The 72,089-nt window shown below is 36.7% G+C and overlaps 1 protein-coding gene across 3 annotated transcripts; it reads right to left on the reverse strand.

The window, feature by feature from the left end:
* Positions 1-630: 630 nt before the first annotated feature.
* On the reverse strand, positions 631-40,595 carry ITPRID2 (ITPR interacting domain containing 2). Of its 3 annotated transcripts, none has more exons than XM_049615407.1 (18): positions 40,385-40,595; positions 39,981-40,026; positions 36,953-37,002; positions 36,036-36,092; positions 33,700-33,739; positions 33,511-33,609; positions 32,124-32,332; positions 30,619-31,319; positions 22,308-22,380; positions 18,071-18,159; positions 15,247-16,455; positions 13,112-13,189; positions 12,905-13,032; positions 12,364-12,514; positions 11,245-11,298; positions 9,831-10,295; positions 2,564-2,681; positions 631-1,790 (listed from the first exon to the last, which is right to left on the reverse strand). In XM_049615407.1, exons 1-17 carry the CDS (start codon positions 40,593-40,595, stop codon positions 2,577-2,579), a joined length of 3,765 nt encoding a protein of 1,254 aa, XP_049471364.1. In that variant the 3' UTR covers positions 631-1,790; positions 2,564-2,576. The 3 variants fall into 3 exon arrangements, with proteins under 3 accessions (XP_049471364.1, XP_049471363.1, XP_049471367.1); XM_049615406.1 differs by having other exon boundaries at positions 11,233-11,298; XM_049615410.1 differs by lacking the exon at positions 11,245-11,298.
* Between the last annotated feature and the right edge of the window lie 31,494 nt (positions 40,596-72,089).

The raw sequence follows: 72,089 nt of genomic DNA on the forward strand, positions 1-72,089 counted from the left end.
GCAGCAGCTAGCCTGGTGGCTTTTAAACACAAAGTTTTAAAATGGAGAGAAGAAAGATGAAACTCTAACAGTGAAGTTTATTTTATTTCATTTATATGCTATATAAAATGATTCGCCCATTGGCTCAGTCTATTACTGCAACTGTTATAGCTCTAATTTTATCAGATTCTGGGTATCTTGCATTGTCAGAGAGGAACTGTAAGTGGCTACAAAGCTGAATAGTTAAAAGCATTTATGCCTGTATTACTATCAATATGGGGTGTGTGGTTTATATGTATCATTATCAAAATCAACTAAATTGAATTAATTTGACCAAAGAACAAAATAATACTCTAATGTCTATTCTTTGGAGTTTAACAGTAATTTTTAAGGAAAGTTTTATTTGGCCTCAGATGGTAATCATTAGGACCACAACACTAGATGAGACCAAGAGGCATCAGTACAAGCTCTTTCTCCAGGGTGGTCTAGTCTTAGCTGTATTTTTCAAAGCTTCATAGAAGCCTCTTTAGGAAATGAGAACATCAACCTATTACCTATATGCTCCAGTTCTTTTGGACCTTATTTGTTACTCATCAAATCTAATCCAAATTCTTCAAATTATACTAAAAGAAAAGAAACTATTAAAAGACATTAGGCAAAATAAATACTTTATTGTTTTATTTTTAGAAATCAGCCTTTGTGTGATAATTCAAACATTTATAAACCTTCTAGATATTCTTTCAAAGAATATTGTTAACATCTCAACCACTTTTGATTAAAATTTCACACAAAGAAATAGAATAAGAATTGAAAATTATAAATGCTAAAGGAATAATTCCAATAAATTTTGTTGTTACTTTACACATTTATTTAATACATACAAAACCAACCAGGAAACCACTTTCCTTTTTTTGTCCCTAAAAACAAATAGTTCTCACTGGTTAAAACTGAATTAAAACCATCTATTTTGAGGAGAACAAATCTAAATTACTTTCATTTTGAAAAAAACAAAACAAAACCAGCTTATTCATTTCTATCCATTCAAGTCAAAGGCTCCATTATTTTGGCAATACTCTACTTAATTAGTCTAAAGGACAGAAGAAGAAACATCTCCTTATAGGAAGTCTGGACAATGCAAAAAGTATAGTGTTTAACATAAGGCATGTTTCCAAAAGAAAAATAGTACATAAGCTATAATAAAATTACATTTGTCTTGGTAAAGTAACAAGGCTTACAGTGTAAGAACATTAAGTAGTTGTAGGTAACCTCATACAATTCTATCCTACTGCTATTAGTAACCTCCTCAAGAATTAAGAGCAATTTTTACAACAGAACAGTTTTTTCTTCTTGGAAGTGACACTAATTAACAGCAGTGGAGGGAAAATCATTGGTTGCTTCAAGCTCTCAAAAAATGAATCAGTTATTGCACAGTAAATACCTCATAGAGGTCAGTGTTTTAAGAAGCTAGTCTGAAGAAATAGGTCATTTATAAGTTGGTTAAATCTGGAAGTTTTCAAGTTTTAAAATTAATTCTACATAGGGAATCAACTGGAAAATAGTGACATACAAATAAATATTAGGCTTTCCAAATGGCTATAATTTTGGTAGTTTAGAAAAGAAATAAAGTCAGCAAAGTGCCTAAGTTTCTATGTACGTTTTTAAAAAAGATATGCATAGAAGAAATAAACACTATACACTGTATACAGTAGCCCAGCTCAGCAGCAAGTATCTTCTGAAGCACAAGTAACACCTCCACCAGTGTCAGTCACTGATCACTCCAACATCACACAGCTAGCACGATCCATGCCAACCTTGCAAAAGAAAGAGAAGTGAACGTTAATCATGTTTCAAGTATCGTTATTAAAAGGTTCTTCAAAAACAGGATGAGAATGTTCTATATACAGTATATGTATATAAACAGTATACACACATACACACACACTTTTAGACAAAAAAATTAAGAATGATACTAAGAATTTGTGATTAATTCTCAAAATGCTGGTCCATAAGCTGTACACTGAAATAGCATTATAATCAATGCTATCAAAATAATACCCAGGTTTGAAAGTTCTGATTTTTTTTTCAAAAAATTTTTTTAATGTTTATTCATTTTTGAGAGCAAGAGACAGAATGCAAGCTGGGGAGGGGCAGAGATAGAGGGAGACACAGAATTGGAAGCAGGCTCCTGGCTCTGAGCTGTCAGCACACAGCCTGATGCGGGGCCTGAACTTATGAACCGGGAGATTATAACCTGAGCTGAAGTCAGACACTTAACTGACTGAGCCACCCAGGAGCCCCTGAAAGTTCTGATTTCCTCAATTCCAGTACTAATTTAAGTACTATAATGAAGTTTCAGTAAGATAACACACTATTAATAATCCCCTAGAAGTTATTATTATCAGATTTCACTCGCTTGCATTTCCAGTGCAAGGGGTTGTAGTTTTTCACACTGTAGGATACCATATTATATACATTAAAAGTTAAAATTTAGCCACAGAAACAGTCCTGGGTACTAAGAAAACAAAGCATTAAAAATAAGTAATAATTTATAATTGGCTAAGCAAAAAATTTCAGAAAATGTTACCTATAAATTCCATTTAATGACTATCTTGCTTAGAATTAGATGCTTTACTTGAAGACACTGCTGCCAAAAGTCCACTTACAATTTCCCGTCTGATTTCCCCAACAATGGACTCTTTAATCTAGAATAGAAAAAGAGAAAAATGAGAACTCAACAATATGACCATAATCTACTTTTTTTGTTTTCAGAAAATCATAAACAGCACTTAATTCATACAGCCAGCTAAGCCACAGAGAAAACTATAGCCTTCATGTGAAACCCTCAGGAAATACAGAGATAGTGAGGAATCATGTCCATCTCTCCTCAAGCCCAGGTCAGACTGTGAGGTCACTGTGCAGTCTAGCATAACTCAGATAACTCCACTATGAAACATCACAATTCTTAAGTTAAAAACATTAAAAGTGTTACTCCATAGATTAAAAAACTTTATTTGCTTCATGACACAAAGTAACCCACAAGAACCGTTTAAACGTTAGATTCACTTTTATGTTTTTTATTAATGTCTATTTTTGTATGGTAATCAACAGTATACTCAAATGTTCTCATTGTTAAGAAAATTCATTAGTGGCAAAATAATATACAGGTATATTGCCTGTTTATACCAACTGAAGACAAAGTATCTAAAGAAGTTAAATATTAGGATCTAACATCCACATCTGAAGTGGAAAGAAAAAATGAAAATTTAGTACAATTTATTTTAAAACATGAAAAACATCCTCTAAACAACCATAAACTAAAGAAATAAAAGTTTTCTTGGGGCGCCTGGGTGGCTCAGTCGGTTGAGCATCCGACTTCAGCTCAGGTCATGATCTTGCAGCTTGTGGGTTCGAGCCCCGCATCAGGCTCTGTGCTGACAGCTCAGAGCCTGGAGCCTGCTTCAGATTCTGTGTCTTCCTCTCTCTCTGCCCCTAACCCACTCGCATTCTGTCTCTGTCTCTCTCAAAAATAAACATTAAAAAAAATTTTTTTTTTAAAGAAATAAAGTTTTCTTTACTTGTATGGTAAGTTTTGTCACCTGTCTAAAAACTTTGTTTCAGATAAGGATATTAAATCTTATTTTATTGTTGGAAAAGGCACATAGACCTAGGGACAATGATAATTCCATCAAGATTTTCTTGTCCAGATGCTCAAACACTACACATGCCTATCCATGCCATTTTCTTTCTAATGATACAGCATCACCTCCAAATAGCTCTTTGTGAAGGCTTTAAATGTGGATTTCCTGAAATAAACTGATAATGTGTTCCCAAATTAGAACTTGAGACACTTTCAAACCAGCTTTTAAAAATTCTACATATCCACGGTTTCCTGTCAGCCTGATCTATTTCCTAAAATGTTCCTAAGTACATCGTGAACACATCTCAATTGAAGTCTTTCCAAGAATGGCTCTGTATTAATCTGTCATGCAAAACTGGTACATAATACATAGACTTATACAGAAGTATTCATAAAAAAAATGCTCCTTAGTTACCAACCATCTGTATTGGAATATATTTAAATAAATACAAGATTCTTTTACCTCCTACCAATATTTTTAAACTTTAAAACATCATGAAAGTTTCTGACTTTCACAGTACTTGAGATTTATTTTTAAATGAGTACGTGTTGGATACAAATATTATGAAAACCAGAATCTCTTTGCTGCAATGTACTATATGCACAAACACAATGTGTTGAATCAGAACCTTTGCAAATGTGTATTTACAAAAGACAATAAGTAGCACAGTCTTCCCAGTCCTGTTATTCCATACAATATGGTAATTTTATTAACTTTCCTTGTTTTGTTTTTGTTTTGTTTTGTTTTGTTTTTTTGAGAGAGCGAGTGAGAGCATGAGCAGGGGAGAGGGGCAGAGAGAGGACAGACAATCTTAAACAGGCTCCATGTTCAGCATGTCGCCTGATGCAGGGCTCAATCTCATGAACCTGATCATGATCTAAGCAAAAATCAAGGGTCGGACACTCAACCAACTGAGCCACCCAGATGCCCCCATTGTTCTTTATCATCCAAAAAAAACCCAAGACAAAAGCCAAAAAGTATTCTTTTCAAACCAAAATGTGTGCCAACATTTTTTGAGTAATGTCCAGTGCGGACATTACTAGAATAAAGCATAACAAAAGTGTGTTATAATCTGAATGGGCACAAAATAGATATTGTTTCATAAAATATTAAGAGGAAAAAATAAAAAGCGTTTAGAGAATAACAGACTTTAAAATACTAGGCCATGAAAAGTAAGGGCAATCTCAGATGATAGGACAGAGAACTGTAGCAAGAGCAGCTTGGATGAGAGGGGAGCAAGAAAGGAGTGCAGCTAACAGATGGTTCCTACCAGGGAGAAGGAGACTGGAACAGGAAGGGTGAGGCCAAATGGGGAGTGTCTGTGCTATGAGTGTTGTAATTCAGGGAGAGAACTGGGTCTCACTAATGTATCCCAGAATAAAGTAAGTGCTCCATAAATGAAAGCACCAATGAGAGAGAGAGAGAGGGAGAGAGAGAGAGAGAGAGAGAGAGAGAAGTGAGAGAGCAGAGGCGAGAGAGAGAGAGAGAGAGAGAGAGAGAGAGAAACATCTGACACTAAAGGGAACAGAAAGTAGAAAAACAAAGGATTAGAGAGAAACCAGCACCGAAAACAACAAAATGCACTTAATAATATGCTGAAGGAAGAAGCATATGGACAAATAAATTAGCTCCAAAGTCTCGCATCCTACGGATTAGGAGTAAGAAAACTCCACTGGGATGGGAAAATTGCCTTTAGGAGCACAATTTCCAGAAGAAGTGGCACAGGGGGAGGACAGATGTGAGTGAGATTAAGAAAAGAATGCTCACTGGCAATATAAGCAGAATGAATGCCAGTCTGAAGTGTGGGGTACTAACTACATCTACTCAACAGGCATCTACTAAGTGACTACTTCGGGGCAGCCATCAGACCACGTGATCACTACAAGAAGTTACACTAAGAATACAGACAAGCTATGTATTTACCAAAATACACATTTCAAGTGTGTTAGATAGACTGTAAGAAACATATAGGCATGAACCAAACCTAGGAACTTCATTCAAAAAGAACTCTCTAAAGAGAAAAGCAATCTATGTTTATTCTTTGATACTTAACTTCTGTTGATCTGCTTCTATGGGACATGCTCATTTATTCTATTAAGTAATCTTTTTATTTTTTTTAAGTATCAGGCCACTGATTACATACATCACAGACCACCTGGGCAAATTCTAAGAGAGTGTAGTTTTCCCTCCAAAAACATATACAATCTGTGAAAAATGGGTTACCTTTAACCTGACAAAAGCTTTGTTACTGAATGAGAATATTAAATATTTGTCTGAAAGGACTTTCAGAATTCTCTTTCAAAAGAATTCTGCTGTATTAATACATTATAATGAAAGCACACTTTTTAAAAACATCACAGATGGTGAAATGATGCAAATAAAAGCCTGACAGACATCATTGTTTTCATGCACCCATGAGTGCAGGAAGAAAACTTCCCTGTTAAGTGTCTCCCAAACATGCCTAATCCTCACCTGCAAAACTGTTCAACACAAGCTCAAATCTTGCTGTCCTGAAGAGCGGCTTTGTTAATGATGTCAGGGGCACAGAATTTACTGGAAAAGCAGAGTCTAATTTAATTTTCTTCGTGGCTGATATGATAGCTCTGACAAAAACTGGAATTCAGTACCATGTGTATTTAGGCAAAAAGATTATGGATTTGAAATGAATAGAACCAGGACTAATCTGAATTTTACATATTTTGTAAATAAAGTTGAACAGAACACCACTGTAACTGAGTTAAGATCGTATCAACGCAAATTACTTTTTTAAAATTATAAATGGGATTGGATTAACTTATTTAATAACATATGTTTTTAAAGCGCTTCAAAACAGCTTATTTTCTTAAGTACATCAATGTTCCTCTTAACACCGTGTTTGATCTATATAGTTTGCTTGATAAATCCTTATTTGTAAATAGCAAAAGGATAAATGTTAAGGCCAACGTCCTACAGACTGCCAAATTTTGAATAGTAACAAATTCTGAAAAATTCCTCAAACATTTGCCTTGCATGCCAATTTAAATGTCTTCAAAATCAAAAGATCGTTCTTATTTTATGGGAAGTTCTTATAAATGATTAAGTACTACTGTAGGACCAAGAAACAACCATCTTTTCTACATGCTGTGTTGTATCAGCCAAAGAATCAATGTTCTGGTCTAGGAATACCTTACTCCTAGGAAATTACTCACAGCACATATCAGGTCACCTGTTAACAAACAACTTTAAAAATGAGGACTCAAGTGTGCATTAAGGGAATATTTATGCCAAATGAACAATATTAAGTTGAGTTTTCAAGGAAAACCTATTAGCTAAAGCAAGCTAAAAGGAACAAAAATACCACATTTCTAGAGAAAGAAAAAGTACCTTAAAACTTACTTCCTCAGTTAATTAATATAGTGTGGAGAAAAATAATTACTTAATTTTACTCGACAATTGATCTTTGATATTAAACATATAAATAAGAATGGATTATAATCATTTGCACCTAATGAGCAAGGTGGATGTACAGAGCTTGCTAAATGTTCACCAGGTACATACAATGAACTTATAAGAATTACGTTTACAGAACAAATCAATATCAAGAATTACAACCTTTTATATGCTTTTGTTTGTTTGTTTTGTTTTGTTTTTAAGTAGGCCTCATGCCCAGCACAGACCCCAGTGCGGGTCTTGAACTCACAACCCTGAGATCAAGACCTGAGCTGAGATCAAGAGTCAGACACAACTGATTAAGCCACCCAGGCACCCCTAGGACCTTTTAAACTTGAAGTTGATAATTCATGTCATGAAAAGAAATTACAAACATGTAGTCTCTTCTGCTAGAATGCATATTTTTAAAATGTAAATTTGTCTCAACATGAGTTATTGAAATATTAGGAAAGTTGAGTATAATATAAATTTCATGTCTGCTTATATGTAGTTTCATCCATAAGAAACACGGGACGAATGCAGAGAACTGCACTCAGCTGAACACAGGAACAGAACACACAAAGTGCACACATAGAAACATCTACGAGCTATCTCAGGTCACTGTGTTAGGAGCCACACCTACCCACATCTGCTATTAAAACTTTCCGTTGGATTTCATCTTACTCTCCTCTGCTACTTTGCAATACCTCACAAGCTGCAATCCTTCCAAACCCCAGTTCTATAAGCAAATTTCAGGTATTTTTCAAGGTCAAGTACCATATTTATTGTAGTACTTAAATATTTATTAACCATTTCACATGTATACTATTGTGCTATTTTTGCTAGATTTCTATCTTTTTTAAAATCTGTCACGTACAAAGTTTTAGTTATGCTTCTATTTTCCAAATAGGCTCTGTGGTTTTTTACTGCACCAATGTGCACAGCCCAACAATTTTTAGGAATATATATGTATGTATGTGTGTGTGTGTGTGTGTGTGTGTGTGTGTATATATATCATATCATAGCAAAAAAGACTGTATTTATTTTTAACATACTTCTCAAGCTACTATTATGCAGCTATGAATGATGGCACCCAATACACATGAACTAATCTCTGGACCCAGAGGATCAATGGCCCATTTGAGGGAAGAGTCTGGTCTGCTGCCACCATTCTTGACCTATAACCACTAGAAATTTGTTCTTTCTTACTCACGAATTAATTCCAAAAATACATTAGGCTCATATTGCTGAATTTATTGTAAATATGCAAATTAAAAACAAGTAGCCACTGACCCTAATTTCTCTGGCCCATTTTGACCTTTTCCATTTCTAAATTCTTAGTTCTTAAATACATTATACTACATGTTTTTCTGTGTAATTTTTGGATTGTTTCCTGAGTTAGTCTTGTTTGTCTTCCTACTAGTCTTTAAGCTTAAGAATTTCACATCATTCATTCATTTATTTGAAAGAGTGAGTGAGAGGACGAGAGCATAGGAGCGGAACAGAGGGGCAGAGAGAGAGTATCTCAAGCAGACTCCACACTCAGCACAGAGCCTGAAACAGGGCTTGATTCATTGACCCCAGGATCACGAGCCAAGTCAAAATCAAGAATCAGATGCTCAACTGACTGAGCTACCCAGGTGCCCCAAGAATTTCATATCTTATATGAAATCCCTTACAGAGCATATACTCATTAAGACTCTTATAAAATGATTTTTTTAAATGTATAGGCTATCTCCCCCTTTTAACTAATGGAAAGATCCTTTCTGATCATGTTTTTAATATATCAATGGTAAAAAAAATATATTCAACATGTGTTATTTTTATCCTGTGCATGCTACTGCATTTTGTTCCCAAGCACAGTGTAATGTGGGAAGGAAAGGAAAAAAAATAAAACCATCAAAACTTTTGATCTGTAGTCTCATATTTTAAATGATATAGGGGCGCCTGGGTGGCTCAGTCGCTTAAGTGTCCAACTTCAGCTCAGGTCACGATCTCGCGGTCTGTGAGTTCGAGCCCCGCGTCGGGCTCTGGGCTGATGGCTCAGAGCCTGGAGCCTGCTTCCCATTCTGTGTCTCCCTCTCTCTCTGCCCCTCCCCCGTTCATGCTCTGTCTCTGTCTCAAAAATAAATAAACGTTAAAAAAAAAAAAAAGATATATATATTACTCCTAACTGCCAGTTCCCAGTGCCTGAAACAGCTATTTTACTAATCTTCTCAATTAACTTTTGACCTCTGACTACTAATCTTCCTAACTTTTTACAGTTCTTATAGTAACCTAGAACTATGGTTAAATGCTTCAGGTTTACACACTATCACCCAGGATAAACCTTTTCCTTCTGTATTTCTATCTTTGAACAACTCATGTATCTTCCACATATCTCCACCCACTAAGCCAAATCAAATTCTTTATACAAATCACAACACTATTTTCTCATGTCAATTGACATTACCCAGTGATGATTTTTAATCCTGGAAGAGATCTAAATCATAGTCCCTATTTTACAAATGTAGAAATAAGAGGTCTAAGAATTTTGTCACATGTTTAGCTATTTTGAATCCTACAAACACTTTCTTCATCAGAGTGAATATAGAAAATTGCAATTATTTCACACTGGAGTATAAAATTTGTAGAAATGCCATTAAAACCCTATCTTAATAGACACGAGCTAGATCAATGGGAAAGTTCATTTAAAAGCTCAGAAAATTACTGAATACAGTGAATCAAAGCAGTATCTTATAATGTTCAAGTAACATTATTATCCAACTCATATCTCCAGATAAATTAGGCATAGATTTTACTCACCTCTCGTATGACTTGCTGCAACTCATCTTGCTCCACATTTTTATGCATTTCCTCAGTAGCTGGCATTAATGAGATTTTTCCATTCCCTTCTTCCACTACGGATTTAGGTCCTACAGCCTCTGACACTTCTTCAGCTGCACCAACTTCCTCAGAACTTTCCACATCTGGAGGTGTCTGCACAGAGCCCATTCTAGAAGGAGCAGTGGGCGTCAGGGCCACTGACGCTCGGAATACCTTCTTGCTTGGTACCAGATGGGTCTTGGGTTTGCCCACTGAGTCACTACAAGGTACTCCAGTTCTTCTATTAGCATGAGAGGGACCAGAACATACAGAAGAGGACTCTGATGTTGCTTGGGAGAAAACGGATTCTGAGCTTTCTCCAGGAGGAATTTCAAATGCCATTTCTCCAAGTCCCATGCCTAATTCAGACTTCAGATAGGACTGTTCCCGCATCAGTTCAGTGACCTGGAAATCAGAAAAATTGCAATTCTTCTCTCTTGAAATTAAGACTGGTAGTTAAAAGAAGATTAAAATTCTAACTGTGATGACTGCCAGAAATCACTTAGCTTGTAAAGACATGATTCTAATTCAATCATTTAGGAACTAATCAGTTGCATTTGCAACAATATAGGAAAATATAAATTTATGGTGAGATAAAACCATGAAGTATGTAACTGGACTATACAGGTGGATGAAATTTTACTTGTTACCACATGGTATCCAAATTACTTGTTAAGGAATAGTAAAGAAAAACAAAATAGCTACTCATAATGCTTCTGCCCTCAAATTAACCAATTTCTTTAAAAGATAATAAAAATTTGGGGCTCCTGAGCAGCTCACTTGGTTAAGCGTCTGACTTTGGCTAAGGTTGTGATCTCATGGTCTGTGAGTTCGAGCCCTGCATCGAGCTTTGTCCTGACAGTTCAGAGACTGGAGCCTGCTTCGGATTCTGTGTCTCCCTCTCTCTCTGACCCTCCCCTGCTCACGCTCTGTGTCTCTCTGTCTGTCTCTCTCAAAAATGAATAAACGTTAAACAAATTTTTTAAATATAATAAAAATCAGACTTTTGTTCACAAAGTAGTCATCTTACAGATCCAACTACCTAAAGGACCCGTAATCAGACTGTGAAAGCATATTTCCCCTGCAGCATAAACACTTTTTATACTGCATTACTTCCTTTACACCATAAAAATAAATCACTATTGCAATTAACTAGCTTTCTACTAGTGGCCTAATATGGCAATAGACTTTCACAAGTGCCAAACTCCCTTCCAATAAATTTAGATAATACCTATTTCTGTATGTAAAAACAAAAAACATTTCATATACACTAGGAAAACTGTGTGTTTATGAAATGTTTTATCATTCCCTTCCCCAGTGATTTGAAAGGAGAGAGGCTTACTGGTTCCATTACATTCAATGGAGAAGGGCATGACAAGTTATCAGCGCTTCTACTGCCACACATTCCCTGGAAAAATAAGAACAATATATATATATGTGTGTGTGTGTATGAATAAATTGTTTTTTCAAATTGCAAGTGTTCCATAATAAAATGAATTGGCTAATTATTACCCTGAAACATTCCTTTATGTTGCAAAGGTCACTCTCAACATGGCACCCTATAAAATGTGTTATTATGACTAAGTGCATAAAAGATGTTCTGGTTCTCCACTGTCACCAACACACATTTCTCAGAATAATGGATTGAAACATTTTATGGAAAAAGATATTCATCAATGATAAATAATACTCTTATTCTATGCTACTCTTATTCTACATATACACATGTAATACACACACATTCTTATTCTACTCCATATGTGTGCATATGTATATGTATGTACAGAATCATTCACTGTTAACAAAAACAACTGTGTTGTTCAAATAACAAAGAGAAAAGCTCACAATTTCAACATTTCAAAACAATGCATTTTATGACTGCAAAGGTCATAGCAAAAATAATCCAATGCTGAAGTTTAAATTTCATGGAAAGAAACATTAGAAATTTGAACAGTGATACAAAATAAAGAGTGTTTTATTTTCTTGGCTGTATACATGTTTTTTGCCTTTAAAAAGATCTCATTTGATTCTGTAAAAACCATAAAGACGGGAAAAAAACCCAAAATAAAGGAAAAATTTATAGGGAATAGTTATTTACTCAAAGGCAAAAAAAGCTAAGTGAAATATATGTTTATGTTCTTGGCAGTTAGTTACATGCAGTGATTAAAATCTATATTAGTCATGTGTTAATCCACTATCATTTTTCTTCTAAAACTAAAAAATTTTGTATTGCTCCTTATTATTATTAAGAAAATATGATTAACAATTTTCAATATATTTCTAAATACACTAAATACTTAAGAGAAGAATCACAACTTGTACATTCAACTGATTTGTGGGAAAGGATCCTTAAACATTCCGTTTGCCTCACTGCCATTAAAATAAGTGGTTTCACATTAAGGCATTTGCCCTAAACTGTGCGGCCCGTGGTAAGTCCTAAGTGAAATCCGCTGGCAACCCCCACGGCACCTACCGCAAGGGCTGAGGCGCGGAAGGGAGAGGGCATGCGCACAGCGCGGAACTGCTCCTCCAGGCCCAGCAGGCGCTCCTCCAACTGCAGCTCCAGGTCCTGAAGCTCCATTCGGACTGAATTCCTCAGACTCTGAAGCTGATCAACTTCATACCTGTCGGTACAACGATAGGCACAAGGTTGAAAAGAGCAGTTTGGAGATTCACGTTCACAACTCTCTCACAAACTGCTAGAAGGTACTGAGATTGCAGGTTCTGAAAATTAGCACAACAGTGACTGCCACAGGTGGGACCAGGAGGACAAATGGTCTTTCTTCCTCTTCCCTCTCTCCCAAACAGTGAACAAAGATTACAACCACCGTCTTCCTCAATACATGGAAAGCGGTTTCGTTAGTAAGACACTGCCTAATTTCACTCACAGGGGTTCACAAAATAAACGGTACACAGCAGTAGGCATAAAATCCAGCTTAAAAAAAAAAGGCTGATGATGCTTTTTCAGAATTAAAAGTATTTTGAGTTACATTAAGACAAAATGAACTTTTTACCTTTCCTCCTCGGTCATATGATGATAAACCATGGTTTGCTGACGTAGCATTGCCAACTCTAAATCCATCATTTGCGTCCTAAATAAATTCAGGCTCCGCCTCATTACCTGGAGCTCCTGAAAAGTATTCTAGAATACAATATGACAAAGTTATACTTCTAAATCAGAGAAAAAACTCTGTAACACAAAAATCTAAATAAGCACTTACTTCATACAGAGGTAGAACAGATGATTTCTGAGTACTATATGGAGCAGCAGCAAGATCGGGTCCTCTCGTCACAGGGTACTTCAAAAAAGTAAGAGTCTGATTACAAATCAGTGTTAAAGTGCTTACCTCCAAATTATCTAAGGTGTTAAAAAGGTGCAATTGGGGGTCTATATATAGTTCTCTTGGAGACAACAACAACAACAACAACAAAAAACCAAAACCCCACTTCATATTGTAAGGAGGAACCAGATACCTCAGTCCCCAATGCTACCTATATTACTCCTATCTGTGTCAGGTAGAAGTCTGTCTATATGGAACAAAGAAGAGGCAAAGAAACAGGTATATTTCAAATCTACATCTTACGGGACTTCCCTCTTGCCTTGAGAAAGAAGAAAACAAACAAAACTCAAAAATGTAGAAGCAATAGCAGATTCGGATTATAGGAAATTACTGAGTTGGCTGGCCAGAGTAGCAGGCAGTCATCATACTGCTCACAGACATTTGAGCATCTACTGTGTGTCATTATTTTAGACAGTGAAGAAAAAAGACAAAAGAAAGCACAAAAGGCATTCCCAGCCTTCAAATGTTTTCACAGTGCAAGGGAAAAAAAAAAAAGGGAAGTGGGAAAAAACTTACAATGTTGGGGTGGGGGAGGGGAGTGCAGTGATGGAAACAAACAAAAATCTAGATTAGGTGAATGATCCTGGCACTGATGACACCTGAGCTGAGCCTTAACAGGAAACAGGCCTTGATCAGGCAGAGAAAGGCAAGGGCAAGGGACTCCAGGTTAAAACAAACAAACAAACAAACAAAAAACAGTGGCATTTGTAAAGACAGACACAGGAACGCACACCTATTTAAAGAACTGCACGCAGTCCAACACAGCTGGAGCACACGCATGAAGAACGAGACTGGACAGATAGTCAGAGACAAGTCATGAAGAGCATCTGTCTACTGGGGGGTGGGAGGTGGTGAGAAGATTATTTAGCTGAGTTACTGATGGGACACCCAAGAGGAGCAGACCACATGTAGAGCAGCTGGTCTAGAAAGGTGCACCATCAAAGCGTAGGTGGGTTGAGCCCTGGAAACCCTGTGCTTCACGCAATTACAGCTGGAGAGTTAGGTATCTCACTCACAGATTTTTATAAGGAGGAAGAAAAAATACCCACATTCTGGTCAGACCGGGAGAAAATCATTAGATGACCATCCTCATAAGGATAAAATCTGTATTTAAAAGAAAGTATACTTTGCCACTTAATAAGTCGCAAATTTGATTTTGCCTTTCCTAGTGGCATCCTTCCTATCATGTCATCATAAGAGATCTATTATATACACTGTAAACCTCCGGACTCCTAGCTGAACTCTGTGATCAGGACATTACACTGTCATTTTCTTTATTTCCTCAAACTATCTAAACACAAGTAGTGTGGAGACAGATTTAGAAAGGCAAACCTAAAGACAATTTGTTTTCAAAGCTTTTTTGGAAAATTTTTTGCAGCCCACCAACATATCTGAGCGCAGTAATTTTAAAAGTGACAAGACAGACTATTTTTATTCAAATTCACACTTTACCTGATTTTTTTTCTTTTCTGGGGCAGTTCCAGTCTTTGAACCCAGTGGAAGCAGACTAATTCTGTGCCAGGAGACCAGTATCAGGAGTCAGTAGATGAAGGGGGAAGCTTAGACAGCTATGAGCAGAGCCAGGGGAACACACGGCGACACAGAGGTCGAGGGAAGGAAAGCTTAGAAAGGAAAGAGGCAGTAAACACGATCAAACGGCAGAGAAAGGGAGGCAGCATTTGAGAGGGAAGATTTTTTAGTAATAGGTACAACCTGACTTAAAAAAAAAGACAATGGAGGATAGGCTAAAGAAGGGAGGTTACCTAATGAGCAAAATCTCTTCTCCAGAAGAGAGGGAGATTATGAGCAGAGAAATTAACCTTGTTCAGGATTAATTATAGCTTTTCCCTTAAGATAGGAGGGAAGAGTACAGGAGGAGGGCAGGTTCAGAGAAGTTTAGGCATGTAAGAAAATGAGGCTGAGGTGGTTCATGCCTGATGGGACTTTGCTTCTTAGTGAATTAAAAGGTGCTCAGATCAGTAAAAGAAAAAAAAAACATTTTTTCCCCCTCATACCTGTGAAAGATTCTGCAGTGAGTTTCTAATATCATGCAATACTCTTCGCAACTGCATTTCAATGGCGGAAGGGGGGTTCACAGAGCACGCTCGGTAAGGGTAGGCAGCATGTCGATGCGAGTTAGGACACCCGAAAGGGGTAGTGAAGGCACTACAGGTGGCGCCTGATATGTTGGGAACACTGTGAGTGCTCAGAGTTCTCATGTGCTCACACAGGGGCCTCTCCTGCCACTCCGAGTGGGCAGAGTGAAGAGAACAGGTGGACTGAGATACTGGTGCCGGGGCATAGAGCGAACAGGAAGGAGTCCTTCGATGATGGCATTCCTCCAACCGGTTCACCTCGCTCTGAGAGGCTTCTTCTTTCTTCACAGATGATGGAGAGATGAAAATAGTGGATTTAACTAAAGACTGACCATCGTGCTCAATCACCTCTTTTTCTAATTTCTGTTCCTCTTCAGGTGTGTACTTGTAAGTGAAGGACGGTGGACTGCATCTGGTCTCTTTTCCTGGGGACAACCGAACATTGACAGAGGATACGACTCTTACCGGGCTCAATAAGGTTGTTGGTAAAGACTGAGACCTTCTTAGAGGATAGCCAGCTTTTGCAAACAAGTACCTTTGTTTTAACAGATCTTTCGATTTTATCAAGCTACGCCCTACTCTCTGATTAGACAGACTGCAAACCTTCATTTGAGCTCTTTGCAAAGCGGTATTAACTCTGTCCACAGAAGAGGGAGGCCCAGTTGTATTTTCCGAGCTCTTCTCACTGCATCTAGCTTCAATGGAAGCCAGTGATTTGAGAATATGGTGTGTGGTATACTGGGCAAATTCACATTCACTGCTTTTATCCACATCACTTTCGGCACTTGCTTCCCCCAGCAGATCCACTGGCTGTGCTGGAGACAAATCCTCTTTCACTTCAGTAATTGCAGTAATGTGGTCCCCTCCCCCACAGGGGGACTCTGTGTTCCCTGCAGGCTCAACAGCCTCGCACTGGGGGAAATTCTGGCTATCTGACCTTCTATCAGCAATTGTTGCTGCCTTCTCTCTTCCCTTCTGAAGAGGGATCAGAGACTCCTCCTCTGACTCATGAAAATAAGGCTGGTCTTGTGCTGTTGGTGTGACAAGGTCTTCACCAAATGAGGTGACTGTTGTCTCACTGTCACAACTGTCGGCACTACTCCCCATAGCCTGCAAGGACTCATGAACCTGTGAAAGGAAATGGGTGGAAAAATGGAGAATTTGGATAAGAGGGATCACTAACAAAATGCCAAACTGATATGCCGTTTCTATACTTCCAGGGTCTCCCACCTTGGTGACGGCCCTGGTGCTGCTCAAAACTGTGTTTTACTGCCCCTAGTCAGCAACTCCTTCACTTTCCCACAAAGCTTATTCCAGACCTTTACTATTTACCTCAGGTCCCCTTTTCAGCACCCATTTCTTTTTCTTCCAACACATGACACTGAGTTACTGAGAAGACGGACCGAAATTTCTTAACTTTCTTCCCCAACACCTACAAATGTTCCCCTACCTCTCCCTGCCATTCCTTCCTCTCCGTTCTGAAAGGAAATTTGCTTTTTTTCAAAGCAAATCCTCCAGTCTATACGTCTGATCACATCCTCTCCAGGACTGTGGTATTTCTGCACAATTTTATCCCAGATTTTTCTGCATCTGTCTTCTTAGAGCTCCTTCCCTTAGCCAAACAACTTTCCTGAGTCATCCCCCTTTGAAAAAGACACAAAGACCTATCACCCTTATTTGAAAAAAACAGTCAACATCCGTACCTTCTTTTCCTTATCACTTTACTCTGCCCTCATGCTTCTGCCTCATTTCTTACCTCAAAACCACTCACTCAACCACTCACCAGAAAGCTGAATTCTTATCTTTCTATGCTCACGTCCACAGATTTCCTTTTAAAAAACGCTCTCCTCCAACTCCCAGTTGTTCTGCCCACTGGATTATTCTTTCTGAGTCTCCTTAAACACTTCTCGTCTGTGTGCCCCTCAGGTACTATGTTCCTGGAGGCTCTTGTGGGTTCTCTTTTTCTCTTACCTCCAATTTTCTTTAAAGTTTGCTCCTAGATATTTTAGACACTTTCAAAATGCTTCTGTACCTTGGCATACAAGGGCTCCATATGTTACACACACAGAGTATAAACTCCTTAAGGATAAAGATGTGCCTGTTACCTGGGTTATCTAACACACTCCACCATTAAAGTCATAGAATATCCAGAAAGCTATGTAACACAACGTTAGCTATTAAATAAACAAACAAACTGAAGCAATAGTGGGAAAATAGAAGAAAAGTATCAGACAGAATAATGATCAAAATAACCTCTATTTCCTGAAAGTCAAAAAATAAAGAAGGAGGAACTCTCTTTGTTTTTAAATGTTCAGTCAGAGAGGGGGCATCTGGGTGGCTCAGGTGGTGGAGTGTCTGACTCTTGATTTTGGTTCAGGTCATGATCTCACAGTTCGTGAGACTAAGCCCGCATCAGGTTCCATGCTGACAGCACAGAGCCTGCTTGGGATTCTCTCTCGCTCCCTCTTTCTCCACCCCTCCCCTGCTTGCATCATAGACTCTAAGTAAATAAATAAACATCTTAAAAAATGTGTCAGTGCTTAGTCAGAAAGAGATGCAGAATTAGTGAAAACTAAAACCTGTAATCAAATGCTTAGGTAACACCTACGTCCTGGAGTTTTATTCTTACTGTCATTTGAAAAATAAAGATTATACAGATTCAGTCTTGAAATATATAGGTAGTGAAAAATCACCTAAATAGGAAGAAGTTGATCAGAGTGCCTACTACAATGGAAATTTTTACCTGAAGATGACTGAGGGAGAGGCAGTCTGTCGAATCTTCAGCAAAGCCACTGCTGTCAGAGTGTTGACTTGCAGTACGTAACAAATGATCTATCAAAAGACATGCAGTTAGGGCAGAACTGCTAAATAGGACTTCACTGGAAAGAAGGTCTTACAGATATCTAATTCCTGATACATGTCTGCTACGTATTGATTCCTTCTTAGAAAAATATGCATCACTTATGCAAAATGTGGCTTCAAAGCACAGAAGGCAGCTTGAATTCAACCAAAAACTGAATCACATCTATCAGAAATTCTGTGTTCAGTTGCTAATTAAGTTCCGGTTTTAATATATTTTGGTATAACCAATTAGTTGCCTATCCTTGGAGGACAACTGGCTGAAAACAAGAACCACACTGATAAAAACAGGAATCCCAAAGGAAGCCACTTCCTTTATGTAAATATGTAGATATTCAGCAGGTGAAATTAGAAGTTTAAATGTAGTGTGCAAAAAAGTTCTATTATCTTCCTAATAACAAAATAAGAATATACTTAAGGTGCCAATAAATTAAATAATTTGCAGGCAAGAGTACTTAAATGTTTCTGATGTTTCAAATGATGCAAACATTTGTAAGTCATGAAACAATGATTTCATAACAATTGAATGAAACTCAAATAGGTTCAACTGATACATAATGTTGTTAATCTTAAAGAAACCCTGTTTGCTTTTTGGCCTAAAAACTCTAATTCCTGGTTAGTATAACCTGAAAACACTTTTTAAAATAAAAAGGCCACCTAAGTACAGCAGATCACATGGCCATCCACACTGCAAGTTTGGGAGAAACTTTGTATCTATAACATTTACTAAGGGAGAAGCTTCATGACAAGGTCAAGTTCTGCAGAACTTCAAAAGCATCAAGCTAGGGGCACCTGGGTGGCACAGTTGGTTAAGTGTCCAACTTTTGATTTTGTCTCAGGTCATGATCTCATGGTTTGTGGGATTGAGCCCCATGTTGGGCTCTACTGATAGCTTGGAGCCTACTTAGGATTCTCTCTCTCTCTTTCTCTCTCTCTCTCTCTCTCTCCCTCTCTCTCTCTCTCTCTGCCCTTTTTCAGTATGCATGCATGCTCTCTCTCTCTCTCTCTCTCTCTCTCTCTCTCTTTCTCTCTCTCAAAATAAATAAATAAATAAATAAATAAGCAAGCAAGCATTAAAAAATAAAAGCATCAAGCTAAACAAAGTGTGTTTTACCAAAAACCTGATAATATGTTTTAATAAAATCCAAAATCAATTAAACTCTGCCTCACTTTGAAAAATATCCCACTTGTAGCTTCAGGTTTAATCTAAGAGTATCACAGAATGGCGTAATTTTTTCTCATCATAATTTAGAAAAATTCTGTAATATTGCTTTGAAGTGAACAAAATTGTATAATGACATATAAAAAATTGATCCATACCTTTGATAGGCCTAGGTAAACTGGAACAATTGTGAAACTGAACTGGAATGAGCTGTTACCATAGGTACTAATTATGCATTATATCAACTGAGAGAATGATTAACATCTTAACGTCACAGTAGTTATCACCATAATTATGTGTTTGCATGTCTTTTTTTAGACTATGAGTCTTCTGAAGACAGAAACCTCATTAATTCTATTTTGTATCCCAGTACCTAAAACAATTAAACAATAAATAAATGTATGCTGAATGAAACAATAACTTTCTTTTTATTTTTTTCTCATGTTTTTTATTTATTTATTTATTTATTTATTTTATTATTTTTTAATATATGAAATTTATTGTCAAATTGGTTTCCATACAACACCCAGTGCTCATCCCAAAAGATCCCCTCTTCAATGCTCACCACCTACCCTCCCGTCTCTCCCACCCCCCATCAACCCTCAGTTTGTTCTCAGTTTTTAAGAGTCTCTTATGCTTCGGCTCTCTCCCACTCTAACGATAACTTTCTTTTTAAAGCAACAATAAAATTAAACAGTCCCTTAAAGGATTTAAAAGTGAAACTGCCTATCATGTTGGGCAAAGGGCAGCGGCTGGAGCCCAGGGAAGCCAGTGATTAGCTCTGCTCAGGTCAGTTTTATCAGCTGCGGAATACAGTCTATGCTGAGTTCACCTCTGTGGTTGTTAGCCTTGAGTTCACATAGACTAGGTCAGATTATAGCCTACTCAGCCTTCACAGCAGGAGTTGGGCTGTGGAAAGAACAAGGAGGCCTGGGTTCAAGTTCCTACTTTATCATAATAAGCAGTGACTTCTCTCCTCCACAAAACAGAATAATCCTTCTATCTCACAGGGCTACTTCAGGAACTAAGTAGGGTGTAGGCAAAACTATTCTGTAAACTGTAAATCACAACCTATGTTCTTTAGGCAGGTATTTCACAAAAAACACCGTTCTCCACAGAAAAATGTGGAATTAAAAACAATCAGACCTCTGTCCTAACTGAAGAGATTTAACACTATTTCTAATTAAAAACGAGGATGTTAGAGCAAAACATTAAAGTGAGAACAAAACCTAGAATTTGTGTTTGTCCAATATCATAAAGAAATAGAACAGAACACCTGTACACTCTGCAGGACTAAAGAAAATTTGTACCTCTTCTATAATAAGGAATAAGCTCTCAATATAGCTTAGTGAATGTTAGTTGTGACAAGAGTTGAGTCACTAAACTTCTCTAGACTTAAATCCCAGGACTGGATAGGAGAATTAAGATCACTCTAACTTCAAAAGCCCTATCATTAAGGTGCAAGTATTTTTTTCTTTTTATATACATGTACTACATGCACTATAGTGCATATATGTATAGTGCACTGTATGTACTAAACTTGTGAAATGAGTATTTTACCAGTGATTCTAATTCTGTAATTATAATTAATCAAAGATACTTCCATATCACACTATCAAAACTTGATAGAAGCTATGCTTAAAAATGATGAAAACGCTATATTGTTCCCTCTCCCTCTCATGTACACACGAAACGATTTTACTGTTAATTTATAAAAATGTGATTCATAAAAATGTTAACACTTTTACATATGCCACCAGAAATAAGAGACCTCTTATTGGTAAGAGGAAGAAACTCAGATGTGGATACAAACCACATTCTGTTTTTTTCTACCACAAGGAGCTTGCTCTTGAAAGATCTTGAAGTACTTCTACAGTTTTTAATCCCTTTTTTGACACAAGACAAACTGCTTTTTCTAATGTACCCCTTGTCAACCTATCCAAAGGAAAAAATTCTTGATGGCTGTGAAGCCTGCCTTACAGCTCAGAAACACATACATATATTTATGGACTTAAAAAGGGGACAAAGAACAGGAAAGCTCATTTTGTGTCCGACCAGAACTGTAGTGACCTAGTGAGACAGGAGCACTTAGTACCACGATGCAATAAAAGAAAAATTATATGCAAATTCTCTCTTATGAAGTCATTTCAGAGATCAGAAGAGAACAAACATGCAATTTCCTATTCCAGGAACATACATATGATCCTTTGTTTAAAAAAAAAAAACAACAAAACAGGGTGGTTCAGCATGTGTAAAGCTTTAAAAATAAACAGCCACCTTCAGTGGCCACTTTAACTTCTTTCCTTCCTCTCTCCTTTTCTCTAAATCTCAAAAGCTTTGTGATTTTAAACATCAGGCAAGTTTTTCTTGTTGCAAATTAAAAGTGAAAGAAATGAATTCAAAGGCTCTTTGGTCAATAATTAATAATTCAAGAGAAGAATGGTATCTGCAGACACTCACCTTTGATCCATAGTTTAAATTGAACTTAACTAGCTTTAACCACTACTGAGAGATGGGTATTTTTTTGCCAGAGGCATATGCATGTTTAGTAGCCATGTTTAAATCGTGGAGCCATGTTTAAATAATGAAAGGCAGAGGTAGATAATACAAGTGTATATTTCAATCATAACCACGTTAAAAGCAGGCCTGAATCTGTTGCTCTATCACTTCCCATCTAGCCCTTAGGCAGAGCTGAAGAACAATTAGAGTGCACAGAACTGCATTTCAGGATAAGCAAACAAAAATTATTTTATGGGCACAAAAGTCTTCAAGAAGATACAAAAAATTCTATAACCAAAGTATAATGAAGCACCCATACCTGGATGCTTAAGGTTAAGCATCATAACCTTCTTTTCCACTAACAGGTACTCAAATACTGATAGGTAAACCCCTTTTCCAAACCAATGAATGACACACTTTGGTAATGTGCTTGGGAACTAGTGGACATTAGTCAACTTACCTCTTTTTGACTTGGTGAGACCTAGCTGGTAAGCGGCTGGAACGTGAGGAGCTTCTCCCTCAGTACTCTGAACCTAAAAACAGTTTTAAGTAGTTACAACTTGAAAAATCTATGATGAAGAATAATACCTCTTGATAATTACTTATTAAACAAATCAACACAACTAAAAGGGTATCAAAACTTTGTATTTAAAAAAGGCAAAACATCTTATCTCAAAATTGTGAGAGTGTCTGACATCTCAATTTTACAGTCTATTTTCCAGTTAACAATAGGACTGAATGTCTGTAGCTAGCAATGAAAAATGACTACATGTGTAAACTACTTCATTTAAAAAATTTGCTATTAAATAAAAAATTGACCCCTAAGAAAAAGTTTTTCTGTAAATGTTAAACTTCAAAGTGTAAGGCCAATCCTGGGAGAAATGCCAATAACTTTGCAGCAGACCATGACTGACATACAGCTGAGGCAACTACAAGTCTTGTATCTTTAAAAAAATGCATATTATGCTCCCATTAGAAAAGTTTGTAAGATCCCCCAAATTCTGAGTTATGAAAAACCACTCTTGTATACAACTGCTTTGTCCTAACAAAATGGTCTTCTAAGATATAAACTAGGAGTTCCAAAAAAAAAAAAAAAAATGTTTCATTACAGAACTAAACTGTTGAAAGATCTTCCATAAATCCTCCCTGAAAACTATATTCAGAGAAGATATAAACCAAAAAAGTTTTCTTTTTATGCTATCTCCCCCCCACCTGTACAAATACATAATTTAGGAATTTTCAGACTCCTTATTCACCACATCTATCCCATTCTGCAAATACTCTATTTTATAAAAAAATGTTTTAATGTTTATTTATTTTTGAGAGAGAATGTGAGCGAGAAAGGGGCAGAGAGAGGAAGACAGAATCTGAAGCAGGCTCTAGGCTCTGAGCTGTCAGCACAGAGCCTGACATGGGACTCGAACCCAGGAACCCATGGGATCATGACCTGAGCTAATGTCAGACACTTAAACAAATGAGCCACCCAGGTGCCCCTGCAAATACTCTATTCTAATAAAACTAACTCTATATTAAAAATAAACATCTGGGGAGGGTGAGACACTAATTTCTAACACTACTTTGCAATGATTAGTACTTGAAATAATAAATCACATCCTAGTAGACAAACTAGCCAAACAAGGTTTTCAACCTTGAATAAATAAGAAAGCAATTAGCAAACAGGTTTTAGGTAGAATGCTGGTAGTTTTGAAGTATGAACCCCTTCAAGAATAAGAAATATTCCATAGGAATGAGAGCGGAATGACAAACATGGGGAAAAAATGCTCAAAGGCTAAAGATATTACCCAATTTAAAAACTGCTCTTGTGATATTTTTGTTCTACACAGTTCCATGAACCCAAAGTTCATGAATCTTTTGAGAAATAAAACACACTGGTCATTTAAACCACCACCTATAAATTATTATATAAAATAGTTTCTAACCTCTTTGTTATTACTCAGAAACTATGTATATATTCTTCAAAGCAGCAGACATAAGTTCAACAGGAAAACCATTGTTTTGTGTGCAAGGAGACAAAATGCATTTTCTTTTTAAATTCAACAAAAGCTCTATTATTAGTCTCTATTCAGGCCTACCCTACTTGAAAGAGTTTTCTGTTAAAGGAAATATCAAACAGACCAAAGAAGTATAACAGAAATCCAAATTCTTCTTTGATTTTATTCTAGGATTGTCAGTTAAGGCACGGCATTGTGATATACCAAATTCTACTCTCCCCTTTTAAAATGTAGAATTATCACATAGTCCATTCCTTAGATTTATAAAATTAGTCACAACCTTAGATTTATAAAATTAGTCACAAAACATGTCTTTAATGAATATGTATCTTCAATAATCTTTTTTAAAAATTTTTTTTCAACGTTTTTTATTTATTTTTGGGACAGAGAGAGACAGAGCATGAACGGGGAAGGGTCAGAGAGAGAGGGAGACACAGAATCGGAAACAGGCTCCAGGCTCCGAGCCATCAGCCCAGAGCCTGACGCGGGGCTCGAACTCACGGACCGCGAGATCGTGACCTGGCTGAAGTCGGACGCTTAACCGACTGCGCCACCCAGGCGCCCCTTCAATAATCTTTTAAGATGCTACTCAATGCCAAAACAAAGTAAAAATTTTAAAGTACAAAAACTACAAACTCCATTAATTAATTCAAAGAAAAGGACCCTTTAAAAAGAACTGAGGGTCATTTTTTACTAATAAAACTACTAAAGTGAGGATTCTTCTTACCACTTAACAAAAAATCATCAATCTCTTGTTGAAGACAGAAGAAGACATGCTAGGGGCAAGTTACATTTCATAGCTTAGCATGTGTTAGTACTGGTCACAGCTGTGCAAAGGAAAGTAGTCAAATCTGACATGGAGTACAGCACAGAAAATTATGAAGCAAACAAAACTTGGATCTATTTATGTGGCAGGATACTCAACGGTTTCAGATCCTCAGTGGAGTTCTGGTCATTCGTTACAGATTGCCTTTTATTCAATTAACTATAGCTGAATATCGATAACTGAATTGGGTAATGGAAAATGGGTATTCACTACACAATGTTTCTAATCTCTAGGTAAGTTGAAATTTTCCATAATAAAAATTACCCCAAAACCCCCATGCCAAAATGATAAAATCGCTTGGTCTCAAATGTTTTGAGGTTTAAAACTGTATTGAAAGGGCGCCTGGGTGGCTCGGTCAGTTGAACATATGACTCTTTAAAAAATTTTTTCTTTTAATGTTTATTTTAAAAAATTTTTTAAAAATGTCTATTTATTTGTGACACGAGAGACAGAGTATGAGCCGGGGAGGGGCAGAGAGACAGGGATACACAGAATCCGAAACAGGCTCCAGGCTCTGAGCTGTCAGCACAGAGACCGATGTGGGGCTCAAACTCATGAACCACGAGACCATGCATGACCTGAGCCGAAGTCAAACACTTAACCGACTGAGCCACCCAGGTGCCCCAAATGTTTATTTATTTTTGAGAGAGACAGACAGACTGAGAGTGGGGAAGGGACAGAGAGACAGGGAGAGACAGAATCTGAAGCAGGTTCCAGGCTCTGAGCTGTCAGCCCAGAGCCTGACGTAAGGCTTGAACTCACGAACCACAAAATAATGACCCGAGCTGAAGTCGGAGGCTTAACCACCTGAGCCACCCAGGTGCCGGAGCATGACTCCTGATTTCGGCTCAGATCATCATCTCACGGTTTGTGGGATTGAGCCCCGTCGGACTATGTGTTGTGTGTGTTCTCTCAAGATAAATAAACTTTTAAAAAGATATAGTTTTAATAAATGTTTTATTAAAACTTTCTGAGAGAGAGAGAAGAGAGCAACATGCACACATAAGTGGAGAAGGGGCAGAGAAAGAGAGGGAGAGAGAGAGAGAATCCCAAGTAGGCTTCACGAGGGCAGTGCTGACCCCAATGGAGGGTATGAACCCACAATCATGATCTGAGCCAAAATCAACAATCAGCCACTTAACCAAATGAGCCACCCAGGCACCCTTAAAACTGTATCCTTCTGAATCAATGTCCTGCTACCATGGCAGGCACCTGCTTTGGATTTTTTTGTGGTTGTTGTTTTCTGTGTGTGTTGTTGTTGTTGTTGTTGTTGTTGTTTTAACATCTGTCACATTTATTCTGACTAATATACATCTTCTGGGCACAACACAACACTACTGTACTGTCTTCTACAGAGCAGCAATATATGGAACGTTCTAACTCAAATAACCCTTCCTCTAAGGTTTAAGGACACATTTATAGCAGTTTAAAAAAAAATAAGAACTCAAAACTGGAGCTTTAGAAATTATAAATCTAATTTTTAATGACATGTCAAAAAATTTAAATGAAAGAATTATTTTCCTGAAGTAGTAGTATGAGGCTGTGCACCAGAGGACTTGAGTTCTTGTCCAATGTCTGACACTTTATCAGCCAGTCTGACCTTTACCAGTCTGACCATACCACTTTAGACTACGGTGTAGTCTAAAGCGGCATGTGTGTACAAAGACCCAAATTCAAGTCTTATTCATGTCGCATAGTGGCTAAATGGCTTCAGATAGTTATCAGAATTATCTGTGACAATTATGTCAGTTTTCAAAACTGAAAAATAAAGACTAAAACTCCTACTTCACAGGTCCTTGGGATAATCAAATATCTTGAAAGAGTAAAGTGGTAACAATTTACAACAGATCTCTCTCTGATATGACCCAGGGATTCCTTACATTGACACACCCCCAGCCCTCCCCAAAGTCCCCTAAGCACTCCCCTAAGCACTGACATAGACGGGAACATTACATCCCTCAGAATGATGAGGAAGAATCCCTGCTATCAAGTAATATCCAATGTTAGAGGAGGAAAAATGCTTCCTCATCTGTAAAAGGAGAAAACTGGAGAATGAATACAAAGATCTCTTTCTGTGCTAGTTTATTTTTCTATATTTGTTGCAAATTTTTACGTAAAACAAACTTTCAGGTTTTACTTGCAAGGTTTACTTTTTACTGTCACATAAATACTTCTTTAAAAAGTTACCATAAGTCTTTTAGATAAATGTCAAATAAAATTTAGTGGTTAATTGGGCTTCAAAGTAACAGACACTGGTCCATGTATCATGCGGGAGAGTTCATATTCTATTGCAAACACAATGCTTGTCTTCAAAACACAGTCAAATTTGAAAGGCCAAAAGAACAATTTAACTATCGATCAAGTATCTGATGGATTTCGGATTATTTTAACTCAGGCCAATAAATAAAACGGGAGAAAATCCTGAAACCTAACAACTAAAAACAAAGAGACGTAGTACTTAACTCAACAATCAGTGCAGAGACACTACCAAACTTCAGTAGCTTAAAAAATTATATATACTTCCAGTAATCCCTCTATTTGAATGTAAATTCATTTGTTGAGTGAGAAGACACAGAACAACCCATTTACAAAAATACACAGCTAAAAGTTCTCCTTCCTCTAACATTTAAGTGTGAGAAAGTTTTCCTTGACATAAAAGATGAACGCTTGCTTACTGAGTAGGATCCTTTTGGTTTAACTATGAATCATTCATCCATAAGTCTACGACTCTAGACAGTTACCATGATGTATTTATTAAAAATAAACCATTTTGAGAACCCAAGTATTATTTAGGGAAGTCATTAAAAATCTGAAAACTCAAGAATATAGTTTTACAACTTTTAGACACACTAGAATACTTTAAATAGTCTACAAAACATCTGGTAGTCTACAAAAACATTTTCTCATAAGGCAAACGGACTTTTAATTGAAAGTAGTCTCCGGCCTTTTATTATTTTTTTTCTTAACATGAGAAATAGTCACTCTCACGCTCCAAGGCCTGAGTCAGTCTTGTCATCTACTTAACTCCCTTTACATTTAAATATTTCCTCTCTTCACTTCTGGTGGCTGTCAGATCTTACCTTAGCCTCAGGAGTAGGCAGCTTCACGCACAGAGCGCAACATTTTCTCCTCCACCCAGCTACCCAAAGCAGCTGGCATTCAGTTAATCTGTTTGAGAACCGGTTTACTGACAGAGAGAAAGGGAGTGTCCTCTAACTTACATTTATTTGCTGTTTTTACAGGAAGAAAGTTCCCAACAGGAATTAAACCTCAAGGGAAAGGAGTCTAAAAGAAAAACAGCAACAATCTACTTTGAATGGGATCTAAAAGTTTGCTTCGGTAAGATTGTTCTCGTCATTTGTCAGTATAATTCAAGTCACACTTGGGAGAAGAGGAAATTAAAGAAACACATTATTTCCTTTCTTTATCCATTGTTCTACAACTCTCTTTAAAGTTCCCAAAGGGATAAAAACACAGTTCCAGGAGGTTTTTATCCATGTTTTAAATATACCTGAAGAACAAGGATTCATTACCCTTAAAATTCTCCATATATACAATGCAGCTATGGTTGACTATATCCATATATCCTTTTTTTGAAAACAAAAATCTTCTATTATTCTTCAACCACCAATGCCTGGAATTGTGTACTGAAAACAAAAAAAAAAGTCAGGGGCGCCTGGGTGGCTGAGTCAGTTAAGCATTTGACTCTTGGTTTCGGCTCAGGTCATGATCTCCTGGTTTGTGTGATTTCAAGCCCACATCGGGCTCTATGCTGACAGTGTGGAGCCTGCTTGAGATTCTCTCTCTCCCTCTCTCTCTGACCCTCCCCTGCTCACTCTTTCTCTCTCCCAAAAATAAATAAACTTAAAAAAAAAATTTTTTTTTAAAGTTCACTTCCTTGTGACATTACTTTCTTCATTAATTGCTTTTGCCAGCAGAGGGAGCAAAGAAAAAAAAAAAATCCTGTAAAATCATTAAATGAAAACTTGCCACCAAAGCATATCTATCTAGCACTTTATGTTTTTTAAAGACCTTCTGTGTAGGGTACCAACAATTAAAAAAAATACATAGTTTAAAATTCAGGAACTCTAGAAATTAGAAAGTAACACATAAGAGTGACTTCTCATCTGAGCTGCCAACATCAGATTTGCAAGCATCTAACATATTTTGTTTAAATTTTCATATTCTGCTGTTAAATTAACACCAGGAAACTGACTCTCATATCTGTCATAGAAGAGGGGCCCCAATGGATGGCAGGAAGTTACACTTTATTAGTGGTAGGACAAGTTCAGACCAAAACAAACTATTTGATAATAGTGAAATAGAACAAAGAGGTTTTAATTTAGCAAGTACTCAACTTATGAACTCATTATAATGAGAAATGTATTAGGGATTAAACAGGAAAAATATAAAAAAATATAAAGAAACAAGGGAAGGGGCGTCTGGGTGGTTCAGTCAGTTGAGCGTCCGACTTCGGCTCAGGTCATGATCTCATGGTTCATGGGTTCAAGCCCTGCATCAGGCTCTGTACTGACAGCTCAGAGCCTGGAGCCTGCTTCAGATTCTGTGTCTCCCTCTCTCTCTGCCCCTCCCCAACAAGCACTCTATCTCTCAAAAATAAAATAAAAACATAAAAAAAAAAAAAAAAAAAGAAACAAGGGAAAAAGAAGCCTACAAATAACTACAAATAATGTAGACTATTTCAAAGGGCTACTTCTCTCCCTTTTCATTTCACTTTTTAGCTACAATTAAAGTAACAAAAGATACATTCAAAGACCACAAGGTAAATAGCTATTATCAGCAATCAAAATTGTGTGATAAATGCCTGATATTCATTAATGTGAGAGATACATATTCACCTAACAGGACACTTATGGGCAAAGTCAATTATCCCATTTGCCAACTCCCTAAAATAATGGCATGTGATTCTAAAATTACTCAGTTGCTACTATATTACTAACACCATTCTGTAATAAATTTTAAAAAGAAAACTGTACATTATAAAACTCATGGCCACAGCTCTTCAGCAGTACACAGATGTCAGTTTTCTAATGTGTAAAACAAGACCAGCACTGCCTGCCTCATAGACTTAAAAAGAAAAGTACCTGAAGGGCCTAGTACAGTGCCTGCCACAAGGTAGGTGCTTGATAAACTTCAGTTTCCTGTCTCAGGTCATACAGTACCAACGCATAAGCATTAGCTTTGGCCATTCAAAAGGTGTTTTAGTTGACCTCATCAAAATGAATCTCTTTATTTTGCCAATTTGAAACTTTTGTAAATATAGTAATACCTCCAGGTAGAAATGAAAAGTAAGGAAACATTGGTTTTCTAGGCTTGCAGAAATCATGTTCCCTGACCTGGTGTTTCAAACCTTATTCCTTGAGGTTCCTATCCTTCCCTTCAGATACATAATATCTTCAGGTTCTTTCCAATCCCACTATAAAAATCTATCCTTCTCGAAGCCTTATTCACACTTCACTTATCCTTTCCACTAAGATACTTTGCGAAAAGTTTGCCCAAAGATACATAGCAATTTAGCAGCAAAAAAAGAACTCAAACTCCTCTTTGCTTTCAGAGCCTATGTTTTTAACTATTATGCAACACTGATTGTAATTTAAATATATTCTCAAGGGTTTTCTCAAGGCATCAAAATCTTAAACTGAGAGAGAAAGGGGATAAAAGTTCAAGTATCAGCAGTAAATGACAGAGGATGCAGAGGAGCTGATGAAGTAACTGTCTCATTACCCCGGCAATGGACGGTCCTGTGACCAATTCTTAGTTTGCAAAGCACAGAACCAAAATTTGAAAACTCAAAATCAGAATGATTTTTTTTCTAGTATAAATCTATTAGCCACCACTCATCTTATAGACATGTTTTGTATTTTCTTCCCTAATTCATTATTTGAAACAGGTCTCAGTAATATTTTACCTACCTCTTCCATTTCAAAGGAGTCCTTCTGCTGTGCCATTATATTTCTTATGGATGGTATCGTCAGTGGTGCACATGGCTCTTTTTCAGGTGTGGACACATGGACACCCTTCAGCTCACTGCCATTTTCCAGCTCACTGTGGCTGGACATGCTGAAATCATTAGCTAAGTCAGATTCTAGAATACCAGATTCCTCACCCAGTTTATTCTCATGGCTTTGGGTTTCTCCATTTTGTTCACTTTCAGTTTTTTGGTTAAAATTGCTATTTGCTACATCAGAAAGTCTATCAATGTCAGAATTCTCAGTAACAGTTGCTGAACTACCTGATACTTCTTCTTTAACTGTAGCCAACATAGAAGATGAGTCTTTCTTTTTTACAAGTTTTTGACATTTTTGATCATTTTTATTGCCACTTTCTTCCATCACTGAAACATTCGGAATCTTTCCTTTATCAGTTGCTGGGGAAGGACTACTACTTTCTCCTTTCTCTGTTTTATCAACACATAAATTTAGTTTTGATAGTGTTTTCATTAAACGATTTGCAGTGTTACTTCGGGTTAAAGGTGGAGGTGAGTCTGTCTCCTTGTTAGAAGTCACTGAGGACATACTTCCAATTCTCTGCAGGGGAGTCCCAGAGACTTGGGAATATAAAGAAGAAAATGCATTGGCCACAGTAGTAAGCACTTCGATTTGACGAAAACGGCCTACAAAAAGAAAAGGATGTTGATTTTATATATGTTTATATATGTATACATATATTAAACTATTACTACTTTTTAGTGTGCCAAAAATCGAACTTAAATCACAAAGATTATAAAACCAAAACTTCTTTCCTTATCCAACACTTAAAGTTTCTCTTTTACCAGGGAAAGGGAAGATTTTTCACTCTCAACAGCAGAAGTTATGTTTTAAGAATTTAAAAATTTATCTTTTATGATTTAAAACCAAAAAAAGCACGAAGTGTGACAATACTGAAGAGAAAAGAACAGCTATTGTTCCATAGCTTGATTCTATTTTTATGTCTGACTTAATTAAGACTCTTCCAAATGTTTTCCTATGGAGGGAGGATGGTAGGATTGGATTTACAGATCTCTTAAAGCTGTTCCAAGGACCATCTGAGGATGCCTATTTTGGAACTTCTGTTCAACAGAGAAAAATAAGCAAAGATATAATATAAATAAAAATTATCAAGTTAGCTATGCTATTTTAGATTTATAGAAAATGCCTAAAATTGACTGACTTCAGTTAACAGTAACAAGCCTCTGCCCTATTTCTTTCCTTTTTGAACATCAGCAATCCGGAGGGAAGTTTAAGAAAAGTACAAGGTTTCATACGTCAGTTATGGTAACAAGTAAGTCAAGAATGAAGAGAGGGAAAAGTTAACTTTTAGTAAAACAGCTATTGTGTTAACCTCAATAATTAAGTTCCCAGTGCTATTCCTAAAACTTAGCAAGGTTTTAAAAAAATAAGACCATTTCACTGTGGATGCTAATATTTAAAAACCTTACTTGTTAAAGCGTAATTTGGATTTTCTACTTCCATCCGTTGCATTTGAGCACTCAAAAATACTTTAATATCTATCCCTCTGGCAAATGATGATGAATTAAAAAATCTGGAGGGGATTTTGGAAGCAATATCTGGTTCATCTCGTCCAAATCCAAGATTATAAAGAATTTCTTCAGGATCTTCTTCATAAAGTTCCAACAATTCTGAAACACTACAAGAAAAAAAAAGAAACATCAAGATATAAAATAAGTTTATAGTCCACATCACATTATAAAAAAGAGCTTCTGCTCTTTACACCATTATTATTTATTTCTTCATACATTGTGTACTAAATGTGATATATTACTCTTAAAAAGAGTCCATTCTTTCAAACTGTTACTATTGGAAAAAAGAGCTAATCCCCAAGAAGACACTCAATAAGACTCCCTAAATGATTCCTCACCTTATATTTTTTGTCATTTTAAGAGAGTCCTAGCAAAGCAGCTAAAACAATTAGAGAACAGGTGAGGGAGAATAAGGAATAAACAGATGAAGGAAAAGATGGAAAGGGAAAATATACTGGGAAGTTGGTAGCACAGGACATCCTGCAGAACTCGAGCTTTTCTGCTCTCTTTGGCTGTCACTGAAGATGCAACACAGGTAACAAGCTGAACTCAGAAAAGTGAGGGAGGAGCTTACTTTCAAATTTTCTCTAACCACTTTCACTCAGGAAGTAGGAGGAGTAAGGTATGGAGAGAATGGGTTACTCAAAGGAAAATCTTGTTCTCATTCGATTGGGAATTAAACATTTCTTATCTCTTCTTCCTCATACTAGTGATAATCCACCTTCTGAGACTCACTGAGGAAAACAGGAATGTTAGAGATGAAGCTTGAACAGAAGAAAATTTCAATTTGTTTCACAGAAAATGCTCAGGTTCCAATACAATAAATTGGGTAACAATTTAAACTGGTTCCATGGGCACATGTACTTGCCTATTTCAATATATATTTTGAAGATCTTTGATTTAGTATGTTGAAGATACATCTATGCTTAAATATCAAGCTTTAAATTAGAAAGGTTTATTCTGATTGTTATGTAAGAATAATTTAAGACCACGCCCTCCCCCAAAATGGGAGAATTCTGGAAGAAGTTATTCCACTATGGAGTTCCGATTTCAAGTTGTTGATAGGGCTCAAAATACTCATTATAACAAGAATTCCAGCAGCGTTATAAACACATCTGTTGCTTTTTATTTAATCTTAATTTAAAAAAAAGAAAAAAGCAATGAATGAAACATTTTGTATTCTTTTGATTTCATACTATCAAGCCAAATCCAAGACTGAAAAAACAGTAAAGAGTAGATTGCCTATAACACAATGTAACTGTAGTATAATTTCAGAATAAGTCACCTTGAGACTGTGCCACTACTTTTCCCAGATCCAGTGGAATTCATACTTCTCCCTTTCTGATGAAACTGCAGTCTTCTCTCTTTGGCCAAGATATTATTGCTATAAACAAAATTAGACTATATGAGACCTTATTTTCATAAATGTTCTTCATTTTTGAAAAGGAAGAGAATAAACACCACAGCTACCTACCAGTTTTCAATTTGAGTATCCGTTTCATGGAGGTGGTTGGCTACATGTATAAAGAATAAATGCAGAGCATAATTGTTAGTAGGACAGTAACTACTGTGAGATAATCATCAAGAAAGCATATTAGCCAAATATTACAGCTAAATGCCTAATATCCCAAACTCATGTCTTGGTTCATTAAATCTAGATCATTAAAAGTAATATACAGATCGATATGAAGAGAATCAGTAGCTTCTAGATGGTGTTTTTGTTTGTTAGCAATGTAAAATTAACTACTTCCTTCATTGAATGTTTAAAATAAAAGCTATACAGATAACCAATTAAATTTCTATGTTTAACAATTAAAAATAAATGGTAAGAAGATATACAGCATCTGTAGTAAATGTGTTTCTAATTATTAAATTTAAAAGCTATTACCAAAGACCTTTCAAGAGCAAAAACATGACTTAACATTATTTAAGTGTGGCAACAGTATATATAAGTTTCTAAGGTGCTTTTTCAAAGACTGAAAATTCATCCCAGTTACAACCAATTTTTCATGCACGTATTTTGAAAATTTCTACTCGTTTCAAAGTAAATTTTCTTCAAAAAATTGTTTTTAAACTTTATCCTAGATTTACAAGTCTTAAACAGGTAAGTATTGTTAAGTGTAGAGTCAGTTAAATTTACTGCACTGAACTTTTATAGGCAAATATAAAGAAGGAAAATAATTATAAACATATCTATTTCAGCACACCAGATTTTTTCTCACTTCTGATTTACAAAGTCATGGCAATTTGTTAGTTTGTTTGTACATCCACTCAGAAAGATGCCTAACATGTAATATTCAATAAATATTTACTGAATGAATGTAAATAATCTTGAAATAATTTTCAGTAAAACAACATAATAGTTCCATTCTTCTCTGAAACTTCCTTTTAGGTTCTGGTTTCCAGAAAAATCATTCAATATGGATGAACAAGCAGACGGAGGCAGTTTTTAGGGCAGTGAAAATACATTTATGATATGATAATGATAGATACATGGTATCATACATTTGTCCAAACCTACAGAATGTACACATGCAAGAGTGAAACCTAATGTAAACCGTGAACTTTGGGTAATTATGATGCCTCATTATGGGTTCATCAGTTGTAACAAAAGTACCACTCTGGTAGGGGGCGTTGATTATTGGGAGGGCTATGCATATATGGAGGCAGGAAGTACAGGGATAATCTCTATACCTTCCTCTAAATTTTTCTGTAAACCTAAACCTGCTTTAAAAAAAAAAAAAAAGTCTTAAAAAAATTCCATATTGTGAAATTAAGGCAGATATCAAAATTGCTATTTACTGTAACATTGAAATGCATTTTCAGTAAGGGGTTGGCAACATGCTCAACTGTACTAATTAGGAAGCAGTAAGTCTAAGCTCTTTACAGAGTTTATTCCTTGAAAGCACATTAACTTCAATAATAAAAACTAACATATTCACATATTCTAGAGTCTTAAATGTTAGAAGTAATATACATACAGATTGATTTAAAATAGCAAAAGATCAAGGTTATTACATTCAGTGGATAAATTCACCATTCATCAACTTATAATCTAAAAAGATTTAATAAAATCCTTAATTTCTTTTTGATAAAAAAGTACACATTAATAACCCAGCTGTACAACTACCAATAATCTTCAAATACCTGTAAAATAATAAAAATGTTTAATTCTACATTGTGGAAAATTTTACTATAAATCCACTGGAAAAGATGATACAATCTGTGAAAATTTAAACATGGTACGACACGCTTTTAAAATGTTAATGCAGTCTGGAATAGACATCAGCATAATGTTTTCTAATTAAATTCTAATAACTCTAATTTTGTTTTTGTTCTTCAGAGTTCTAACAATCTGGAAAGAGAGTAAGGGGGGGGGGGGGGAGATGGGAGACACTTGAATGCAAGGAGATAGACAAGCCACAGCTGTAAGTCTGACATAAGGCTACCTCACACTAAAAATAAGCTTCAATTTAGTCTTCTCATGTATAAATATTTAAGTTTCCTTCCTTCTGCGGGACAATTCTTCCCTCAGTTCTATGACCATTGTTTGCCCCCAAACAGTTCCTTTAAGCAATTAAGTCCAAGGAAGACAAGGACATTCCACAACGATTTTTAGAGCCATTCCTACAGGTATCCTACAAGCTCTGACTAGATTATTAACATGTCAAAGGTTCTGTAAAATGTGTCTCAGCCATTTTCAAGACCTTTAACTTTGGCTGAGGACTGTAAACCTGAAAGCACTCAACCTTTTTTTTTTTTTTTCATTTTAAACCTGTATGAAAATGCAGTTCTTCCAAAAAAACTTACCTTCAGCTCCCAATGACAAATCATCTTCAAAACTGCCTCCATTTCTCACAAGCACACCTGAAAGAAACGTAAGATGCATTCTAGTGTTCTGTTCTTTTGGACTCACATATAAAATCGTAGTTTTAGTTAAAATTGACCAAACAAAATGTAAGCTACAATAAGGTATTTCAAACCTGAATATACTCATACATTATTCTGATTATATAATTTCAAAAAGCAAGTATAAGCTTTACTTTATCGCAAAGAAACCATGATCTGCATCAAGGTAAAATTGTTATAAGCCCTGATAGAAGTTATTCTATACTCACTATGTCTTTGAAGATACTCATTTAGCTAACATCGTATCCAAGAGTTTCAAGGAAAATCAGATCCCGGAGCAATCACTCCTTTTACCTCCCTTAATAGTCAGAAGCTCAAGCTAGATTTTTCTAATACTATAAGTGTTTTGTTTTTTGTTTTTTTGTTTTTTTTATATATGCCTTGCCACTACCTGTACATTCTTTTGTACTTTGAACTTTAGAACTGTGTCTCACACAGGTGGTAAAATTTCAGGTGTGGCAATTTCGGTTAATGTAATGTAAGCAAAGAAATGCTGTACTAAAGCTGACCCAGTTCATTCAATATTTTCCTTAAGTTTACATATTCTATTTCTGTATTTAATTAGTTTTCATAATATCTAACTGGATAATAAAAATATGAGTTTCACACTGTGTAAAGGTTTAGTGATTTTCTTAAACTATTCACTGTTTTACGGTTCATGACAAGGTTTCTTTCTTTTGGCTTTTCTCTCAGAATGGTATAGCTTATAAAATGAACATCACTTTTATAATTTACATATGTATACTTTCACTCAAAGCAGTGAAATAAAGTAGGACCTTCACATAAAGAACAGATTTAGAAAGGCAACTTTCTCTTACCCTTGAGTGTATTACTGCTTTGCTCATCCAGTGAGGCTCCCAAAGGGGTACTGAAACCACATAAACATATAAACCTCAGTCTTGAAAAGCTGTCTGGAGAGTTGTCACTGCACAACTTTACACTTAAAAGGTCATAGCCAGCAAGCTTCTAATCACATTTAACTCTCCTCCCCAAACACAAAAGGAATGCAAGAGTATTACATAAGTAATATCCTCCTAACTAAGCAAATACCTATCCTCAAGTCAGTTCACCAGGAATGATTTAATCACACATCTGATCTGCCAGCAATTAAGAACAAGAATTATAATTACAAATGATATGAATTAGCATTTTCTTTACAAAAACAGAAAAAGAGAATGTCAACATGCATTAAAAAAATGTCTGCTCCCCTCAATCCCTTCCCTAGAAACAGGAAACAGAATTAAAAGAAAACAAATCTTTATCTAAATAAAATGTAAAAGTCAGGGTCTAGTGAGAAGTAAGGTTCAACAGTTTTTTAAACCTCATCTGTTAAATCTATCACCAGCATTTTAGAGCATCAATTAGTGCCTCCCTTAACCCCAACTACTATCTTTTTTGGTCTAACGGAGAAACTTGAGATTATTTTTTTCTGCTTTGAAACTGTAAAATACATATATCTTCATTCAACTCTGTAAACTAAAAAGCTGGCTTGAGAATCAACCTTAAGAACCAGCCATTGCTAAAATTCCTACACATTCTTCCCGTTCAAATGCAGATAACTTAGAAATCTTTTTTCAATGTGAAAATGTTTTTCGCTTCTGTCTAAAAACTGAATTATATTAAGAAATGTTTTATTTTGAACGTTCTGTTTTGATATAAACCTTTCATCAGTAACAATTTATATCTCTTACAAATTCACATCAGTCATGGAATCAATCATAAAAATATCAGTCTAAAAAAATGTATTATTGAAATGGCAATTTAATGTTAAAACTTTCTGCAAGCAAATACACAGGCAATGGTAGTTCTTCGAAAATTAGTGCTTTTGAAATGTTAACGAATCACAACTACCATGAAAACAATAAAAAACTGAGCCAAGTTTTTACATATATTTTAATGAAACTTGAATTTATGCCTCTATAAAGTCCTTCTTTCTTGATGGCTACTTTCTTAGGATAAAACACTGTATTACTCCTGCAGATGTCTCTGCTGGTCTATGCACTAACAGAAAATGGCAAATAAAGAGACTGTAACTGCCATTCTCCTTCAGAAACAAGTCTCTCACTCTTATAACTGCTTTCTTCTAAATTCGTTCAAAAACTATCCTTTCTTAGATGTTAATCCAAGCAATTATTTCCACTTAGCAAAAAAAAAAAAAAAAAAAAAAAAAAAAAGATTATCAAAGACCCCTACATCCTTTAAGGAACAACAAATGGAATCTTTATTCAGAATATGGACAGCAATACAAAAATAAATAAATAAATAAGAATGTATCCAGGGGAAAAAGCTAGCTTTAGATCATTTGTAAATACTGTATACAAAGTAGGTAAATGCCCAACTTTGAAAAACCTGTTAGAGAAAAAAACCCTAGAGTTGCATATGTCCTAGCAGTCAAATCTGCAATAATACAGCTAGCATTACAAGACTATTTGTTCCAGCTTTCCCAGGTACAAATGAATGTCCCTTTTGTACAGAATAGATGCAACTGTAGGGAACAAGAAGGAAACCTATGCAGGAAACCTAAAAGGGAAGGAGCAGCAGACCAAAGAATCTGCCTACATAAGACCAGCAACAAAACTTGAAATTTTCGGAGATGGTATGCCTGATGAGTAACATTTGCCTACCGCATTTACCTTACAAGATAAACTTACTTATTTACTGTCTACTTGATGTGATCTTTTATATAATCTTAATTCCTATACATCATAAAATAATGTGATTTTTCACTTGCCATTAAACTTTCTTTTTTCCTTTTTCGGTGTATCTTTAGAAAGACAGACCATATATTTCACCGTATCTCAAAGAGTCAATGATACTCCTAAATAAGAGTATTTATTCACCATTACTCAAAAATCCAGGTAATTCATTAAAACAGGATATCAACAGAGTAGTGGCCAATATTTTATCTGTGCTTAGGGAAGAAAAATAAACTGGCATATATGAAAATCGCTTCTCCTTCCCCCCCCAAAACACTTCCTTACCTCTGGTATACTTGAACAAAAGATTAAGAAAAGCCCAAAATGAGATGGCAGAAATATGTGCAGAAGCAAACAACTTAACCAAAGTTAAAAAGCAACATTCTTCATATGATATTCTACAAGTAGAAAATAAATAGAAAAAAATTAAAGTAGATAACAAGCTTTTTTACTGTAGTAAGATTTACTTGCAAAATGATCTATCTCCCCTTGTACTTTATCAACCAGATTGGTACCAGTTGCCCAAGTATGCAATTAAACAGATTTATGCCGTTTGAATGCCTTCAAAGCTCTCTATGTCCCTTCAGTGCATTCCAGTGCCGTCTGACAAATGCGTGCCCAAGGAGTAAACTACAAGAAAACAAGTTAGCTGGTTTTATAGCTATCCAAATAGAATTAAGGCACAGAAATAAAATTAAGGCCAGTTAAGTTGTTAAGTAAATTAAATTCATCTAAAACACATTTGAAAGGGAAATCATTTCATGCCAGATATACAGATGTCAAAACAAAAGCAAAGTAAAATACCGTGTGAAATGTGAAAATCCTTTCGAATAAAAACAAGGCAAGCATATAACGAGGCATGGCATGATTATTCGTTTTAGGTCTCTGCTCTCCGATGCTAACATCACGCAAGGGGGGCTGAAGTCCTAACAACTGTAAAGTCAACACGGTCACCAAATAATCAGCGGTCACAGTACTTCCATTTCTAATCTTTCAAAGGAGGAAGCTATCCGCCGGCTCACTTTCCGGTTTATAGCTCACACCGCCATGGGACCCACAGGGACTGCGGCCCGGGTGACTCTGCTCCACTCGGGAGGGCCATCTCCGCGGATCTCCCTCTGGGACGCGAGAGGCGAAAGCGAGGACTCACCGGCAGTCCTTGAGCCATATCGCGATCTTCTCGTTGGGCACGTTTCCTGCAGGGCAGAGTGAGGGGACAGCGTGGTTACCGACCCCTGGGGGACTCCGACGTCGGGGTCAACCTGGACGCTCCCATGTAGGAAAATCTACTGGGGGTAACATGTAGCCTAAGCAACACGTCCCAGTGTCCATCTAAAGGAAAACGAGATGGCACCGGGGTGTCTATGCTGACTCTGGAGACGCCTTGTCAAGGGCGCGCATTTAAAGGTCCCAAGTGTCCCCTCTCCCCCGGCCTGCCCGCAGGATCTGCCAGAACTTAGAGCAGTTGCCCAGAGCGCACGAGACTTTCCCCCGCCCGCCAGCCTGCACTTCCCCGAGTCCCCCGCCCGCCGCGGCACGGCCGGGCGCACAGACCTCTCCCCGGGGCCGCCGGCAGCTTCGCGCCCGGGAGGTCCTCCTCGTCGTCCTCGTCCTCGTCCTGCGTCGTCGCTTCTGTGGACAGGTCCTCCGTTTCCGACGCCTGCCAGGAGCCGCGGCACTTGGCCCAGGCCTTCCTCCTGCGACTCGCCACTTGCCACTCCAGTTCCTCCTCCGCCTCCGCCGACGCCACCAGGGGCCGGTCCATGGCCGCACCGGGAGCTCCGCTGCCCTAGTCGGAGCCTGCTTGAGACACGGTGGCAGCGGGACCCCCGCCCCTGCTGTCAGCGCCCAGCCGGGCTGGGGGGGCCCCCGGGAAGCGGCAGCGGGCGCGGGAGGGGGCGGAGGAGGAGAAGAAGGAGAAGAAGGAGGAGGAGGAGGAGGAGGAGGAGGAGGGGACGGGAGGGAGGGAGGGAAGGAAGGGGAGGGAGGGGGCAGAGGGCCGGCGCTTCACATGAAGCCGGCCCCGCGCGGCGCGGGAGCGCTAGTGGCCCGAGCGAGCGCGGCAGAGAACGAGCGCCGGCCGGCCCCCTGGCCCCGCTCCCCGCCTCCCGTCCTCCGCCCTCCGCCTCCCGCCCTCCGCCTCCCGCCTCCGCCTCCCGCCCTCCGCCTCCCGCCTCCGCCCGACGCGCCGGAGGCCCGGCCGGCCGCGGCGTGTCTGCGCGCCCCTCCCTCGGCGGCGTCCCACGCCCCCTTCCGGCCGGGGGCGCGCGGGGCGGAGCGCGGGGCGGCGGCGCGGACTAGGGCGTTGGGTTCCCCTGAGGTGGCCCGCGGAGTGGGCGAGATTTGTTTGCTTGTTTGTTTGGTAGCAATCTTTGTTTCCTGTCAACTTCTCTCACAGCAAAAATGTGGAAAGGCCAACTGCCCATCTTCACCGCGTCAAAACAAATGTCTGGTTGGGCTCGCCGAGTTACTATTGTTGGCGAAGTCCAAGGAATTGAGGATGAAGATGAAAGAAAAGAGCCTCCTAATTGGTATTTGTCAAAATGTCAAACCTGGAAAAGACCAAACTTCGTGAAGTGCTACTTTCCTGCCTTAAGAAAGTTATTTATCGTGGTTATGTATGAAAACGAATTGAGAAAGAATGTTTAATCTGGAGATTCCACATTGACGTTGGACGTGGAGAGATGAAAAGATAGAGGTTGATGTCAAGATTCAGAACTATTTTAAAAATGCATTTGGGCATTCTCCCCCTTTTAAAATCTCATTAGCATAAAGACTATAAAATCCTGTTGAAATCACACACAAACTTCTGATGGTTTATCAATACCTACAAAATCCTATCCAAAATCCAGACTACTTTCCAGAACCACCATTATATTCTGGGTCTAGGTAGAGGTACTGTGAAAATACAAGGGGAGCTAGAACAGTGATACTAGAATCTCATCGGCTTGAAATTTCATTGTTATTCTTTCCTTGAATCTTAAAGACTTTTCAGCCTTCAAGAGTCCTGTAGCAAAATGCAGCTAACAGGTTTAATGGCCCTTCAGAATAGGCTAGGGCCTAGCTGCCTGTAGGAAAGGTAAGCAAGAGAGAGAGAGGGAAGTAGCTGGAGAAGAGACACTGAAAGGGGTGGTCAAAAGCCACACAGAACAAAATATACTGTCTTTACAGTTCCATGCAGGGCCCTAACAGACCCCACCCTACTCATCTGGGGCTGCCAGCTTCAACTCCATTATCTCCACGTGCTGTTTGCTGACTCTATGTCCTTGCTTCTCAATTTACTCCTGTTCTTTTCTCTCCAATACCTTTATGAACTTCAAGATCCACCTGAGCCAGAACTTTTCTTCAACCGTATCTTTCCACCACTTCTGGTCACATCTCTCCCATGATGCCCTGATTCACAACTGAATGTCTGGATCACTTATTTTAAGACTGAATTGTGCAGTAAATAATATGACTGGCCTTTGAGGGTATGTTTGACTTCCCAGCCAGATTGGAGTGTAAACCGTGAGAGATTAAAGAACATTCTGTATTCCTCTTGTACCCCTTACACTTTTAGTACAGAGGACGGATGACTTTTCTTGAGGTAAATTTTTCTGTTCTTTATGTTCTTCAGCATGGACAGACAAATGGATAAAGTATTTGCTTTACATTGTTTCTCTAAGGCCTATTATTTTTTATTCAGTTTTGTTGTTTAATACTTTTAAACAACAAAGAACTTTTGAGAAAGGCAATAGTGAAATATATTTTATATTTAAAAACCAGGGGCACCTGGGTGGCTCAGTCGGTTAAGTTTTGGTCTCTTGATTTTGACTCCGGTCATCTCGCAGTTGATGAGTTCCAGGAGCCGAGGCCCACATTGGGATTCTCTCTCTGTCTCTGTCTCTCTGTTTCTGTCTCTCTCTCTCTCTCTGCCCCTCAAATACATAAACATTTAAAAACATAAAAATAAAAGCCAACCACCAGAATCAAGCTATAAAGAAAGGAGGGGCAAATGCCAGCAGGTAGCATTGGAATAGAATACAGAAATTGCTTAAAATCTAATAGCGCAATTGTATGTTTTCTTCTACATGATCATTTTTAATGTAATATGTTGAGGGTACAGAAGTAGTAGGGAAGGAAATCCTTGAAACAGCAAGCTGTTTTGAACTGTAAAGGGTTTTAATTGTATTCTCAACTTTGAGATATTAAAAAATGCCCAAGGTGTTTCCTTTATTCAGTGAGGAATGCCATGTTACACACGAGGAGAATCTATTTGATTCTTCAAGGATTTTTTTCCCAACAAGTACTATATTGTTGACCAACTGCATATCCCCATTACAGAACCTCTCCATAAGGAGTCATGTCTGATTCACTGATACTTGCAAGGTAAAGAAATAAACAAATTTAAGTTAGATGTGGATAATTCCATCCAGCAAATTGTAGTGGAAACAGTAGGGTCTTGAGTGTCAGACTGAAGTTTGAAATCTGTTTCTTTATCTTTCTAGTTTTATGGCCTAAGGCAAAACAGATAATATCTTTGGCCATCACATTCCTCATCTGTGAAATAGCAATCATGATAACTGCCTTCCCAAACTGATGTGAGCATCACATGGAATCACATGGAAGTAGGCGCTCAGGATAGCTGCTGGGATTGTTATATTGCAGAGGCAAAAATCAATGTTATAATAGAAGGATTATTCTTATACCGTTAAGTGACATCTGTCCTCATGTGTATGCAGATGAATTTTAAAAATCGCATAAATTCAGGCTAGGACAGAAAACCTATTCTGGTTAGACACTTTTAAATGGAAAAGCTTATCTCTAGAAATGAAACATCATGCTCAGTTTAATTACTTTAGTTATTTTTTACTCTTCCAGACCTTAACACATGCCTCAAAATTACTAAGTAAGATTTACTATTGAGTAAGCTAAAGCATGTTGTTCTAGTTATTGTTTGTTCAAGAATATTTATGTAATCAAAATTTTATTTTATGCCTCAAAATCTTGATACAGACTCTGATCAGAAAGTGGTAGCATTGCAGTTTACCAAATTTTCACCCCTTATTAAGACAAAAGGAAGTTGGGAGGTGTAAGCTAAGTAGAACTGCAGGTTAAATAAACAAAGCAGCATTATATATTTCAAAGGAGTGCATGGAGAACAGAATTCTGTATGAAATAAGTTTAGAAAACACTGTATATTATATTCCCACCTCTCCCACCCAACCCAGTCACAATGAATGTAAGAGACTTGAGAAGTAAGTTCTCAAGGCTTATTAAGGAAAAAAAAAAAACCTGTTTAACTTTGTTTAACCCAGTATTTCTAAAATTCATTTCAACATGAAATATTTTGGGCTCACTCAGTACAGCTACTAACATTTCCAGGGATACTTAGTGGAATAATTTACACTAAGGTAAAAGAGGATGAAAGGAAAATATTACTCAACAAATGAGTTCTTTGAAAATTTTCAAAGTATTATTTACAAACCATACAAATGAACTATGAGGAAAGGTGGTTAGTCTGATTTAAGATTGTTTTATTTTTATATATATTTGAGTCATTATTAATCATTACAGTATTTCTAGTTGTGTATATTTTAAAGTGATAAAATTCATTTATGTAGTCTATAACTTGAACCTATTATTCTTAGGGTTTTTCCACATTAGCAAAAATTGAGGGATTATTATACTAGTTCATTGTCCTCATAAGTAAGCATTAATATAGCGTAACAATCTGCTATTTTTATTTCCCTTATTTTCTCAAGTACACACCAGAGAGAGAAGCAGGTGTTTATACCACTGGAACTTTGCCTTGCAGATTATTTACAAAATCTTGGTAAGTTTACATACTTTCTGATTTTGTGCATGTTGAAGACTTGTCATTTTATCATCCATTTCACTGTCCTCAGATCACCATTTCTTTTTGCCACATACTGCTAAATTTACCCTCTCCATGGTAAAACCTTGTAGATAGCTTGTTTTCTTTTCAGTGGCTCAATTCTTTGGTGTTTCTGAGCAACAGGTAAAAATAGCTCATCTATTCTTCATTAACAATTGACTGAAGCAAGATTATATAACAGAATAAACTTTATTTGGTCTGTTTCATGAATTCATGAAAGTTTAGATCAGTTCTTTTTTTTTTTTCTTTTCAGTCCTGCCCTAAAATATTGTTTTTAAAGGTCCCTGACATTTTAAATCATAAAAGCTTTTCAAGAGGTACATCTATTGATGTTGAATAATCAGTGCCACGTGGTATTAAACATTTTTATGCAGTACACAAGAGGATGTCATTATTGCACTTCCCAGTTTTAACACTGTCCTATTATGTGATCAATGTATTGATAGACATTTTCTTCCTATTTTAAGATTAATTTCTAGCTTGTGTTATATATATGATTATTTCCTATTTGAAGCCATTTAGCACTTTAAAAAGTTTCACAATGCATGTATTTGGAATTATATATTCACAGATAAATCTTCCTTTCACATTTTATGAGAATCAAAAGAAAGAGGTTGGTGGCTAGATGAACCGTATTTAATACTGATGTATCTTTAAGAACTTTAAAAGGTACTGACCTCATAGACAACCGTCTTTCACACACACACACAATGTATTTTTTAAAAATAATTCTGATGTGTGCCTGAACTGCACTGCCTCTCCCACCACATTTCCCTTCTCTAATCTCCTTTCTGCAGCTCCTTCATGCCCATCTCAGAACAAACACAATCTGCATTCAGAACAGGACCGTTTACAAGTTCAATGGAGTTATTTTGGGTGAGTCATTGAAAACACAGTACAAAACCTTTCCTCACTCACCAGAAATGCATTTTTAAAATAAAGCCAAAGTGAACAAGGCTTGGCAAGTTTGAGGGTGGACAAAATGGGGAGAGAGCGGGGTTTTTGCCAGACTCAGACAGGATTTTGCTAAACCATTTTTGTCTATTCCTTACATTCAACTCTACCAATTTCTCTTACCATCACTAACCAAAAAGTAGAAGATTGAGCAGGTAGGACATCAAAACAAGGACACTTCATATCAACCACCATTGTGATATAGAGCAGAACCGGCAGATCCCTCTATCTTGGCGTCAGTTTTAAGTCGCCCTTTTTGTCATTCTTCAATTCAGAAGCTATAAGATGTATCTACTGAATAATCTCTTTATTCTAATTAAATCAATTTTGACAAATTAATAATAATTGTAGGCAATTTTTAGAAAGTTGTATATAAATTCAGTGTATAGTCCTTTAAAATTGCTTTTAAAATAAGTGAAGTTCCATGAGAGTTAATTAAACAATGAAATGTTAAAGGAAATAGAGCTACAGAGACAGAAAATAATAAGCTAGTTCCTAAGAAACTTTTGAAATTTAATTCATGTAATGAAAGTCTATTCAACAGCTTGATACATTTTAGATATTTAACAATCAGGTATTCAAGATTTATGAATCAGTGTAGATTCTTTCTCTATCTATATATTACTCACCCTTTATCCTGCAGAGAACTTTCTAGAAGAAATACAAGTAACTATTCTTCCACAACTTGGTACAAATCAGTTGAGGCCCACATCTCATGAATGAGGAGAAACCTGGAATCAAAAAAACTTCTTAAACATATAATGATAATTCAAAATTCCTTTGCTATAAAATTTGATAGTCCATAAAAGCCACCTTTAACACAGATTGATCCAGCAAGTTACTCTGTGGTAATTGACACACCCCATAGGTAGCCCTACAGTTAGAATTGTTCACAAAGGGTCTATCTGCAAGCTGTGGGGACAAGCCAGGTTCTACCAGATGGAATTATGCAAATGTTCTCCTTGAACTCCCTGCAAAAATTATCAGTTTCCACAAGTCGGGTGACAGTTGTTGGTTAACAGAATGAAAACTCTGTGTTTGAAAGTTCATCTGGCCTGTGAAAGCACTAGGGTCATAATAAACAAACACATATTTCCTGCTGTAGTTTAAGAACATCGCCAAGAACTCTGCTTTCCCACATTTGGGGAATTTTTTCCTTTTATTTTATGGTGAGGCGATAGTGTTTAAATTAAAAGATAAGTACTTATACAGCCTTCAAAGCTTACCTCAACCATCTAAGAATGATTTTATCACATTTAGTTGCATTTAAATATAATCTACAAATGATCAAAAGTTAAAGTGACTACATATCTACTGATGGGTACCCAAAACTAAGAACTTCCCACAATCTTATTTCAAATCAAACAGAAACATGAACCAAACCTCCATTAAAATTTCTTTGGAGCAGACAAGAAAGGTAGCGTATTTGGCCTGGATTACATTAGCACTAAATCAAACAGCTTAAAGTTATATTTATTAATAGACTGTTATTAAATAAAAGAACTACAGGGTAAAGGTCAACACACAGGTTGTTTTGGTTAATTTTTTAAAAATCCCCTGAGCCTGTATCTTTCCAATTTTTTTTTACTAGTCAGCCAAGTTGGCACCTTAAAACCTTTAAATACTGTAATTATAATAGTGCTGATATTCAATTTGGAGAAATGCTATTAAAAGAACAATTATTTCAGTGGACCCAAGGAAATAACAATGTGACAAATAGATACTTTTGATTGAGTACTTGCCTTGTGCCAGACACTCTACTTAGGGCTAGATTTACAGTGTCTCATTTAATACAACAACTATAAAAGCATTTGTATTATTCTCACTTTATAGTTAGGGAAACTGAGCTTCAGAGAGATTAATACTTGCCCCAGGCTGTGTACTAGTAAGTGGCAGAGTGGAACCAGGATTTTCCCCTGCAAAGCCCATGCTCTCACCTAAGATATGTGACTGTCTCCTAGTACTCCAGGTCCACTGTTAAAGAAACATTAGTAATCACTTACTTTCCTCTGACTGAGGAGGTTCTTCACCTATAGAAGTGGGCAGAGGGGTCAGTATGACTCATAACTGGAAGGAATTCTACAGAGGCAGTTACCCTACAACAGCTCCCTCATTTTACAAAGGGAGAGAAAATGAGCTTGGAAACTTAAGAAGCCTGCCCAAGGTCAGCCATTTAGTTAGTGACAGAATTAATTAGGACAATAATCCATATCTCAAAAGCCCTGCAAACATTGATAAAGGCAAAGGTAGAAAAACTGCTTTTATCTTATCAAATGTTCTGAAAAACTTGGAGAATATAAAAACAAAGATTTTAGTATGTAGGCTTCTTAAATTATCAGTAAATTTTTGAGTCCTTCTAGGATAACATCATATTCCCTGTTACATAAAAAAGCCCAAGACTATAGCATCCGTGGGCCAGCCACATTCTTGTACTCAGAGAACTTTCTCAAGAGGAATCACACAGATGATCCAGAAGAATTTTTGCTTCTCAACCTAAAATCTGGCCTTCCAAGTAAGCTTTAATTGCCCAATAGGAGACCTGAAGTTTTTAAGATTTCACTTTTCACCTAAGAACTATTTAAAATTCTATTTTGAGGAGAAACAATATTCAGAAAGATTATCTGAAGGGTAAAATTCAATCACTTCTGGGGCACCTGGGTGGCTCAGTAGTTGAACATCTGACTTCAGCTCAGGTCATGATCTCACGGTGAGTTCAAGCCCCACATTGGGCTGACTGCTGTCAGCAGGGAGCCTGCTTCAGATCCTCTGTTCCTCTCTTTCCACCTCTCCCCTATGTGCCTGCAGGCACATGCTTTCTCTCTCTCTCTCTCAAAAATAAATAAACATTAAAAAAATTCAACCACTACTGTGACTAATATATACTACATATGAGCATTTCAATATGTTAATATTTAGCCATGATTTAAAGCAGATCAGCAAAGAGCTGGGTGCTTTGATTATATAAAATGATTTCCAAAAAGTTGGTTTTCACAAAATCACTCTGATTTGTAAAATAGCATCTGCCTATATTGATTCTCAATATGAACAATGATGTGAAATGAGATGTGCTACTTCTAATAAGGAGTCTTCCCAGAACTTGTTAAGTACATCACCCTGCCTTCTCTTTACGAGAACCTCAGAAGAAGTCTTTTTATAATATTTGTTCCAAGATGAGTTGAAATTACTGGGACATTTTATTTTAATCTCATGGGCACTGGGACTTGGATAACTAACAAAGTTTCTGTTTTTAACATTGGTTAGTAGAGAATTGAGAGCCAAATGTGTGGCTCACTCATGGTAGATGAGTAGGTCATCATGGTATGCATCCTAAACCTTATTCATACCTCTAACTTGTCTCCACCTTTTTTCTTCTTTTACTTCCATTTTTTTTTCTCAAAATAATATTTTATAACTTTTATATTCCTTTTCTGCACCATGACAAGGAATAGCTAAATATGTAAGAATATTATGCAAAATTATGTTTACTATACAAATATGTATATCCATAGGGGGATGTTAGGAGTGAAACAAAGATGTTCCACTACCATTACAATATTATAGCTAACTTTTTTCCTTTATTTTCCAAACATTTTGAAATTGTATTTACAACTTAGGGAGGAAAACATTATTTGAACTTTGAAATGGTAAGTTTCAAATGGCTGGTAAGTGACAGCCAAATTTCAAAGGCCTCGGAGTGCTATTCTAAGACTATCTTACTGCAATCTTAGAATAGAAGTTGAAAGCAACTTCCAGTTTTTAACTAAAGTGCTTTATTGAAAGATAACTAGTAACTATATAGCAGAAAGAGTCATGGAAGTTGTTAGGCAAGGAAGCCAATTAGGAGGCTTATATGTATGGGGCCTGGGGACAGGGAGGTTAACAAAAATTCACGTTAGACTGAGGGAAATAGGGGATGCAATCAGATTTGACAAACTACGAAATGGGTGGGAAGGAAGAAACAGAATGATCTTCAAGGTTTGTTTTCCACTGCAGGTGCATGGATAGGTATTGGTGTCATTCAACCTAATAAAGAATTTAGGAGAATCGTGTATTTGGTACTAATTTGTTTAGAAGTGAGGAGAAAAAGAGGAAAGGAAATGAGTTCATTATAGGACATGTTAGATAGGAGGTACTTCCAAATCATACTGATGGAAATGTAACCCCAAGCATTCAGAAATACAGCACAGAACTGGAACTCTGGATGAAAGTTTGGTTAAAATATTGTAGGGTGTGTTGTGTGTGTATTGAATCCTTAATACTAGACAGCCTTCTTTCTATTTCCCAAGCAAACTATTTCAAACCTACCAAAGCAGTAGTCATCAGTGACTTCAAAAATGCCAAATCTGCTGGATCCTTTCAGCTCTCATTTTATAGTTATCCTTATAGTTTTTGCAGGATTGACTATTCCTCTCATTTATTTCTTGATCTTATATTTTCCTATTCTCCTACTTCTCAATCTCCTTTACTGGCTTTTATTCTTTTACCAGCTTTATTGTTGTGTTCTTGAGAATTCCCCTCTATTAAGTTTACACACTCTCCCTGACTGAGATGGAGAAGTCTAAGAGTGGAGGAGCTTAGGGAGAAATGAAAGTTTGTTGAATATATTGTTTGAAAAGCCTGTTAGACTTCCAAGAGAGTATGTTGAGTAGGCATTTAGATATATGAATATAGACTTCAAGGGAAAAATCTGGACTGGAATATAAATTTAAAAGTCGTCAGCATAAAAATAGTATCCAAAGCTAAAAAACTAGTTGGGGCCACCAAGGGGGAATTGGTGAAGAATTGTTAGAAGAGATGTCCAAGGATAGTGCTTGGAGTACTTCACATTTTCAAGGCAAATAAAGGAGAAGAATCCAGCAAAGGAGGCTAAGAAAGATCATCTAGCACAACTAGCAAAGTAGAAAGAGAACTAAGAGAAGTGGTATCTTGAAGGCCACTGAAACAAAAAGGTTTTAAAGAAGAGGAAATGATTAAGTCTACCAACTTTCTGAGAAGTTGATTAAGATGAAAACTGAAAATCGATCCCTGGATTTTGCAGTACAGATGTTATTGCTGCCCTTGACAATAATTGTGGTGGAATGGCAGAGAGTGAAACCCTGATTGTAGTGCGACTATGTGGGGCTGATTCCTTTTAGAAGATGGAAACAGGAAATAGCAGGGGTAGTCAAACTAAAACAATTAATTGGTTGGTAAAGATAGAACAAAAGAGCAAGAAAGCCATTATATAAATATATGGTCATTCCAAATCATGATTACCTATGTCTGGACTTAGTTGGGGAAAGCCAAGTTCTAAAATTTTGACTCTTCTGAGTTTATTTCCACTTAATTTTATTATTAGACCTTCTTACAATTATTATCGTTTCTCAAGAATAGTCTTGAGAGATGTAAAGATAGAAACAGTAAATGTAGACATCTGATGAAGAAAAGGATGAAGATAGGAAATAGATAAAAGGAAATACAGAGTTGAAGAAGGATTTCTGGTTATTCTTTTGAGGAATAAAACATGTTTACTGGTTAAAAACAAAACAAGTAGACAGAAATATTAGATATACACAGAAAAGGCTAGGTATTTGAAGGGATGTGATCTTGAGAAAGGGAGGAAAATTTATTTTAGAAGGTCATTTCTTTCTTTTAGATCGGAAAGAAATACAACGTACCAATGTAGTTAAATTTTCAGGGGAAGGTTATTTAAAGGAGTTAATGCCTAATGTCCTTTTTGTACTCAGAGAATTAGCCAGATCATCTGCTGAAGTAATGGATCATGAGCTGTTTGGAAAATTTAAAAGAGCAAAGGTTTGGGATAACTGTTATTAAAAATGGAAACAAGAGTATAGGGGAGAAATAAAATATTTATTTAACCATTATATATTTCTCTAACACCTTATAAATATCAGCTCATTTATTCATCATAATATGTCTATGAGATATGCTTATTATTCCCTTTTTCCAGATGAAGAAAATGAGGCACAAAGTGGTTATGCTATTTTTCTAAGGGTACCTAGCTAGTAAGTAGAGGAGCCTAGAACTGAGTTTCCATGTTCTGGCTCCAGGGTCCATGCTCTTAACCACTTTACAATGCTGACTGATGGCAATGGCATGACTTTAATTATCAGGTTTAGGTACATAGGTCTTAAATTTCAAAAAACAAAACTTTAGACGCATCTAGAATAGGAGCTCAGAGGTTGTGTGTGATGGAAGTTGAGGGATTAGTTGATGAGATGAGCCACAGCAGGCAGGGTTAGTTGGAAGACATAGGGCAGGAGGGAAAGAAGCAAGGTTGTATAGGGGTTCAGAGACTTGAATCTTTGCTATATTCTTAAGGTTGAGGTTCCTTTGAAGTCAAATAATTAGATAGAAACAAGGAAAAGGGATCACTGAAAAGAGCAGGAACTCAAATTAAGACAGTAAGATTGTGAAGTGTAATTAAGGGGGGTAAAGAGTTGCTGGGAATGAGTAGGTAGCACTGGGGGATGGCCCTGGTAGTAGATCACTGAAGTCCAAAGAGGTTAAAGGCCTGTGCAGCAGGAGAGGTCAAGAAACGATGAGTCTAGGGTGTTGGGTGGGGCACATCTATAAATATTGAAGTCACTTATGAATCATTCAAGATGAGACAGGAAATGGGGTGGAGAAAACGGCTGCAGAAACCAGTGGATTGCAATGTGAGTGTGATGTGGGAATGAAAGATGGCATAAGTGAGACCAAACAGCCATAATGAACATACTCCAAGCGGCAGAGTCATATAGGCCAAACTTTCTTGTAGCCACCTGCCTCTGGAAGTGTGATAGGGAAGCCAAAAGTGCCATGTCACTAAGATGCCTAAACTGGCTGCATTCCTGAAGAGCTTTTTAAAGAGGTTGAACTGTTGAAATGATTAAGGACTTAAATTACCTCAGAGGTCCAACACATTAGTAAAGTAAATATTAACACAGCTTGGTTTATCTAGCCCACATAAAACCATTATCACTTAAGTACAAATATGGCCTCATGGATATTTTAAGTTTTCAAAGGTGGGAGAGTGGAAAGAGGAAGAGAACATAGGAAATTGAGATGTAATTTGGCCGTGCATAATGTGAACAACCAGCATAAAGGAGGAAGAAAGAACCAGCAACCGTGAACATGGAGAAGCTCCTATATGTGCCCTAGGAATAAAGTGGGAAGGGGAAATGTGCAAATGAGCCATATTTTTCCCTTGGTTCAGGATACTCAATAAATATTATTTGTTATTTTACATGTGGTGATTGGGGCTTTCCTGGTTGCAACAAAGAAACTAAAAAAGAAAGAAAATTTTTTACAGAAAAAAAAATTCCTATCCCTGAATCAGAAGGCAGGCTGAATTACATAGTAGGATATAATTACTTAATATTAGAGGAAACTATGTTTTGATCAACAAAAATTCAGATTTGCCTTGGAGACCTATAGTGTTAGTTGCCTACCAAAACACCACTCCTCCACCTTCTTCCTTACCAACAGAATCCTTATTATGCCACTGGATGTTGGCATCTACATATGACACTAAGAGATAAGGCAGCCATCTTGTGACCATAAGTGGAGCTAGCTTAGAAAGAAAAACCAAGATGCTGATAAGCATCCCAGATTTAGGAAACAGTAATGCAGGGACCTAGTTAAATTTGAAATTTCAAATAATGAGTAACATCACAAGAGACATGTATAATTTAACTAAAATTCAAATTTAACTTGATGTCCTGTATTTAATGACAACCCTAGATTCTCAAGATGACAAATGCAAAGTTAAATATATCCTAAGTCATTGATGAAGTAATTGAGCTGTTGAGTTAGCCACCTGGGACCACCTCAACTCAAAACATTTTAGTATCAAGTAAATCTTCCTTAATATTAAGCCAGTTCTTATTGCATTTTCTGTTATTTACAGCCAAAGGCATCCTAACTAATGCAGTTTTGTCAGCCTTGTCTTTGAGCAAGTCAATGCACATATTGTTCATCCCTAAGTATCAATTTACAAATTCTAATTGGTATTTTCAAAAGGTTTCTTTGTGAAAATCCCTTAGTATGAAATACATCTATGTTTTCAGAATTCATAGTTTTACATCTTTATGTAGTACTCCATAAAAATTACTTTCATGAAATATGTAACATGTGATGTCTTTCTCTGCACAGTTTAGCTGGATTGGATGATCTCTAAGATATATTCTAGCTTAGGAAATATTAGTTATTATAGAACAAATGTAGGTATGAAATAAAGATAGGCAGATATTTTCTTACTTGATAAAGCACCTAACAATAAAGCTATACAACAGAAATTATCCAGTGTTAAAATTAATTATGTAACAAAGGACTTCTTTTGACAGTAGTTATTTGTTTTAAGAATTAGCAGAATTAGATTCATAATAACACCACCATGAAAAACAGTAATACAACTTTGATGTGATGTTTCTTGAGTTACAAATAGAAGTTAGAATGAAGTCCTTTATCCGTATAGATACATAGCTTTTATTCTTAATATCCTCAAAGTACAAAGTAAATTTGGGCAAAAGAAAGGAAGATAAATAATGGAAAATTTCTAAATGATTATAGTCACAAACTGTGTGGTCCTGTAAGCACCAAAAGTTGGCATTTTCCATCTGTTTCCAGTGGCTTATCAGATGGCCAAGTCAGTTTGTGAATGCTGTTAAAATTCTATTTTTTTACTATAAGTATAACCACAGTGATTCAAGTAATCTTTACATGAACTGGTCTCCCCTAGTCAATGGAGAAATGGCTTAAGCTGACAGGAACCTTTTTGTATGATGATATACACTTGTGTGCATGTGTGCACAGGTCTGCAAGTGTGTGCACATGTATATAAGTGTATGCACACTTATGCATGTGAGTGATCCAGAGGTTATTTGATCAAGAAGCCTCTGCTTTTTCCCCCATACCCCTGGTCAAGGCAGATCCAGCTGCACAAAACCAAAGCAGGTGAAGTCAGTTTTCAGAGCTGGGAAATGGAGTGAGTTTAGCAAATTTATAATTGAGATTATCTGGTATATCAGTACTCTTCAAAATTATGTTCTCATCTAAAACTATCCTTATTGCCACTCTTCTCTCCTTCCTTTCATAACAGTCTTATTTAAATTCAATTCAGCTCTTTTTCCAAGCTTGCATTCTAAGAAAAACAAACACTACAGTTATAAAAGCCATTCATTGAAAAATACTGCCCAACTACCACTATTCTCACTCAAGCACACTTCGTGACAGAATTCTATGCACACCCCTAAGCAAGCATATCACAGTATTTATTCAGCAAAACTAGGTAACTCCCAAGATGGAAAAAATTTGCTGCTTAAAAAAATATTCTCTGTACCAGATTTTAGAAAGGAGAACCATGGCATGTACATGCACGTATAGCCACAGACCTCAACAATGAACTTGGGAAAAGAAAAAGGAGGGGGAGAAACATGTAACATTTTGAGTTGGATGTTCTGAAAACATTGCAGATTGGAAAATTATATTTAGGAGTTTAAAAATCTTATTTGTGAGATAATTTTCATTTGAGACCTATTTTATGTATATACAGGATGTATTACTTTTAAAAAATAATGGTTTATGTTTTCCTCTAAAAATTAAGAATCATATGATACACTCTTTCTAAAGACCATTCATTGATTTGACCTTGGAAGGATATTCCCAGTCCATTGATTACCTTTTCATATTACTTATTTTTTTATACTAGGTAAAATTTTGTCTCCATGTGTTGCACAGTGAAGAAACAGAAATAAAAACTATAAATGGAAAAGAACACTTCTCCAGGGTCATTTAATCCAAATTTTTCTAGGGAAAGTTCTTTCCTCAATTTTAATTGTCTAATAATATCCATTATTTTTCTAATGTATCCAAATATTTCTACACCACCCTAGGAGAGACTATTTTATTTCAAATATTTCTCAAACCTGGAGCACTTACTTTTAAACAAAATTTCTCATTTTCCAAATGTTTCAAAAGGGGATGATAGAAATTAAAAATGATATGTAATATGTAAATCTGATGTGAAAGAGAGAGATTAGGTAATGGCATATGCCTCCTAAGCTTTTTTTTTTTTTTGCCAGCACAAGTGTGAAAGAGTATAAAATATCCATCCGTGTGATCCATTATTGCATATGTGATTTTAAATCCATGAAAATATCTAGCATCTTTTGAAGTATCACCTAAATTTTTTCCACCACCAGTAATTTAATACAATAAAAGAAAAGTGCCTTGATAATTCAGAACACACTGCCAGGTTTCTAGCACTAAAATACTTCTTTTGTTGAGTATCAAAGGTAGTACCATATTGCCCCTTACGTATACCTTAAATTAAATGTCTTCCTCTATTGCCTTGAAAGGGCTTCTTCAGTATAACCCCATTTTACCAATTCAAGCTTATATATCACTGACACAAACACTCCTCTCCATTTGGATCTATCTTTCTCTTCAGTAAATATGCTTCCACCTGCCCCCTCCTTCAGCCCTGTTCACTCCACCAGGAATGTAATTTCCTTTACCTCTACTCTTACTTGAGCACCTCTTTTCCAGAAAGCTTTTCCTGACTGTTTTGCCCATTTAGTTGGTTCTCTTACTGTCGACATGTCCATTTAGCATTCCGTTGTTCTGATTTCTGTTAATTAGTTTATTCTTGTGCTTTTCTGTATGCTCCACCTGTCCTTGTATTCTGAAACATTGGAAGTTCCCCTACTAAACTTTGTTTATTCACTGTTCATTTCTGTGTGATTCAAATTTCTAGAAACACTAGGTCAGTAATTAAAGTACAAGAAAAAAGAAAAAACTAGGGCACCTGGCCGGCTCAGTTGGTTAAGCATCTGACTTCGCCTCAGGTCATGATCTAGTAGTGGTTTGTGAGTTTGAGCCCCGCGTCAGGCTCTGTGCTGACAGGTCAGAGCCTGGAGCCTGCTTCAGATTCTGTGTCTCCCTCACTCTCTGCCCTTCCCCCCACTCACACTCTATCTCTCTCTTTCAAAAATAAACATTAAAAAATTTAAAGAAAAAATAAATAATAAAGGTTTTACTTGTACAAAATCTACTTTCATGACCTCTTTTGCCTTATTTTGAAATACAGTTTCTAGGTGTTTCTCATGGTAGGTATTAACAGTGACATCATTTCAAATTTGAGTCCCCATGATATTCCCCCTTTTTTCTTACCAGGGTGCACGGGGTAATGCAGTGGTTTTCAAATTTATTTTTGAGGAACAGAATTGTTTTTTTTTTTCTTTTCAAACTCATTCTTACCCAGAATTTCAAATATGTCAACGAGATGCAAGCTGAGCACCTCTTGTTAAAGACAGTGCAGTGTGTGAGGGGAACGTAAGGTGTCCAGACCGCCTAGCCCTTCCACAGTTGCACCCCCACCCCCTGCCCCTAAGGTGGCTCCTGTGGCTCCTTGGAGGAATTCTGGAGGCCCGATGTAGAAACTTCAGAAACCCTGGCCTTGGCTCTGCTGTCTTCTCTTTGTTCAGGCTGGAGCAAGTCTCTTTCCTCAAGCATAAAAACAATGAACTTGATCTTCAAAGAGCATTCATAGAAATTATAAAGCTTCAAAATGTAAGCAGCATTTAAAACCAATGAAAAAAAATCATGCCTATTTTGGTGTTCTGTTGTTGTATTGGGTCATTATTTTTAGACACTTTCTTAGGAAAAACATTGGTTGATGTTTGATAAAAATTAGTATTGAGGGTTGATTATAGATTTAAACAATTTTTTTTCTTTGGTTTATCTAGATTCTGGTTTATGAGTGCCTTTTATTATCAGTAAATTTCAGTTTTGAAAACTCTAGTTTGAGGTAGCATTTCAAAAAAAGAAACCAAAGTTTGTATTCAACATTCACAGCTTCTAATCTTTTGTATTCCTTCGAGAAAACAAACAGTGTAATATAATGTTCTTACATAGAAACTGGTATAAATATCATTAAAGTATTTGTTTTGGTTGGTGTTCATTTACAGAATGTGTGAAGAATTACATAAACCCAGTATCAGACAAATACCATTAAAGAGAACTATCATTCTAGTTAATAAAATATATTAGTGAACTTGGGACTTTTCATTTTAACTATATTTTAAAGCTATTTCTATTGGGCACTGATTCATTTGTAAATGGAAAAAGTCAGGCAAAATACCAAAACAGTAAGTACTACTTGGTTCTCAGCAACCTGTTAAATAAACTGTTGCTGCTTTTAACTGCAGAGTACTTAAATGTAACTGCTGTCTATAATTTTTTTTAGAATTTCTGATTTCCCCATCAGATAAACTTGACTCAGCTATCAATATAAAAATCCCTTACCTGTCAGTTTGGCTTAATCAAAACAATTAAAAAACATTTTTTTAATATTTATTTTTAAGAGAGAGAGAGAGAGTGTGAGCAGGGGAAGAGCAGAGAGAGAGAGAGGGAGACACAGAATCGAAGCAGGCTCCAGGCTCTGAGCTGTCAGCACAGAGCCCAATGTAGGGCTCAAAGTCACTAATGGTGAGATCACGACCTGAGCCAGTCGGACGCTTAACCGACTGAGCCACCCAGGCGCCCAATCAAAGCAATTTTTGATGCCACTAGTCTTCTACCAAAATGTTTTATTTTCCAAAATATGTTTATAATGTGAAAATTTCAATAAAAAACCCAGTTAACCTATGTGTATATATATACATGTATGTATGTATGTGTATATACATAAAATTTTAGAAATATTTATTGTTAAATAAAGTTACTTCTGGTGAATTAAACTTTGTAAATCAAAGTAGGATATTTAGATAGGATATTTAGGTAGGATATTTAGTAGAATATTTAGGTAAAATTTGTTTTTACCATAGTACCCTCATTACTAAAAGGTTACATAAAAATTTAAATACATTTAACTTAAGAGTCATTTAGTCCACACACATTTTTACTCATTAAATAAATAGTTGTATTGTGCTTTTGTACAAGATTTACTTGACTCAGATAGGAATTGAGTGCTAAGATTTTGTTTCTGATACCCAGGAACGTGCACACTAATGAGGGCTATAATGTGGAACTGCAGTTTAAGTTCATTATCATTTTAGTGGTACAGGCAAGTGCTTTAATGTACCACTTTAAAAAATGGCAAAAACCAAATGAGGTCTGAAATGAATCAAAGGAGAACTTTTTTGCCTGGAGAAGCTGTGAGAGATTCCTAGTCACATTTTCTTTCCCTCGTCCTATGGAACCAACATCAATCAGCTTTAAAAGCACGATTATTGGGGGCTTAAAAAGTCTGGCAATGGTGAGAATAGTGACTTTGAGATTTGAGGAAACCTGTAGTAGAAGGGAAGGATAAAGAAGTAAGATAAGAAAAAAAAAAGAATCTAACATTTATAGACTACTTAACAATTGACCTTTTATGTCTGTTATGACATTGTGTTTCGTCTTAAAGGGAAATCATTACAAAGCAGCTGAAATCACTGAGGTGAAAGCAGGAGAAGAAATTGTACAAACAGACTAGAATTTTTTTATCTTGGCTCTCTTCAACCTTGTCCCTATTGACTAGTCTTTGAGGGAAAAATATCTAGCACCAAACTAATGGAGAATGTCAAGTAAGATTTTCTTTCATACTGTATTCATGCCTTGATTTAGGAGATCATCAATATTTTTACTTGGTTTAACAAAGCTGTAAGATACAAGGAAAAATGAGTAAACCTAGGTAAGGCAAAAAATAAATAAAAGTAATGCTCAGAAGATACAGGAATATGTTTTTGGGCTGGATGCTACCCATAAGCACTTGCTGTTGATAAGGCCAACAAGAAGTATAGCATAGCCATCAAAAGACACTCGATGGAGTCTATCGGATTTTCCATGTATAGTATCATGTCATCTGCAAAAAGTGAGAGCTTGACTTCATCTTTGCCAATTTTGATGCCTTTGATTTCCTTTTGTTGTCTGATTGCTGATGCTAGAACTTCCAACACTATGTTAAACAACAGCGGTGACAGTGGGCATCCCTGTCGTGTTCCTGATCTCAGAGAAAAAGCTCTGTTTTTCCCCGTTGAGGATGATGTTAGCTGTGGGCTTTTCATAAATGGCTTTTATGATGTTTAAGTATGTTCCTTCTATCCCGACTTTCTCAAGGGTTTTTATTAAGAAAGGGTGCTGGATTTTGTCAAAGACCTTTTCTGTATTGATTGACAGGATCATATGGTTCTTATCTTTTCTTTTATTAATGTGATGTATCACGTTGATTGATTTGCGAATGTTGAACCAGCCCTGCATCCCAGGAATGAATCCCACTTGATCATGGTGAATAATTCTTTTTATATGCTGTTGAATTCGATTTGCTAGTATCTTATTGAGAATTTTTGCATCCAAATTCATCAGGGATATTGGCCTGTAGTTCTCTTTTTTTACTGGGTCTCTGTCTGGTTTAGGAATCAAAGTAATACTGGCTTCATAGAATGAGTCTGGAAGTTTTCCTTCCCTTTCTATTTCTTGGAATAGCTTGAGAAGGATAGGTATTATCTCTGCTTTAAACGTCTGGTAGAACTCCCCTGGGAAGCCATCTGGTCCTGGACTCTTATTTGTTGGGAGATTTTTGATAACCGATTCAATTTCTTCGCTGGTTATGGCTTTGTTCAAGCTTTCTATTTCCTCCTGATTGAGTTTTGGAAGATTGTGGGTGTTTAGGAATTTGTCCATTTCTTCCAGGTTGTCCAATTTGTTGGCATATAATTTTTCGTGGTATTCCCTGATAGTTGTTTGTATCTCTGAGGGATTGGTTATAATAATTCCATTTTAATTCATGATTTTATCTATTTGGGTCATCTCCCTTTTCTTTTTGAGAAGCCTGGCTAGAGGTTTGTCAATTTTGTTTATTTTTTCAAAAAACCAACTTTTGGTTTCATTGATCTGCTCTACATGAGTTCAGCAATGTTGCAGGACACAAAATCAATGTACAGAAATCAGTTGCATTCTTATACACTAACAATGAAGCAACAGAAAGACAAATAAAGAAACTGATCCCATTCACAATTGCACCAAGAAGCATAAAATACCTAAGAATAAATCTAACCAAAGATGTAAAAGATCTGTATGCTGAAAACTATAGAAAGCTTATGAAAGTAATTGAGGAAGCTATAAAGAAATGGAAATACATTCCCTGCTCATGGATTGGAAGAATAAATATTGTCAAAATGTCAATAGTACCCAAAGCTATCTACACATTCAATGCAATCCCTATCAAAATTGTACCAGCATTCTTCTCGAAACTAGAACAAGCAATCCTAAAATTCATATGGAACCCCAAAAGGCCCCGAATAGCCAAAGTAATTTTGAAGAAGAAGACCAAAGCAGGAGGCATCACAATCCCAGACTTTAGCCTCTACTACAAAGCTGTCATCATCAAGACAGCATAGTATTGGCACAAAAACAGACACATAGACCAATGGAATAGAATAGAAACCCCAGAACTAGACCCACAAACGTATGGCCAACTAATCTTTGACAAAGCAGGAAAGAACATCCAATGGAAAAAAGACAGTCTCTTTAACAAATGGTGCTGGGAGAACTGGACAGCAACATGCAAAAGGTTGAAACTAGACCACTTTCTCACACCATTACAAAAATAAACTCAAAATGGATAAAGGACCTGAATGTGAGACAGGAAACCATCAAAACCCTAGAGGAGAAAGCAGGAAAAGACCTCTCTGACCTCAGCCGTAGCAATCTCTTACTCAACACATCCCCAAAGGCAAGGAAATTAAAAGCAAAAATGAATTACTGGGACCTTATGAAGATAAAAATCTTCTGCACAGCAAAGGAAACAACCAACAAAACTAAAAGCAACCAACGGAATGGGAAAAGATATTTGCAAATGACATATTGGACAAAGGGCTAGTATCCAAAATCTATAAAGAGCTCACCAAACTCCACACCCGAAAAATAACCCAGTGAAGAAATGGGCAGAAAACATGAATAGACACTTCTCTAAAGAAGACATCCAGATGGCCAACAGGCACATGAAAAGATGCTCAACGTCACTCCTCATCAGGGAAATACAAATCAAAACCACACTCAGATATGACCTCACACCAGTCAGATTGGCCAAAATGAACAAATCAGGAGACTATAGATGCTGGCGAGGATGTGGAGAAATGGGAACCCTCTTGCACTGTTGGTGGGAATGCAAATTGGTGCAGCCACTCTGGAAAACAGTGTGGAGGTTCCTCAGAAAATTAAAAATAGACCTACCCTATGACTCAGCAATAGCACTGCTAGGAATTTACCCAAGGGATACAGGAGTACTGATGCATAGGGGCACTTGTACCCCAATGTTTATAGCAGCACTCTCAACAATAGCCAATTTATGGAAAGAGCCTAAATGTCCATCAACTGATGAATGGATAAAGAAATTGTGGTTTATATACACAATGGCATACTATTTGGCAATGAGAAAGAATGAAATATGGCCCTTTGTAGCAACGTGGATGGAACTGGAGAGTGTGATGCTACGTGAAATAAGCCATACAGAGAAAGACAGATACCATATGTTTTCACTCTTATGTGGATCCTGAGAAACTTAACAGAAACCCATGGGGGAGGGGAAGGAAAAAAAAAAAGAGGTTAGAGTGGGAGAGAGCCAAACCATAAGAGACTCTTAAAAACTGAGAACAAACTGAGGGTTGATGGGGGTGGGAGGGAGGGGAGGGTGGGTGATGGGTATTGAGGAGGGCACCTTTTGGGATGAGCACTGGGTGTTGTATGGAAACCAATTTGACAATAAATTTCATATATTGAAAAGAAAAGACACTCGAACGTTGCATATGTCTTTTTAGAAAAATGTTGAGTTTGGGGTCTTTGAGGAAAAGATCTCATTATTTTTCACTAGCTCAAATATATCAAAATAAAAACAAAATGCCTAGCATCCTGATAGTTAAAATGTAGTTACATTAAAAGAAAAATATCTAACTTTACTATATATTTGTGTTTCATTTATCCACATCAGTTATTTTATTCTCCAAATTAAATTTCCCTGAAATTTCTAGCAATAATAAAGGTGAGTCTGGATTTTACAGTTTCACTAAAGATAAATATCTTAAGAGTAGAAAATCAAGGGGCAGGCAATAGTTGGAAGTTATGCATGCCTTCCAGAAAAATCCACATTTAATTCATTTGTACATTCAACTGGTGAGAATCTATTATCATTGGTATAATTTTATATTACAAATAATAGAATTATAGCACATCTTGTCTGAAGATGTTTCTAAAGAAAAGAGCCAAATATTTGTACTCACGTGTAAAACTCCCTAATAGGGAATAATGTTCAAAAGTAAGGTTAAATAAACCTTACTGCACATTTTAAGGCTGTAAGAATTATTTAGTATTTGTTTCTGTTAAGAGCTAGCTAAGTACAAGCTAATCTTATTGTTGGCAAGAATGGAATTGCATGCTATACTAAATTAGAACTTAGTTCCACTTTAAGAGGAGACATTTTTGTACCTCTCTGAATACATGGTAGTCACATAATTATCAAGAAATCAAAACTTCCCCAATTATTTTACTGCCAGCATGAATATTTTGATATGCTCTTCCTATATTATAAAATATTAACATTAAATGTTGGGAAATTCTATATTTCATCTCTCATGCTATACAGATTTCTCATGGAAAATGTACCACATACTATAAATTTGACATCATGAAGTAAGAAAAACAGTTTTAAAGTAGTTATTTAAATATGATTTTTTTTTTCAACGTTTTTTATTTATTTTTGGGACAGAGAGAGACAGAGCATGAACGGGGGAGGGGCAGAGAGAGAGGGAGACACAGAATCGGAAACAGGCTCCAGGCTCCGAGCCATCAGCCCAGAGCCTGACGCGGGGCTCGAACTCACGGACCGCGAGATCGTGACCTGGCTGAAGTCGGACACTTAACCGACTGCGCCACCCAGGCGCCCCTAAATATGATTTTTAAGGACAAATTGCTGTAGAACAGGGTCAGACATTTTAAGGGCCCAGCAAGTAAATGGTTTAGGCTTTGCGAGTCTCTGTCACTACTGAATTCTGCCATGTATCACAAAAGCAGCCATAGGCAATATGTAAATGAAAGAGTAGTGCTGTCTTCTTTTTTTTTAATTTTTTTTATACATTTATTAATTTATTTATTTTTAAGAGACAGAGAGAGACAGAGCACAAGTGGGGGTTGGGGAGAGAGAGAAGGAGACAAAGAATCTGAAGGAGGCTCCGGAACCTGAGCTGTCAGCACAGAGCCCGACGCAGGGCTCAAACTCACAAATCGCGATATCATGACCTGAGCCGAAGTTGGACACTCAACAGACTGAGCCACCCAGGCACCCATAGAGTAGTGCTGTCTTCTAATAAAACTTTATTTTCAAAAACAGGTGGTGGGTAGGATTTGGCCTCTTGGCCATAGTTTGCTGACTGGATATAGATGATAAAAACTTTTCACATTTTGTCTGTTTAACAAAGACGATTTTTAGGAAGCCTAGGTAGCTCAGTTGGGCGTCAGACTCTTGATATTGGCTCAGGTCATGATCCCAGGGTCATAGGATCAAGCCCCACATCAGGCTCCTCACTTAGCATAGAGCCTGCTTGAGATTCTTTCTCTCTCTCTCTCTCTCTCTACCTCTGCACCTCTCCCTCCTCTCTAAAATATAAATAAATAAATAAATAAATACATACATACATACATACATACATAAATACATAAATACATAAATAAATAAATAGATTCCCTCCCTCTACCTTCTACCACCCCCCACTTGCCCATGCATGTACTCTCTCAAAAAAATAATAAAAAAAGAGATGATTTTGAACCATATTTCCCACTCTCTCTAGTTGTTATGTATTTTATATGTATAATATATAACATTATATATACGATATGTTTATTAATATATATGTTATATATTATAAATAATATATGTTTATATATTGAGATTTTTGAAGATCAAACACATGGGAAAGCACTTTAAAAACTAGAAGTATTGGTCAAAGGGTACAAACTTCCAGTTAAAGATGGATAAATTCTGGAAATCTATTTTATAGCCTGGTGATTACAGCTTACGATCTGTATTATACTTGTAAACTGCTGTGTAAATCTTAAATGTTTTCACCACAAAAAAGAAACAGTTATTATGTGATGTGATAGAGGCGTTAACTAATGCTATAGGTGGTTATCATTTTGCAGTGTATAAATGTATCAAATCAACACGCTGTACACAGTAAACTTATACAGTGTTAAATGCCAGTTACAGCTCAATAAGTCTGGGGGGGGGGGACTAGAAGTATTTCTGTCTATAAGTGAAAGGCAGTATGATAATAAAACGAGATGTTCCAATATTCATAGCTAAAATGGGTATTATCTACCTTCAACCTATCAGGATGCCTTTCTAATATTATAGTTGGTGAAAATTATTTCATGTTTCTAACATGTGAGGAGATTTGACATATCTTCTTTTTAATTTTTTTAATGTTTATTTATTTTTGAGAGAGAGAGAGAGAGAGAGAGAGAGAGAGAGAGCTAGCCGGGGAGGGGGCAGAGAGAGAGGGAGACACAGAATCTGAAGCAAGCTCCAGGCTCCAAGCCATCAGCATAGAGCTGACATAGGGCTGGAACTCACGAACTGCGAGATCATGACCTGAGCCAAAGTCAGATGCTTAACCAACCTGAGCCACCCAGGTGCCCCTGAAAGATCTTAATATTATAATATATATAATAAATGTAATAAGTATATGATACAAATATATAAAGTGGTATTATTTATGACCTTCTGTATAATTAATTCTGTCATAAATGGGAAATTTGTTTGAAACGAATTTGGAATGTTTTAACATATTCGACATACATGGAACCAGTATCATTTCTTTTCCTCTACACGTGAAAAAATAGGAAGATACTAACTTTTTACATAAAATATAATTCCCATGGCCAACAATGTCACTAGTTTACTGTAAAATCAGTGTCACTGCCATATTATTAATGGAGTTGCCGAAGTTAGGAAAGAAAAAATGAGGTAAAGAAGTGACAGTAACAACATGGCTGACAGTGAAGCTGATGTTATCCTCACATGAAAAAGCCAAGAAAATGCTAACCCTGAAATTCTTCATGTAAACTGGGAAATGTGAGTTCTAACACAGACTAGTCAAATGACATTCCTTTACCTTATTCCAATGTGAAGACTGTTCAGATTAAGAATTGTGATTTATCCATAATGGATTAAATAATTCAAATTAAACTGACAAATAGCTCACAGATTCACATTAAAACTTTTCTGCTTCAAAGATAACAAAATATTGCTTCAGAGTTTTAAAGAAATATTTTTTGTAGCCTTCCGAGTGTCAAAATCTTATTCTATATAAGTTGTGATAGCCACATTAAGTATTCTTAGAAATACTATCACCTTTAGGCAGTGACTTGACTTTAAAAGTATTTTATGATATATTACATAACAGAGGGAAATAATTCTAGTTAAGCAGGTACATATCACATAATTTGCATTTTTAGAACACTTACAAGGGAGACCAAGGTGTTTTAAAAGATAAGGGAACTAGCAATTCCAGTAACATTATCACTTGTTTGAATTATGAACACTAGACAAGTTAGTGCTAATCAGATGTTTTTCTGACCTATATAAAATGATTCAACCTTCCCACATCCAGCTTTGAGAGAAAAATAAAAATATTACCAAATTGGTTTATCTTTTTCTCCAGGTCCAGGGATCGTCTCTCTTGATTCTCAAGTCTGATATGGATATGATGCATACTTCTAAATTAGTGCTTATCATATTACATGATGGAAACGTTATATTTTTATATGTATAAAATGAGCTTTAAGAACAGGGCTAGATCTTACAGCATTCCTAGTGCATAACACGGTACCTGGTACTCCCTCATACTTGATTGGTTAAATTGAATTAAAGACTATACCAAAGGAGCTCCACTATCACTGATTTAACCTTGTTAAGATATATGGTTTCTCATCGTAGTGGCACCATACAAATAACTTTTCTAGAAACTATTCGGGGAGGCATGAGATGGACGAAGTTGTCTTTCAGAGTAAAGAAGGTACTGTGCTGAAATTTCCTCAGGTGCTCAACGAGCTTATATTTCAATTACTTCTTAATAAATGTTTTTAAGGAATAAGCTTGCACTACTGAAACCCACTATTATCTTGAGATAATCTATTGTTAGGAATACAGTTTAAGGAGGCCCTTAAACCCATACTTCTCTGTAGTGCACCCATAGGGCATTGAATGTAACCTATGCTACAGATTATCTTCTGCCATGAAAATAGATTAATACGCCACAAATATTTTTTAAGCAGGATGTTGGGAAGATGGTTTCCCATTAGAAACAAAGGAATTTGAACGCATAATTCTAATATAGATTAAGTTTCCTTGAGAAAGAATACCTGGAAGAAGGAAGTAGGGGTGATTTCTCTCAATTGTTAATGAGGTTATTTTCCTTAGAAGTATACACTACCTATAGGCAAATATGACCTCCCCAGGCCAGAGGCATACATTATATTTAAAAGGATTTGGACCTATGCCTCACAATTAACAAGTACCAGCTTGTACATCTAAGGGGATACTAGTGGTTTGGGGCCAGTGTGTACATCATTGTGTATAAGCATTTGTGCTGCCTCTTCTTGACTTGTGACTTTCATAACTAGTAGAGAAGAACTGCTTCAACCTTATACCCTTAAAATCAGGCCCCTGCCCTACCCCAAATTCTGCATTCCAGCCTAGCTGACCTCTCGTAAATACTGAATGTTCTGTGTCCTCCCTCACAGCCTGTACCTTTGCACGCAGAACATCCTCTCCACTCTTCTGCCTGCTATTTCCTTTGCTGAGGACACTCTCCACCACACCCAAACCTCCTTCTAATTTCTACCCATACTTCACGACCTGGTTTAGCTGTCAACTTCTGAGTAAGGCATCCCCAGCCCTTCCAGGCTTGGGTAAATACCCTTTTAACCATGCTCCAGAGCACCTTTATAGAACTGTCCATTCACTTTTTGTTTTTCTGTCTATTTAAAGTGCTATCTTGAAGACGGGGCCAGTTTCTATTATTATATCTCCAGCAATACAAAAACAAGGAGGAAGTATGGATATAGAGTGAAAATTTTGGACTTGCTAAGGCTTGGTGGCAGTGTTACCTTCATCAAGTATCAATCTTTCTATGGCTCCGTTTCATCATCTATAAAATACATGTAATACTTTGCAATACTTGCTGTTAATGAGTAATCAAATATGTATTGTTATAGTTGAAGAAACTGAAACATAAAAAGATTAAGTAACTTGCCCACAGAAACTCAGAATAAGAGCATAACCAGGATTTGAACTATGGCAGTCTGACCCCAGAGCGCTCATTGATTCTATACTGCATTTCACTGTGTTTCCTAACTCCTAGAATTAAGTTGTCAGTTCTACTACATAAGGATATTGTATTTTGATGATCTTTGTTTTTATGTATTTTTACCTTTCAGCACGTTCACGAGACACTTGTGTTTTCTATTTAGAGTAAACTTAAAAGAAAATTATGCAGATTCAGAAAGGATTTTAATAACAATTCCTTCTTCAAATATGTATTTTATTCCAATTTGTGGAGCACTATCAAATATTTAGAATAATTTCAATTTTCTTAACTCACGAGTCTTTATCATAAGCCTTAATACATACATGCATTAAATTCTTGCTTCCCTTCTAGTTGGACCTTGATACTAAATGCTCTCATTTAAATTATTACCTCCTCAGACTCCCAAACTATCCTAGTGTGTCTGGGAGGCTCCAGACTCACTCATGCAGGAAGCCAAATCCCTCTGCTTTCTGCCCTTATTATTCCTTTTGTCAATGTATTTATTCTAAAAAATCTATTTCCATAATTGTTGATTCTTATTTCTGTTTTCAGAGAAAGATCATCTCCCAAAAAACCTATAGATAGGAGATGAAACAAACATACAAACTATGCTAAGAATCAAAACTCCCTTTATGTTAAAATTCTCAATTCTGAACAACCCCTCTTCCTTTCAAAAGTGGTTTAACTTTCCTTGAAGAGATCAGGTAGTTGTTGTGGTCTTGCATGTGAAGGGTTTAGACTTCATGTTGTAGTCATTGGAGAGCTACTGATGATATGAAAGTATGGTGTAAAACACTTCACAAAGATTCAGCTGACCAGGGACAGCAGAGACTTGGAAGGGAATCAGGGATTGAGATAAAACTTAAGACTGTTGCAGATGTAGGTGTTCTCGCTTGGGGAGGGACCAAGAGAATGCAGAGGGATGCTTTTGAAAAATAGGGTGAAGCAAGGATCCACATACTGCCTGACAGGATACCAGAGGCCAGGGAAGAAGGAAGGGGAAAAGCCATATTTTATCTGCTTTCAGACTGAGTGACCAAAAGATGATATACACAGAGATGAGAAGAGCTGATTTGGGCAGCAGGCACGGAAACTGGTTCAGGGTGCTGAACAAGGAAAGGAGAGAAAGTGAGTAATGCGACTACAGACATGTTTTATATAAGGCACTACATCTGCATCTTATATTTTTCAAACAAAAGCAAGCTTGAGTTGAAAATTAATATAGCCTAAAAACCTATTATTAAAAATTCTGTTTCTCCTAATTTCTAAATCATAAAAAACATGAGTTATTAACTCTTTAAAAATAAGATATCTAATTTAGTCCTGTAAAAAACTGAAGATGCTTTTTAAAATATCCAGCAAGTATTGAGACATGTCATATAACATTTCTTTCTAGAAATGATGTATTGAGAAAACAATTTCTCAACTTCTCCACTGGCCCTAAAACAGTCCTTTCATTGTATGTACTCTGTCCAGTAAATGAATGAATGAGAATACAGTCAGTGGGCAGTTAGTTTTAAACTGTACAAAAGTGACAAAAAAAAAATCAAGAGGCTAATTTTGGAGCTGTCCACATATTAGTGACAATTTGTCAAGAACATGCTAAGGGAGCAAGACCCAATACAGAAAAGCAAAGGGTCTGGGAATATATCTTGTGCTATACCTATTTTTAAAGTGTGGAGAGAGCAGTGAGACCCAAGGTATAAGGTAGAGTAATGTCACAGAAATGGAAGAGTATAAAGAATAAAGGGAGGACTGTGGTGGTAAATGCAATAGAAGACTAGGAAGGTGGGGGGACTAGAAAAAGTTGCTTAATGTGTGTATATTCTAGTAGAAAAGCCAATGAGTAGGAGAGTGGAAACTGCTAAAATAACAAAACTGAATAGATGCATAAAGAAACCATGTTATACACCCATGATTTACGTTGGTTTGCTTCACAAATGCAGGTAATTGCAGATCAGCCTTTTCCTGCATTCTGCACCCTGACAATATATAGGGTTTGCTTAAATTCTCAGTGCAGCTAACCATGTATCATTGTGCCAATCACAATCCAAGAACCTTTCTTTATTTGCCAGGTATTGTTTGAACATTAAAAAATAAAACCAAGTGACGCAAGTAGCTTTTCTGTGGCTATATTGTTTGCCGAGGCTGTGATTGGATAAGATCCAGTAATACCTTTAGGATGGGCCCAGAAATAAGTAAAAAAGCAATGTGTATTTTGATAGAGACCTCTAAACAAATCACATGATTTCATAGCTTTAATCAATCTTAGGAATCAGAGCCCAGCTCATTTCAGTGAAAAACATTTAAAGCCACAGGAGGTCAAGTGACTTGCCGAAGTTCACCAAACTAGTCATTGGCAAAGCTAGAACCAGAAATCAAGTGTAATTCTTGTTCCCTGCTTGTTTTATAAGCCATACTGTCTTCAACTGAATTCATAAAACTCCCAAATGCCATTTCAGCTGTGACATGTTCTAAAGCTCTTTTTTTTTTTTTTCTATGTAAACCAATCTGGTCACAACATGCAAGTAGTGTCCAAGGCATTCTGAAATTAACATTTTTTTCTCTTCCAAACTAACTCTTGGTAAGCAAAATTTTAATCAAATATTTAATATCAGGTGTTTAAAACAAATTAGTTCAGTTGAACAGTTTCTCAGATTTTATCTGCCTGTTGTTTAGATTCACAGGTTAAGAACTAGAAAATGTTTTACCTTTCCATGAGGACTTTGGCATGGCTTCAATGACTAATACAATTCACATTTAAGAATGAGTATTTTTTTGAGTACATATCCTTTTACAGTAAAACAGTCAAGATAACATTAACTCAAGTTTTTGTTAGGGAAAGCCTGTTAATATTTTCTCCCCCTCCCTCTCTGTCCTTGACAAATAAAACAAGGCTTTAAAGATATTAAAAACATGTGATTTTGTTTTTAAAACTGTGCTTTTTAAACTGTAGCCATCACTGTCATCCCACGTAAAGATGCTTGTTGTTAATAGTAGGAACAATATCTGACTTGGGTTCATTTGGTTTTCATCAGTGTTTACAGTTCAGATTTTATTTTGTTTTTCACAAGACCATTTTGTATCACTTCAAACTAACATTTAACAACACCTGAGCAAAACAACCCAAAGTTGATCCAGTACCCATTACATATGTACACACACACAAACACACATACACACCTTTTGCAAATGTAGGGTATCGGTAGATAAAAGAAAATGGTCGCCTGATACTCTTCTTGAAAGTTCATCTCTCAGGCCTATCTAAACAGAGGGAAGACCCATGTAAGTATTATAATGCAATAACAAAGAAGACCATTTAGAATAAGAGCTAATTTATTTCTTTTTAAATTTTTTTAATGTTTATTTTTGAGAGAGAGAAAAAGAGAGCGTGCGCATAAGCATGAGTGGGGGAGGGGCAGAGAGAGGGAGACACAGAATCCAAAACAGACTTCAGGCTCTGCACTCAGCCCAGAGCCTGACACAGGGCTCGAACTCATGAACTGTGAAATCATGACCTAAGCCGAAGTCAGATGCTTAACCAACTGAGCTGCCCAGGTGCCCTGCCCTTAGAGATAATTTACTTCCTAATTTTTCTTTAGAATTCCTAAGGTTTTCTGCAGTTCATTGGTTATGTGGTTATGAAGTTATGCAAGCCAAGAGAACACACAGAGGAGTCTAGCCAGGTAGATTTTGGCAGATACCGTAGTTTTAGAGCTTCAGGAGACCATGGGAGGTAGATACAAGGCTGGGAGGGGCACAAAGTTATTATACTTTAGGCTAGAGTCCAGGGAAGTCATATAAGGCCAAGCACAGTTGCCAAAAGCCATCATTCTAGGTAACCAAGGCCCAGAGTCCAGGAAGTTAGAGCGAATTGGAAAGAAAGATTCTGGAGAACAGGTGACACTTTGTTCTTTCTGATCTGTGTGGCCATTACAGGCCCCTGTTGTTGATTGTTACCAGAAAGAGGTCAGAAGTCAGCCTGAGAATTCTGCCTCTCACTGAAGCAGAGAAATCAGGATCACTTGGTGTAGATTTTTGCCATTTTAGATCACTAATGACTAACTTTTCTATTTCAAACTATGTTGGTAACCTTGAAAGG

This window comes from Panthera uncia (assembly GCF_023721935.1).
Source record: "Panthera uncia isolate 11264 chromosome C1 unlocalized genomic scaffold, Puncia_PCG_1.0 HiC_scaffold_3, whole genome shotgun sequence".
Classification (NCBI taxonomy): domain Eukaryota; kingdom Metazoa; phylum Chordata; class Mammalia; order Carnivora; family Felidae; genus Panthera; species Panthera uncia.

Coding starts and splice junctions, on each gene's coding strand:
- ITPRID2 (XM_049615406.1), bottom strand. CDS start 40,595: ATGGACCGGCCCCTGGTGGCGTCGGCGGAGGCGGAGGAGGAACTGGAG. Junction 16,456..18,070: donor TCTCCCTCAGTCATCTTCAG/GTAAAAATTTCC, acceptor TTCCTTTCACAG/GTTCATGAGTCCTTGCAGGC. Junction 13,033..13,111: donor CTGTTCTACCTCTGTATGAA/GTAAGTGCTTAT, acceptor ATTGTATTCTAG/AATACTTTTCAGGAGCTCCA.